At 45.2% G+C, this 72,089-nt stretch overlaps 1 protein-coding gene and 1 long non-coding RNA gene across 2 annotated transcripts; both read left to right on the forward strand.

The window, feature by feature from the left end:
• Positions 1 to 21,992: 21,992 nt before the first annotated feature.
• LOC146178947 (uncharacterized) lies at positions 21,993 to 27,443 on the forward strand. Its single transcript, XR_014700673.1, has 3 exons — positions 21,993 to 22,146; positions 26,369 to 26,469; positions 27,234 to 27,443. It is a non-coding gene; the product is annotated as an uncharacterized LOC146178947 (long non-coding RNA).
• A 525-nt stretch (positions 27,444 to 27,968) lies between these two features.
• Positions 27,969 to 50,775, forward strand: LOC146178948 (uncharacterized). The gene is made up of 10 exons (XM_084580076.1): positions 27,969 to 27,996; positions 30,198 to 30,459; positions 31,652 to 31,787; positions 31,957 to 32,127; positions 35,581 to 35,733; positions 38,049 to 38,325; positions 39,128 to 39,288; positions 43,101 to 43,447; positions 46,944 to 47,289; positions 49,062 to 50,775. The coding sequence occupies exons 1-10, from the start codon at positions 27,969 to 27,971 to the stop codon at positions 49,386 to 49,388; spliced, it is 2,208 nt and encodes a 735-aa protein (XP_084436202.1). The 3' UTR covers positions 49,389 to 50,775.
• The last annotated feature ends 21,314 nt before the right edge of the window (positions 50,776 to 72,089 follow it).

Below are 72,089 nucleotides of genomic sequence, written 5' to 3' on the forward strand. Positions count from 1 at the left end.
CACTGTCACACGCTATGCGCGCAACAGTCGAACGAGATATGCAACGCTGCCGACGGCCAGATGCACAACGGGAAAACATGAAACTTGTTGAAGCATCTGCTCGATGAAACCAAGAATAAGTCACACCAAAGGGAGCGACTGGCGAAACTCATCCATCGAGAAGTCACTAAACACGGCGCCGATAAGGTGACAAAACGCATCAGCGACAGATACCTGTCGACTACGCCCACGGAGTGCCACGGGCCGTACGGAGGGCTGCCTAACGCCCGTATCGACAGAGATATAGACGTAGAAGTTCGCACGGTACTGCAGGACCGCAACAGCAGGTCGGTGGCCGGGCTGGACCGCATCCCTAAAAAGGCGCTTAAGAACCTCGACGACAAATTCATAGAAAGCCTCACGAGCTACTACAACAAATGCTGGAAAACGGGAACGCTGCCGACGCAATGGAAGAAGGCCAAGATCATCCTGATCCCCAAGCCGGGCAAGCCATCCGGCAAGGATAAACTCCGACCCATATCGCTCACATCTTGCGTAGGCAAGATGTTGGAGCACGTCCTGCTCAACAGGTGGCAAGAATACCTCGAGAAAGAAGATATCTACACGGAAACGATCATTGGCTTCAGGCAGCATCTAAGTACCCAAGACGCCATGATACAGCTCAAGCACCAGATCATCGACGGCAACACCGGCGACAACAAAGCAGAACTGGGACTCGACCTGCAGAGCGCCTCCGACAAGTTGAAGCACTCGGCGATCCTATCCCAAGTCTCGAAACTCAACATGGGAGAGAGATCAAACAATTACATCAAAGACTTCTTCACGGACAGAAGAGCGGGGGACCTCCAAGCACAGGAGAAGAATATGGGAAGCACAGGCACACCTCAGGGATCGGTCATCTCGCCGGTGCTTTTCAATCTCTTGATGATAGGAGTGGCCGAAAGGCTCAGGAACATCAAGCAAGTCCTACATACGATATACGTGGACGACATAACGCTGTGGGTGGAAGGGGGAAGCGATGTCCACATCGAATTCACCCTACAGGCGGCCGTTGATGCGATCGAAGACCAACTCGACAGTACGGGGCTCAGATGCTCGCCGAGCAAGTCGGAGCTCCTCGTCTACCCGCCTGGACAGCCTGGGAATTGGATATCAAGGCAGGGAGCAGACGCAGCTCCCCGTCCCCGATGAGGTCAGGCGCAACATCAGAGTGGACTCGGTACCGAAGAACATGCACCCGGACTATAACAAAGGGAGGAGAGCAGAGAGAGTTAAGGCGCCGATAGACCAGCATGCGGCCGACACACACGCACGCTACGTTGACGCGGCTGAGTACGCCAAGATACACGGCTTCACTACGGTCGTCGTCGACGCGACCGGCACCGTTCGCACGACCGCTAGCACGAGATGCACCAAGGCAGAGCAAGCGGAGGAGGTGGCCACCGCCCTGGCCAACGCCGACCGCAACTGCCACACAGTGGTATACGACTCGAAGCAGGCGGTGAGAAATTACGCCAAAGGCAGGATAGCGAAGGAAGCGGTGCGCATACTGCAGGTAACCAAGAACGACGATGGCAGCAGACAAGTGAGAATCAAGTGGCTCCCGCGCACGCGGGCGAGGCGTCAGACCGCAACGCCAACCACAACGAGACGGCACACGCCGAGGCGCGAGCGCTAACGGACCGCGCCTTGGTAGACTGGCCGATGTGGTTCAGCAGCAAGGACCGAATGACCGACTAGAACGAAATAACCAAGGCGTTCCGCCTAGTTTGCAGAACTCTTCCACCTCCTTTCTCGGCGCTCAGTCGACAACAAGCCGTTTTATTCAGATAGCTGCAGACGGGCTCACTCCCCAGCCCGTCGCTGATGCACAGAATGTATCCCGAGACGCACCCGACAGACAAATGCAGAGTCTGCCGAACGGAGACGGCCGGCTTCGCACACATTCTGTGGAATTGCAACAAGTACCAGGAAGAAGCTAAGCCTTGGAGGATATCGCCGCGACTGGAAGCAGCCGCAGGGAGCGACAATCAAGAGGAATATCTCTGGGCCGTCCAGCAGGTCATCACGGTGCTGGCCCGGCAGGGAACCAGCGAGCCGGCCACGGCGAGCGGGCACCCAGTCCGCGCGGCCGGTGCCCAGAGGACGACGTAAACCCCGTCCGGAGCACGCGCGCGCGAGCGGGCGTTCTACTGCAGGCTCTAAATAAACGTTTTACCAATTCAATTTATAACCTAGAAATAAAATTTTATGATTAAGAAATGAATTCGATAGCTCTGCGACGAGCAAAATAACAGATTAAGGAAAGCGTGATTGAAACATTGCTTTATTGAAACCCATGAGTCACTCTGCACTTTTGCTTCTAGCATCCGTGCGGTCATCTGGCCCCACCACAGTCACGGCCGCTGATGCGGGTACTGATTCGCTTGTCTGCGACAGCTGCCTAAAGCTTGGCTATGGGTCCTAAGTCAACAAACTCTCCGAGCTTTGTCCAGAGCATAGCGACGACCGCTTAGTTGAGAGACAGCGGAACTACGCTGTCGATGTGGCTGGCCAGGCGAATGGCAATGGGCATTTCGGCAAGAGCCCTAACTCCAGAATAGTCTTGATAGTCCCATACTATAAGGACAGCGGTCGCTCGACTTCGGCAGTGACGGCACATGTTTCGTCGGGGTCCTTGTGGAATAATTTTTGCCTCATTGACTTGGTTACTGAAGTGTTAGTTGCGAGGCGGCGGACTGATGTCTGCGTGGCCCTCGATGACTCCTCCGGCATAGGGGGAATGGAGACGCGCCCGTTCCTCTGCGCATTCTTCTCTTCCATTGCAGGTGTACTCAAGGGTCTTGCGCCACGTCTTCCTTGTAATTTCATTGAAGGTGGAGGGTTCCAACCGGTATGTTTTATAACCCGCTATGGTGGAAATTGCGTTCGGCGCGGTTGATACTTTTCGTGCTGCTGCTCGCGCCTCACTGTTGGCCACTCTCTTGCTTATATACCTGCGTGTGCAGGCACTCACAAATTCGTTGCACTAATGTTAAGCTTGAGATCGAGGTCGACAAATGTCGCTAATAAATTACTGGCTATTTTAGTGTACGTTGACGGAATCGAAGTCACTTGTCTGCACACTTCATATGCGCGATACGAGTCCGTTTAAAGAGATAGAGTCTGTGCTTGGAGTAATATTTCAGAAAGGTTTGTAGGACCCACTGCGCAGCTTTAAACGGACTGCAAGCTATACTTCTACAGTGTAGACGTCATCACGATGACCAGTGTGGATGTATTCACCACGTGATGGGTGACATCGATCCACGCCACCGTCCAAACATACTTTGGAACACCAGTCTCGCTGTCATTGGCATCAGTGGTTGGAAATATTGTCTCTGCCGTATCAGTATATAGACGTTTTCGCGCCGAGGAGGAAAATAGGCTCGATTCCACCTCTCTGGGTTTGGGGACGCAGCGATAGCAGCGGGATCACCAGGGCATTCAACGGAGAAAGCACACGCGTTGAAGTCTTTTGCACACAAAGTGTCTTGAATAGCCGAAACGTGTCTAAGCTTGTTCGCGTATGTGGGTGATGCGCTATATTTAGAGACTTCTTTATATTTTATACGCTTTTTTCATACCCCATCCTTTTTCTTTCTTTTTTCGCCCCTTTCTTGCCTTCCTTCTCTGGTCGTTTCATTTCCGTCGGCCGCATTTTAGCTGCTAAGAGGTGTCGCAGCGAACAAAATCTTTTTTTTTACCCTGTTGTGCGAATTAGCGAATGAAAGCAATCGAATACAGATAAATAAAAGATGGTGAAAAGATCAACAGCGGTGGTATATGCGTTGTTACAGTTGCAACTCTTGCAATCGGTCGAAGAAGAGCGGCCTATAAATTTCCAGAAGAAAGCAAAAATGTTTCTCTCGTCGGCAGCCTTTCGTGCGAGTTCTGAACGCTATGTTTGTAGAGAAGGAACAGGAAGAACTTAATACCAGTGCAGAAACGGCAGCATTTGGGACAAGCTGATGATATTCCTTGCGGCAAATGTTTACAAGATGCCACCTGGGAAAGAAAATTTGTTTCGATGCAGTCACCAGTGGTTTAAGAAATTATGAATAACCATGTCCCACTTGGAACACAACAATGCTTAAGGATTAACTGATTGTCAACTTATTGAATGAAACAGCGCTACGATATCATTTTTAAACTCGCATCTCGTAATCTTTTACTACCGGTAATAAATGGGAATATGGTTATTGGAAGAGCAGCGATTTCCTGAAGTAAGAAAATCTTGCGGCGACAAATGGGCTATATAATTGTTGATAAAAGCAACTTTCGCTGATATCATTCGAGGACATAATTTAAGGTCACTATCCCATAAGTATCAACTGTCCATTTTTTTTCTTTCATCTGCATGTCTGCATGACGGCAGCGTCATACTAACGTAGCTAGCGGCAAGGCAAAGAAATTGCAGGAGAGCAGCTCCCGCCGTCGCCAATAGTTATCGCCATTCCCCGCACATACCGGCAAACTGGTGGTGTGCCATGTAGGCAATGCTGAAATTTGATTACCTATAGCGGACTCTTGAACACCCCGGCTTTGTCACCCAACAAAAGTAGCCTAAGGCAGAGTAAGTGGATCCGAAATAGTTAATGGATCCTTAAAAATGGACCCCTTCATGGATCCCTGCCTTGTCGTGGCGGAGGGGCTTGCGAAACTCGATGAAGTCGTGAGCTCTGCTGTGTAGGGCCACCCAAGATAGACAAGTCACGGCAGAGAGTTCTGACAAAATGTGTTTCACTGGAGAAGGTAATGGCAACCCACTCCAGTATTTCCTGCCAAGAAAACCCTATGGCCAGTCACAATACCATTAATGATTTTGCGCCGGAAGATGAGCCCCCCAGGTTGGAAGGCGTCCCACATGTTACTGAGGATGAACAAACGGCGATTCCTGGTAGCTCCAGGACGAATCAAGCGGCTGGGCTAAAGCCAAAAGGACGCTCAGTTGTGGATGTGTCGGGAAGCTACCGGAAAATCCGATGTTGCAAGGAGATATATCACATAGCAACATGGAATGTAAGATCTATGACGCAAGGAAAACTAGATGTCGTCAAGCGAGAAATGGACAGATTGAACACTGATATCTTGGGTATCAGCGAGCTCAACTGGACCGGAATGGGAGAATTTAACTCCGTCGACCATTATGTCTTTTATTGTGGGCACGAATCCAAGAGAAGGAATGGGGTTGCTCTCATAGTAAACAGAAGAATGGCCAAAGCAGTGCTAGGGTACAACCCCAGAAACGACCGAATGATTTCATTTCGGATCCGAGGTCACCCTTTCAACATAACAGTTATCCAAGTCTATGCACCGACCACTACTGCTGAAGAAGCTGACGTTGAGAGATTTTATGCGGACCTACAATGCCTTTTAGACCCCACCCCATCATCAGACGTCGTTTTTCTCATATGAGACTGGAATGCTAAGGTCGGGAGTGAAGAAATATCCGGAACTACAGGCAAGTTCGGTCTTGGTGAGCCAAATGAAGCTGGGCAGAGGCTAGTAGAGTTTTGGCAAGACAACAACCTGACCATAGCGAATACTCATTTTCAACAGCCCAAGAGGCACCTGTACACATGGACTTCACCGGACGGTCTGTACAGGAATCAGATCGATTATATTCTTGGTCGGCAGAGATGGAGAAGCGCTATACAAGCAGTAAAAACAAGGCATGGGGCCGATTGTGGCACCGATCATCAGCTTCTTGTTGCCAAAATTAAGCTTCGATTGAGGAAAACGCAGAAAACTAGAAGGCCTTTCAGGTATGATCTGCATCAAACTCCATTAGAATATGCTGTGGAAGTGAGGAATCGATTTCAAGAATTAGTTCTAGAAGACAGAGAACCCGAAGAGATGTGGACTGATGTTCGTGATATAATAGAAGAAGTTGCTACTAAGGTAGTTCCAAAGCAAATAAATGCAACAAAGCAAACTGGTTATCTGAAGAGGCTTCTCAAATAGCTGAGGAAAGGAGGATGGCAAAAGTTATGGGGGAAAAAGAAAGATACAAGGTTCTCAATGCGGATTTTCAGAAAATAGCAAGGAGAGATAAGAATGCCTTCCTGAACATACAGTGCCAAGCAGTGGAGGACAGCAGCCAATTGAGGAACGCCAGAGCTCTGTATAAGACAATCAAAGATATCAAAGGAAGCTTCTGTGCTAAGCTGGGCATGATAAAGGACAAACTAGGCAAGGACCTCAATGAAGCCTCAGAGATAAAGAAGAGGTGACAGGAATACACAGAAGAACTGTACAAGAAGGACCCGAATGTGCAAACCCAACATAATACGGTTGTGATTACTGATTTCGAGCCGGGCATCCTGAAGAGTGAAGTTGAATGGGCCTTAGCCAGCCTTGCTAAGAACAAAGCTAGCGGAATTGATGGCATTCCAACTGAGTTGCTTAAAAACTTCAACCATTACGCTGTTAACATTCTGCATACATTATGTCAGAAGACTTGGACAACTCTGCAGTGGCCACAGGATTGGAGGAGGTCAGTTTACATCCCCATTCCTAAGAAAGGCAGTGCCAAAGATTGTTCCAACCACCGCACGATCGTGCTTATTTCGCATGCTAGCAAGGTGACGTCGAAAATCCTCCAAGGTAGGCTGCAGCAGTATGTGGATCGGGAGCTTCCGGACATGCAAGCTGGGTTTCGCAAGGGCAGATGAACTAGAGGCCAAATTGCCAACCTTCGCTGGATCATGGAAAAAGTAAGAGAGTTCCAGAAACCCATCTACTTCTGCTTTATTGATTATGCGAAAGCGTTTGATTGCGTAGATCACAGGTGATTGTGGCAAGCTCTCCAAGAGATGGGAGTTCCAGTTCACCTCATCTGTCTCCTCAGGAGCCTGTATGAAGGGCAAGAGGCCAGAGTCAGAACTGGGCATGGTCTTACTGATTGGTTTCCGATCGAGAAAGGAGTGAGGCAAGGGTGCATACTGTCGCCCTGCCTATTTAACCTATATGCAGAGTGCATCATGAGGAAGGCCGGTCTGGACGAGTCTTCAGCTGGAGTGAAGATTGCTGGAAAACGTATCAACAACCTTAGATATGCGGATGATACCACGTTAATGGCAGAAAGTGAAGTGGAACTCAAGAGACTTCTGATGCGCGTATAAGAGAGCGAGAAGTTTGGGCTTAAACTGAACATTAAAAAGACAAAGATCATGGCGTCTTGCCCTATCAAGTCCTGGAGCGTCAATGGACAAGAAGTGGAAGCTGTGACAAATTTTCTCTTCTTGGGCTCCAAGATTACCTCGGAAGGAGACTGCAGCCATGAAATTAGGAGACGCCTGCTTCTGGGAAAGAGAGCAATGGTTAGCTTTGACCGCCTAGTAAAGAGCAGATACATTAGTCTGCCAACCAAGATCCGTATAACTCGTGCTATGGTCTTTCCAGTTGTGATGTATGGATGCGAGAGTTGGAGTGTGAAAAAGGCTGACCGCCGAAGAACTGACGCGTTTGAATTGTGGTGCTGGCGAAGACTCTTGAGAGTTCCTTGGACTGCCAGAAGATCACATCAGTTGATATTGTCAACCATAAACATTGACTGCTCACTGGAGGGTCAAATTCTAAAGTTAAAGCTCAGCTACTTTGGTAATCTGATGAGAAGAGAGGAGTCGCTGGAGAAAGATTTGATGCTGGGAAAGGTTGAGGGTCGCCGGAGAAGGGGTAGACAGCGAACGCGATGGTTAGATGGCATCCTCGAGGCACTGCAGATGAAGTTATGTGATGTTAGGAAGATAGTGAGAGACCGGAAAGCGTGGCGTGACATGGTCCATAGGGTCACAAAAAGTCGGACACGACTGAACGACTGAACTGAACTAAAAATAGAACCACAGTGGCGCTGTGAGAACTCCCGCAGTAGCCGCTCGAGCAATAAACAGTATATGAATGATCAGCCGACCCAACAAATGTAGCGCGATTAGCACTGCTCCTAAACGTGACCTGAAAGGGCTACATTCGCTTGCTTTCATTGCTCAAATTGTTACGACAGGCCGTCTCTAGAAGTCATTCAGGAATAAAAAGTAGATCGAATGCTGCTCTTCTCCGCTTGCTTCATTGCCCTCGCGGGCAGTGGTGCGCCACAGCCTCTCTGTGCTACATATGTTACTCATTAATTGTAATCATACTTGCATAGCCTTCAGCCGACAAGATCAAGAGCCCACATTTTGTTTATTTCTAACCGAATGGCTTGGCTGCTGCTGAAAAGCGTTTTTTTTTCAGCCAGGTACTTTCAGAAAGCAAACCTTTACGTGCGAAAGCTGCGAAATGTGGATGTGTGCTACATGTCGCCTGTTCCGCGAATGGGACGGCACATATCCCCACAGCGTTTGTTTTCAACTTGGCTGCTAGATTACGCCGCACACATAAAATGGCAGCGGGCACGATAAAACGGTCTGTATGATTGTGGTAATAACCGTTGGTTTGTTCGCTACGCTGCGACTATGAGTCTTCGCGAAACGCTTGCGTCGCTCCCAGTTGCACAGCGAGGAGCCATATTTCATGGAAATGGTCTGCCATCTGTCAGTGAAACTGGCGGGGGTCAAAGCGGATGTACATAATCATTTGAAGTGCGAACTTCTTTGTTTGGCGCAATATGAAGTTCTAGAATATACCGGCCATCTGGGTTACAGCTTAGCCAATCCGTCTGAGCGAGATTCTCCGGTTCAGCAATCTCTGTAAGCAGGTTCATGCCGCTCTGCGCATACAGCTCATTGAGAGCTGTATGTTTCGGCAGGTCCATGGCAATGCGAATGGTTTCTCGGTTATGCTTTAGGCTGTCAGGCTGTCGCCTTGTGATGATTTGGAAATTGTATCCATACATGATGCGCGAGTTCAGAAGGGCTGTAATTAGCTGGCGGATCTCCTTCTCCTTTGTACCCCACTGAAGATGTCTAAAAGTCGCTTGACTCATTTCAGCTGAAGACTGCCAAATGCCACCTTGTTGGAGTCGCCAAGGTTTGGCTGCGTTCCCGAAGTGCAATGGGTATCGCATGCCAAAACTTAAAATACTTTTTCCGCCGCACGTTACTGCACCCAAACCAGAGCTGCCGAGAGATGAAAAAAGTGCAAGACCGCGTTCCACAGAGAAACGAATGCACCATAGCATACTTCCACTCCAATGTTCGTCTTTCCCGAGAAGCTAACCTGGAGTTTTGCGATACGCGGTAGCAAGTTCTGACCGGTCTTCGCTCGAGGTAGCCATGTATTATGCTGCTCGGATGCACTTACAAATAATAGGACTACCTCTTAGATGACATCATGGAATTCGAGGGGATGATCGAGAGAGAGAGAGCAGTGGTTTAGTGGTGCGAGGGAGGAAAGAGCGGCAAGTGACCTACCGCGTACGACAGACACGGCCAGTCCGCCTGCGTGTAAGGCTAACTGCGAGATCCCCTCCCCTAACCAATGAAAATGGTGAGCGAAGGTCCTAAAACTGCGAATACGTCGGACACATCTCATGGGACTGTCCCGAGGAGACGCGAGAAATGAGATGTCTGCGGTGCGGTAAGATAGGCCATACTCAGCGTCATTGTTTGGAGCCAACGGGCAACAGCGTGACCAACACAGCGAGCGAGGGAGGCAAAGAAAACATTTTCCCGGGAGCGCTGCTCCAGCAAGTCACCTGGAACGGCCTGAAGACCATCATCGACATGACTGACAATGGGAGCTTCGGGTGCCTCCGCCACTCGGCCGCGGCAGCACGTTGTAGCGCAGAGCTGACTGATGACACGCTCTAATGTTTCGGCAGTCAGGGCACACTATCAGCACGTGAAATTGGGAAGTGCTACGCCTACCTAGAGTTCGATGAGGTCAAAGGCAGGAGCATTTCAATTCTTGTTGTCTTGAGCGATACTTTGATGGTCGATCTGCTCGTGGGAAGAAGTTACATAGAGCTTCCATACGTGGCTTACGGAAAGCTTGGAGATTGCCTGCGTTTTTGGTGCAATAAGGAATGTTCTTTCTTTCTTCTGGAGCTATAAAAATGGGTCGAAGTTACGTGTACAGACTACTAGGGAGAGCGTAATGCAACCTAACTCAATCAACTGGATCTCACTGTCGACAATTTCAGATCTTTCAGGACCAATTTTGTTCGGCACCTTTCGGGGCGAACTCCTTGTTGACAGAGAAAATGTTGAAAGTACTGTGCTCGTTTTCACGAGCGGGGATCAGAAAAGGACAGCGGTTTGAGCGAGTAACAGAGGTCGATGTTGAGATGACCGATGAGCCACGTTGCAGTGCACACGAGCCACAAATTTCGGTGTTGGAATAGATCGGCAAATCATCGACGCGCAACAGCTGGAGGTTGGACCTTCAGTAAACAATTACCAAAAGGGGGAGCTTCTTAAGTTCTTGAACGAGTATGGAGAATGTTTCTTCAACAATTTCAGCGAGCTAGATTGTACCCCTGTAGTGAAGATGGACATTCATGAGATGGCGGGAAATTACCCCGTGACGGTTAGGTCATACACGACGAATGTCGCGGAACGAGAGATCGTTCGGAATATTGTCGCAGACTTGAAGCGAAAGGGGATTGTGACCGGGACCACTTTAGCTTACGCCAGTCCAGTAATCCTCGTACTAAAAGAAAACAACGGCGAGAAAAGTGCCCGTGGACGAAACCACAAGACCGGCTGGACAACGACGACATCTCCAGTGAAGGGGAGGAGATCGTAAGCGAAGCAGAAAGCGCCCCGGAGCCGCTTGGACAATCACAACGACAACGCAACCAGAGTAAACGCGTGTGGCGCAAGTTGGACTAAGTTTTATTATTTGTTGTTTTTCTGGCGCTTGCATGCCATATCCCCCAGTGTTATACTCCTTTTTTACTTTATGAGGATGTTAAAATCTGTCAGGATGTACGAGTGTTAGAGGCTGACGTATTGCACCGATACTTACCGCAAAGGCGGTGGCTGTGAACCTTGAACCACCCGTGAGCGTCCCGTGAGTGCGTCTCGGAACATTTAAACCGACAGCGTGCCTCCGATGAGTCGGCGCTGCTGTGGCTGGTGCTGTGCCGTCCGTGTTTACCTTATTTTGGTTGTGGTGTTTTTGTTTTGAATGGACCTAGTGCGCAGTGAATACAGCGTCCATGTTGTGGTGCGAGAGAGTGCGATCACAGGACTCCGAACAGCAGTGACCGGCCTGTCGTCAATGAGAGCGGTCGTTTGAGGAAATGTGCGAAGAGTGCGTAGTGCGGCGTCAACTACAGCGGACTGTTGAAGAGAATGTGCAAAAGTGCGGCACAAATAATGAGATTGTAATCAAGTTATGCTTGTTCTTTTTGAATATACCCTTTATACGTTTTTTTTTATCTTTGTTGCGCGCTGAGTGTTTACTTTCCCATATTTCCTCTTTTTTTTTTCTAAAACATTCGACAACAACTCGCTTGCTGGCGTGTCATTTTCTCGTTGGCCATAACCCTCTATGACATGTGACACGACGAGAACCGGCTTTAATGTTTTATTGAAGATGTCACAGTTGTGTTATAAGGGAAACAATAGGTTGACGGAGGGGGCAGACTAGAAAACATGTGCAAAATTTGATCGCTCAGTCAATCTCTCTATCAATGAGTGAATCAAATATTTCTCAGAATAGATGCTCTGTTCTGCGAGACTCAGATGCTGCCACTTTTACAATTTCACGCTGCAGGCGGGATGAGAGGTCAACTATGCTACGCGTGCAGAAGGGGTCCGAGTTCAATTTCCAGACAATGAACTAACAGAAGAGGCAGCTCTCACCTTGTGAAACAAAAATGCTTCTTCACAAGGTTGAGGCTGTTTCAAAGAGGACTTTATGCGGCATAAAGCAAAATTCAGCAACTTAAAAACATTCCGCGTTTTGTGCGTTCATCATTTTTCTCTCTTATCCGATGGTGGGCGGCTCTTTTTTGGGCAGCAAAATACTGTATTTACTCATTTAATGGCGTGGTGTGGCACACGTTTTTAGTTATTGGATTGAAAAGCGCCTTGGATTTTTACGTTCTTTTGCGTACCTTACTCACATGTGTGGTTTGATATTTCTGAATAGTATTACAAGCACGGAGTTGTAGCAACGTATGCCAAGGTCTCACTGTTTTATAGCGAGGCCGATATACACGTATTTAATAGTGCTGCTGGGGCAGGCCGGACAGAGGTGGAAAACATTAGCGGCGGTTTAGCTCTCGGTAACCCTTTCTGAATTGCGAAGGCAACAGCGGAAGCTTTTTTTGCCTGCTACATTATTACCCTATCATGCCCTATCAGTGTAAGGTGCTACATTATTGGGGACACTTAAGTTCATCCTTTAAGGGTATGACGCGAGAGCGTAAGCTACCAGCCCACATATGAAGTCACGCTTCAACCAAGCCGTATGAATGCGCCTGTGCGCCATAGGGGTATCGAGAATGCAAGCTGTTCTGGCAGAATGATTCTGATATCAACCTCCCATATGAAAGGAGCGAACCAAGTAGCCAGCTCCTGCCCATGACATATGGGTAACGCGAATTGAAATGTGATGGCAGGCTGATCTTTATTGCGAAAGCAATACTATGACAACCAAAGCGAGACTTCGGGTGGCCGCAGCTACCCCGTGAAGAGACGTAGCGACGGTCTCATAAAAAATTCAGCCCGCCATGATATTTGAATGCACGTTACCCCTATGGCGCGGGTTGGAGCTGCCAACTCAGGTCGCTTCTTTCATATGGGAGGTTGATATCAGAATCATTCTGCCAGAACAGTTTGCATTCTCGTTACCCGTACGACACGCAGGCATGTCCGTATGGTTTGGTTGAAGCGTGACTTTATATGCGGGCTGGTAGCTTACGCTCCTGTGTCATACCCTTAAAGAATGAGTTTAGGTGTCCCCAATAATGTAGCACCTTACACTGATAGGGCGTGACAGGAGAATAATGTAGCAGGCAAAAGAAGCTTCCGCCATTGTGTTCGCCATTAAAATAGAGTTAACCGGATAAAAACTAAGGCTAATTTTTTTATGAGGAGACCGTAGCTACGCTTTTTCATGGCGTCTCTTCCCAGTGTAGCTGCGGCCACCCGAGGTCTCGCTTTGGCTGTCGTAGTATTGCTTTCCCAGTAAAAAGGAAGGCGACATGCAACTATTGTTCAGCATAAAAGAAAAGTGCACTTCTTTTTTGTTTGACTGGGAGTTCGCGGTGGCGCCAACACACCGACACCAACGGTGGCTAACCGAAGTGCTCCTGCGATGTGCCTTTCCATTCAACATCGAAACGGACTGTGCTCAGCTCGGATACCCACGGTGGCGCAAATCACCGAACAGCGGGAGCGTGCCACTCTGCTGCTTCCTGTGGGGGCGTGTCCACAGCCTGAGCCCCGAAAGGCCCAAATGCTTGCTTTCCCGCGACGGTTCCCTGGCGGCAGAGCACCGACGCGGAAGGGGGTACTGTTAGAACGCTGCCTGACGATCGCAGCGCCCCCATTTTGGCTTGGGTTCCCCACGGTGGCGCCACTCACCGACATCCACTGTTTACAGCTACGATGTCCTGTGGGGTGGGCCTCTTGGGGCTCAGGTTGGAGACGCGCAGGCGCACTGGCCAACGTTTGCTAGCCAACGAAGCTCTGGCGCCGCTTCGGAGTCCGCGGTGTCGCCACACACCGACACCCAAGGGCCTGCTAAGGTGCTCCTGCGGGGTCCTGTTTCGATCAACAAATGGAGAGCACTCGGCTCGGAAACCCACAGTGTCGCCACTCAACGACACGCCACATAATGGGCGTGCTCCTGTGGGAGGATGCTATTGCATATAGAGAATGGAGAACAGCTTCGGCTAACCTGGGCTGCCACACTCTACCCGTACTCATTCATATGCATCCTTCTATAGTCGCCAGGGTAACTTGCAAGTAGAAGCCATGAGATGGCGACGCTGGAAGTGTTATGTCGTCGCTAATAAACAAACAGCGATATCTGTAGTTATCAAACTGTGGGGGGCGGTGGTGTCAGTAACTGTACCGCGGATGTTGGTGACAGCAACGCCGAAATATTAAATCCCTGGAACAGTATATCAGGCAATCATCGCTAATTGCATCGCAATCCGATACTATTGCAAAAGAAAATGGTTTTGGAATTAACCCTTGGAAGACAGACAGTCACTGGTGCGGCCCATGTTCTGTCGCCAAAAGAGTCATCCGGCGGCTTTAAATACGGAGCCTATCACATCGAAAAGACGTCCAATAAAGACCTAAATAGTGTATTAAGTCGCAGCCGAGACTTAGCCATAGTTTCGTCGTGAGCAATTGGGAAAGCGCTTTCATTTTTGACCACAATCACCAGCAAGCATGTGCTATTTTAACTGTATTAGGTTCAATGTTTTTCTGCTGCTAAAAATTCTGTGAACAAATAGAAATATACTGAAATTAGCTTACGACCGAGAAAGGTGAATAATGTGAAAGACTTTCATTTACGGAAAACGACACGGCGTTTCAAGCATCATGGACATCTAAGACAGTTCCAGCTCTGAAGTTGGCATTCACTTCGAGGGATAAAGGAAATCTTCAGTGCTAAGGATTGTATCCTTTTACAATATATTTTAATTTAACAGTTCTTTCTTTTTTCAGCCAGCATATGTATACGTATACCATCGTCAATAGACAGTTTAGTTCGACGTACGTAGAAGCTTCACTTACGTAAATCTCTTACAGTGACCAATGCGCATGCGCAGAACGTGAAGAGTCTGCGTGAGTTTCAGGGATGTATATGAGATTTGATTTTCCGCGTTGAGGGCTTCGCGTTGCTCACGTAAGTAGCGTGACAACATGGCGGCACCCCTCTGGCCCGCATCGTCTATTTTTTATTGAAGAATAATACTATTCTGGCAACGAACTTATTGACGATAGCACGAATGACAACGGTACGTGCAGCTGCACCCATGGCCACAGGAGCGCCAGAACCGATACCCGTTCGCTGACTCAGTGCGACAGTGTCGCATTTAATGCCATGACTATTTTCCGTCTTCTTACATGCCAAGAATGCAAACATCTGAGAAAACTTGTGTAATTTTGGTGTAAGCTTTCATTAGCACTTCTATAAAATTTAATCCATCACTTGCACTTGCCGACCTGTGTATAGGTGACAGAGCCTTCGTCAGGCAGAGAACATCTACCTTTCGCCTTGTCATCCAAGACCAACTGTGTATGAAAGAATGGTACAAATGAACAAAGAATAAAGTGCGCCTAAATGCTCAACCCAAAGTCTCTGGCCGGCGGTTCTGATTAAGTAATAAAACATGCTGAATCTTAGGGACATAAAGAACTCCTCTGGCATCCCATCTTTTTTTAACGTTCCTTATTCATGAAGGCCCTCGATTACGAAAATAAAAATAAATGGTAATTTCGTCCACTGTTTTAGAGGCACATGGCTTTGATAGTTGTCACTTCAGTAACATGACACAAAACTTGAAAACACATTTGCCACTTCTGCGCATGCGTGCAACCGAGTGACGTCATGCATGGCGCAGGTGGCCGCTGTCGCCTCTATCGCCTGACCGTTCGCCGCCGCCGTGCGCTACTGCACATGTGCGCCGCCGCTTCTCCTCCTCGCCACAGTTTGACCTTCCGCCGCAGCCGTGAGCAGTGGGGGGGTGCATATAAGGCACGCTTGCTCATAGGACAGGCGCCGACACTCGACATGGAAGGAGAAGGAGACACAACAGTCGGACGGCGCAGAAATACCAACCAGAAGTGGAAGCTTAGGAGTTGGCTAAAAAGCAGTGAACATATGAAAAGCTCAAGGCTAGACGAGCGGCTTTTCGCTTCGAGATATGTAAGCCTAACCTTAGCTAAGCCACAGCTAATTTTTGCGCATATGAGCCACCCATCCTAGTGTGTAGAAAGTACCTATAGTTGATGATATTTTTATTTTTATCCAGGGCAAACCTGCAAGGACCAATTGTGCGAAATTTGGAACGAGCCTTGTGCCCAAAAAAAACTAATTCAATCACTTTCAGCACCTTAATTAGGCTTAAGGCTTGTTTACCCACCTTGGAGTAATTTACAATGTCCACAGTATGGCAATTAAGGCCACCTTTATATAAAACTGGAGGACGCTTAAGCTTCGCCTTTAAGAGTTAAACGCGACAGCGTTTAAACCCCTGTGCTTTAAAGATGAATGGATGTATAAGGGTTTGAATCAGACGGCAGCTCGAGGCATATGTTGCCACAGCTGCGTACGATTGAAGGATTTTTCCAATGAGTGCCGCGTCGCACGTAAGCAAAGTGGAAACATTCAGTGCTACTAGCCTAGCTATGACGCCCGCAATTAAGTTCTGATGACGCGTATAAATATTAGCTGACCATAATAAGGCAATGCATACAATAGGTCAATCTTTATTCGCACATAAACAATGTGGTTATGTGGCAGAGTGCTTGTGTGCTCACATCGCACCGTGAAGAAACCGTGTTCGACTCAACGGGTTTCTGCAAAACATTTAAATATATTTACTTCTGATATTTGTGTTACAACTAGAACGCAGACACCGGCTTTTTTGCGGCACAGGGCCATTAACCTTATCGTATTAAAACCGACAAGTCGTCCACATATAGGAATGACTCCTTGGTCATATCTACCAATCTGTTGCTTTATACGCTATCAATATTCAATGAAGAAAATATTAGTCAAAAAGGCGCAATAGCGTATCCAACGTACTCAAGAGATTTTATAGTTAGGCCTCGTCTCCTAACCCATGAAGTGTGAAGTTGAAAGTTATTAGTTAGTCCAAAGATACCAGCATATACAAAGAGAGGTCCCATGGTAAAAGAGAGCGGGTGGTATTTCGCACGAAAATATCTTTTAATAAGCATCTAAAGGAAATAAGCGCATCTCCTATTATAAAGCAACACAGAGGAAAATAGGTAGATACATAGTGCAGTATGAGCTACAGAAAAATTTAAATACAAGCAATATAATACCGGAAAAGTGCAATAAACTCTCACCGATGCCGCGAAGAAGGGATGAATAATTGAAAATTACAAATTAAGAAAAGTTTTAATTTGACCATAATCAAAGAAGGAGTATCGGCAATCTTTTTTTGCTTATGACGAGCTGAGGTCGTCATAACATTTCCGCAATGTTTCAACGGGCTTTTGGCGAGCCCAGTTCTTAAAACGGTACTTTACCACATAAAACATAGATGGCAGCACGAGTCCCATCGTTGGCATTTTTCTTGAATGCGATTTTGAACCAAGATGGCGGAATTCCTGCACCCCATTTCCCGCGTTTTCTAAAACATGGCATATCATGCGTGCGTTGATCTGGTGCGGGAGATTATTCTTCTTCGGATGATAGCACAAGTGATGATGATGCCGTTTATTGTTTTTCAAGTGAAGAGGATAGTGATGACATTTTTACCTGTGTGCTACCTGAAGCGAGACTGCAATGGGAAAAACATCCGCAAGGAAACAAGGGTCTGGTGCAGGTGGTGCGAGAAGGCCCTCTGCGCAGTGCCATGCTTCGAACGCTACCACACGTATAGTGGTCTCATCTAGTTTTAATGCATCTTTTGCACGGTAATTCTAAGCCACTTCGTACTATCTGTACTTTTAAGAATTAATTTTTTTATTTCTCAATGCTCCTCAAAGGTGTAAGGTATGAAGTATTGCACAAGGGGGCAGGTATTGACTAATAAAATATAATTATCCGCCGGAAATTGTTTCTGTTATTTTTTTATTTCAAACACGTTACTGAAGCACTTTACGTAATAAAAAATTCGCAATTTGCGAACATAATGTTTTTATTTATTTGACCCTTAAGGGGTTAATGTTCGCTAACATGCTGCTCTGCATGGGGTAGGGGGATTAGGGAACAGCAATTGAAGAAGAATGGACCCAAACCTTGTATGTGCTTGTATAGCGGGATGATCAAGTTGGTGGTTATTTAGAGTTTGTTTGACATACCAATAGCATTAAACTAGGCAAATAAAAATGTCATTGCACGGCTCTGCGGTCTGTAGCACCATAAAGGACCTAATATCGAGTCCACTGTGAGCGGTACTTGGGTGACAGACTGCATGAGTTGTTCATAGTGCTCAAGTTCGTTGCCGTACGCTGGACATTCGCGGATAATATGGAGTACAGTCTCAATTAAGCCGCAGTTGTCACAAAACGGAGTATCTGGTTGCTTGAATCGGTGGCGCAGATTGCCCTTAAAGGCAGCATTGAGACGAAGACGATGATAAATTGTTTCTAGATGATGCGGAATTGCCGAAAAGGTAGTCTTGATTTGAGATGTCGGGCGATGGAATATAGAAAGTGATAATGATTACTTGGCAGTTCCAGAGGCGGTTCTTTTCACCCTGGGTATATCGCTTGGAGAGTAGAGATGCATCTGATTTTGTGAAGTAGCTACGCTTATAGTTGTGATGTAGACATTTGCAGGCCGTTTTGGTTGCTTTCTTGTTGCCAGGTGTCACGCCATAATTAATTAGAGGATCATTAGAGATGCGCCCTTAATGGTGCGCACACTCCCAGACCCCCTTAGAGTGAGTGGGGGAGCTGTTCCGGTCGCAAAGGAGATGCCCTCGACTTACGTGTCAAGCTCAGCCGGAATTCAACTACCTTGTAGTGACAGAAGGGGTGGCCGCTTGGTGCCCAGCTTTCACCGGTTCAAACCAGAGTAAGGGTCGGAGTCAGAAGTAACAAACAAACCAAAATTTATACACATCAAGAGAAAATACAGAGAAATGCACACGAACACTAAAAATGCACAGGCGAGAGGTCCACAGAAAACAACGCTAAGCATGCAACTAAAAAGGTATTCAATAACAAAGAGGCTTTACAAAACCCCATACATGAGAGAGTCAAATAAACAAACACCAAATTTTTCACCGGGCACTGATGCAGATCGACGCCTCGAGAGTCAAGATGTAGCCGCCATGTAAGACGAGCGCCGCTCCCTCGCAGGTCTGCATGCTTGCCAGCAGCGGGTGATCCCCGGGAGTCCAGCTGTAGCACTTGCGAACACGCCGCACTCACTGACTGACTGAATCAAGCAACGCGACCTCCATAAATAGGGCGCGCCGCGTCTGTCGGTTCCAGCGCTCCAAGGCTAGCGCGCGCACACAATTAGCTTCGCTTGTTGAAGCGTTCTCTATTCCTCCACGCGACCTCCATAAATAAGGTGCACCGCGTCTGTCTGTGCCAGCACGCCAGGGCTAGCGCGCACACACACTTAGCTTCGCTTATTGAAGCGTTCCCTTTTCCTCCGTCGAGCCGCGCGTCGTCATTGGCTAGGCAACATCGAAAAATCTAGATAGGACGAGCACATTCCGGCCGGGTGAGACACCGTCATCGCCGAGTGGTGAGAAAAGGGTGGCGCCGATGCGTACAAGGCTACGCGCTCTCTCGAACGAAGAGCCCAATTTTTCTCGAAAGACGTTGAATTTTCGATGCGGCGCCGCGCGGGCTTCACGCCGCACCGGCTTAATAAGAATTTGCGCCGATTTCGTGACACCAGGATGCCGCAGTGAACCAGAATCCATTGAAAAATTGAATGTGACCTTCAGCAACAGGCAAGTGGGGCAGGTATCTAATGTCATAAGAAATCAGGTGGTGATTTGTCCTCTTCAGTAAGGTTTGACATGGTTTGTAGCGCGCGTTGCAGGTCCGTGAAGTTTACCCGTCCACCTAGGTTATGTCGGAAACTATAGGAGCGAGCTTCCTTTATTCCGTATACCTCAGCTGTGGTGGAGGATGTTCTACGCTGTAAACGCCACGACAGCATTTGACCTAAGTAAGGCACACAAAGTCCACGTGATGAGGAGTAGTGAGAAGTTGAGCCATCAGTGAAGATCTGTGTATCTACCGAATCTGCGCGGCTCAGTATATGAGAGCAGCTTGTAGAACCGAAGCCTGCAGCATGTTATTCTACGCAGTGGCACCTGGTAGGAGTTCCTTGATTTTAAGAGGTGAGAATGTCTAAAGAGGAAATGTTGGAGCCATTAATTTACGTGGCTGACTGTTGGCAGGAAGGTAAATAGCTAAACAGCATAGCTGTGGGTTATATTTACTCGATGTAGAAAGTATTACATTCCTTGAAGTAAATGGCGTAGATGGAGCAAAATAGTTTCCTGTGTGGCGATAATTTCGAGGGGTAGAAACCCTGCTTCCGCAACTGTTCCCAACGCAGAGGAGCTATTCGGGAGGCCAAGACAATATCCGCAGGAAGGTGTTCCGTGCTGTCTTCAGCATCCTCTTATTTGTTGTGGTACGCCCTTCTCTAGTGAGTGAGACAGTGTTGGGCTGTCTGGGGCACTCATAAAAATTTTCGCTCTTTTAAATAATTTTCGATCCACTTGTAGAGCTTGCCTCATACCCAATACTGCCCAAGGCTGAGGGAATGGCATGGTGGAAAACAATCAAAAGTAGTCATGATATAAAGAAAAACAGCTATGTGGATGCGACCAGCATGTAGGTTGTCTTCAAGTGATGTGACGAAGGCGATAACATTGTCAGCTGCAGACCTCTGCTGACAAAACCGGTTAATTTCTTGTAGATATTTTGTTTTGCTGCGAAACAAATCATACGCCGCAACTGTCCAGATAAGGGCAACTTGCTTGGTCATCGTACTTATTTCTTTATATCTTCGCATCGGTGCCAACCCTGACCTTGAACCCAGCAGCTGCTGTTAAATATCACTTCGGTTTTTCGGAAATGGTCCACTCGAGTGATTTGACATAAGCCTGCTTCCGTGTGTATTCTGCGGCAAAACTTTGACACAAATGTGTCGGCGGATGGTCTCTGAATCTTCATTTAGCCGATCACCAGTCGTGACGTGTACAGCAGCTTTAGGATGAATGAAATCCATTATACATATTGGATACGATTGAATTGCCATTTGCCCACGAGGCCTAGCTTTTAAACTCGTCTATCTGTTTGCGTTTGCCGCTCCCGGCCGACCCACATGCTCAGGATGACCGGGAAAGAATCCTGAAATCTCAGCCAGCGTGGTAGGAGACTAGTGGGTAGAAGAATAAGAAACGGAGCTTACACTGCCGCACTCCTGACCTGCAAAATATAGACGTTTCACTGAAAAAGCCACGAGCGAATATCGACACTAACTTGCTTACTGATCCGTCGTCCCTGCGCCCAAAGCTGCGTTTTACTTGGGCTACAAGCAGTGCGGAAATAAACATACTTTCCAGCTTTTCCACCTTTTTTTGGGTACAATAATGAGAGAGGTGGGGGACTTAAGCTTTGCCTTTAAAGGCGTAACGTGACAGTCTAAGCGATGCCCCTTCGCTGACTCTCCTTGCAGATATTTAAAAATGATAAAGTCGGGGCAGGGGGGGGGGGGGGGGGGGGGGGGGGGCATGAGGATAGAATAATTGTTAGATGCAACCGTAATCAAGAAGTACTTTCATACAAATTGTTCAAGGCGTCACGTTTTCCCCGCCATGGTATTGGTCCCAAGAATGTGGGATCGAATGACGGCTGGCACGGCCGCTTTTCGATGGAGGCGAAAAGCAAGATATCTGTGTTCTGAGGAATCTCAGTGCACGTTAAAGACCCTCAAGCAGTTCAAATTTCAGGAGCTCTCCACTACTGTGTCACAAATATCTTGAGTCGCTTGAGACGTTAAGCCCCGCAAGCCAAACCAAGCATCACGTGTTGTCACCTATGTGCCAAGAATTCTGCTGCAAAACTTTTGGAAATTATTCCCCGTCCCCATTGGCATACACACAGGCAGCAACAACGATGTTCCCTATTTTAACGTGTTTCATTCTTTTTAGCTGCCATTTCTTCAAGTTGCACTACTCTTTTCGCAATCTGTTAAGTTTCTTCGAGATTGGCCTATTGATTACTCTACAAGAAAGCGTGATGGCGATTGTTGAGCATGCGTAATTTATCTCTGTTCACAAAACAAGCCCGTTCCTCGAGTAGCTTTTAACATCTGGGCCATCAAAGCGCAAAATGCTGCTTTATCAATGCGCATGTGCAGGCCTACTGAAAGTCAGGTAGCATCTGCTCAGTCGACACAATTCGCCGAGCCGTAGAATCAGCAACAAGGTTTTCTTTGCCGCTTTCAATGCGCTCTTGTTCGTCGGAAAAACGGTTCGGTTATGCTGCAGCTGAGTGCCCCAAAATAACAAAGGTGAGCCTCACCGTGAGCGTTGTTCCTTGTAACATGGACGAACGTCATGTGTAGTAGCAGGATACGTGTTTTGCAAAGCAACGTGAAGCGAATCTTTTTCTGCTGCTTGTGCGGTTCTACGTGCAATTCAAGGTAGCAGAAAGCGGCGAACACGTAAACCTGCTCTCGTTGAATTAGCTTCTGCAGTGCATTTGAATGTTTCAACTGACGCTTATTTCAACGACTGCTATTGCTCGATTTCACCTAAACACGGTTTGACCTATCAAGCAAAGCCAATTGTTTTTTACGTTTGTGTAAGCAATGCGTCTACCTGCCAAGCATAGCGCTTATGCCAGCAGATGCCACAAGTAAAGTGAGGTTCTTTACTTCTGCCTTAAGAGCCGGTGTAGAAATAGGCGCAATTGTGTCAGGAGCCTTGGAATCATTCGTGCCAAGACTGAAGACGTTACCGAAATAGATTGAGGACTGCTTTTGAGTGTTACACAAGCTGCATCTTCAGCGATTTTTCACAGAAATCAATGACTTGATTTAGAAATCAGGTTCGCAGCTGCAGAATGATAAACGAAAGCACCACTGCCTTCGACGCAAATTAGAAGTGCTCCACGATTCGCCTATCTTTCTTCAGACAGCCATGTTTGCTAGAGATATATTAGAGCTTGAGTTCTGAGCTCGAGGACACATATTTGATCCTGGCTGCATCCGCTTTCCCTGAATGTGGCTTAAAAACAAGCTGCAAGCGTACTGTGCTATAGTATAGTGCACATTTAAGAGCCTCAATTCGTGCAAATCAGTCCGATGCCCTCTAATGTGGCGTTCTTCGTATGCTGAATATTGCTGGATGTTATTGGATACCATATATGGGTTTCTGAGGCAATCAGAAACCCATCCAATCGAAAGTTGTTACAGATTTCGATTCAAGACATTCGATAGCTCCCAAGAGGCCTAAGTTTATTTCATTGCAGAATCCAGCTCACCTTACATGCTCCGGTACCAGTAGCGTCACGAGTGAGCTGCAAACGATGAAAAATGATCGTGGTAAAAATGACTACTATGAAAAGGTTGTCTGCAAGGCCACAAAGAAAATAATGCTTGCGCACTGAGCAGCACATAAAATACCAGAATAGGTAGCATGGGCGAAGCAAGCACTCCTTCCTTGCTTCCCTAGGATGTTCGAAGCCTTGGCGCATAATTAACAAAAAGATGACATCAATATCGCGCACCATTTTTACCAAAGTATAGGCGGATTTGGCCAAATAAAGGAATGTTCTTTTATACGCGTATTTTAGCATGGTTTAAAACTTCGTTCTTTATACAAAGCACACTTAATTTCAACCCGGTTAAATTAACTGATGCAAAAAGAGAGCAGAATAACGTGGGTAATATCCGCCCAAGGGCGAAACGTTATTATAGAGCACGTGGAAGCTACAAAGAACGAATATAGCAATACGCAGCTTCATTTGCTAAGAAATGTGACAATACACATGTTTTCTTCGTCTTCAATCATCCTAACTACCCATGCTCTGAATTACGACAGTGGCATACATAATCATATCTGTCAAATTCCAGTAAAAAAAAATGTGCCACCTTTCGCCCGGTGTATTATAGCGATTACAAGTTTTATACGTAACCCAAAACATTTTTTATTTGCTATTTTTCCCGTGACAATTGCCCAGCCTAGTCGTTACACAGCCAAACGATCAACACTAAAGGAAGGAAAAAGACCTAGCCGGACTATGAACAACTGAGGGTATCTTAATCATCGTGCAAGCGAACATGCGGCATAGGCACCAGTGGGCTAAATCATCCGGTTATACAGTTTTTTTTTTTGCAAACATTGCTTTTGTGCTGACACCCCTTCAGTGCGCACGTCCTTAAGTTATTTCCACAGTGCTTTGAACTTATTGCATAACACTTGAAATGATAGCTGAAACTCGATTAGGAATATTACGTTTTTTACGTGCCTTGGAATTTATGAAAATGTTGCGCTGCTCTCTGCCTTGCCTAGTCGTCATTGGGCCTTACTGGTTTCGCGTCAAGTGGCAGCAGACAGCGTTACTAAACAGGTCAGCGATGTAATAATAATTAAACTTTTCTCATCGTTTTATTAGCTATTCGACTTCGTATTAAAATGAAAATTTATTCCATTAGGCAGCGGAACTAGAAGACGCCAGGCGAGACGCACCGGGAGAGATGCACCAGGCAGCAGCAGCAACGTGGCTGCGTAGAAAAGCTGGTTTTTATTGCAGTTATAATAGTGAGAGACGGGTGGCCAGTATTAGAATGCATCATGAAGCCGTGCTTTGGCCCGTCGCTTTCTTCTCTGTCCCCTGTATTTTTTTTTTTTTTGCGCGGTTTCATGTTGGAGTTATATTTTCTAAGTTCTATCATCCCCTCAATATTGACCAGTGATATTCATAATTGATTCGTTATTTAGTCATAACCGAGAACTTCATATATACGAGAAGAAAGAACACTAATGCATTCTTTCGACGCCAGCGGCCCACATAGGCAGTCATGACTGGCAGCACTGACAAGCGGGGCCAGGACAGCAGCATTTTCTCGTCACAAGTAGTGCGCTCTTACGCGTCACTAAAGCGCTAACACTCTTCCTTCTTTCATTGGATGCCGCCGCACGCCATGCTCTGTTAATATCAGCACAGATGAACGCTGGTGTCGTTCTGTGATCGGACGTTGCAATGCGTCACAGGTGGGCGTCGCAGCAAATCACTTTTTTAACATTTGTCCTCGCTTTAGGATTCCCTTTATGCGTCTGCACGTTCAATCAGAAAATGTTTTAACAGCACTGCGCGACTGTCGACTACTTGGCGCTAAGACGAAGCAAAGCGGAAATCCGGAGAGGGAATGAGCTTGGGGCCTAATCATGCTACTCGAGGAAGTGTTTTGTGTTAGCTGTTCTGTTCCGGTGGAAGCAACACCTTGAATCACTTTCTTGTTCAAGTTCCGACCGCGCTTGTTATATCTGCTGTGGGCTTGTGGCTTTGGCTGGTGCAAGCTTGTAACATTACAAGAACCACACAAGCCCCATTACATTTGCGGGCACTGTCTCCAGGAGGTTTCTTTTAGACTTATTGTGCCGATAATTTGATAATATTCTCGACAGCTATTCGTTAGAAAAGAAATGATTGAAAATTGTTATTAGGCATGCTGAGTTTTTACTGCAAGTGTGTTTTATACAGGTATTATCAGCACCATAGACAATGGATAAAACAAGCAGTGGCAACTCGTTGGCACTGCAATGCGTATCAGCTGATTGTGGCGGGGGATACTTATGACTGTCAGAACAGCCTAGCAGACAAAGCGCACAGCAGGAACTGTGGCATGCCGTTGCCCTCACTTTTCTTGTCATCTGCCACGCGTTCCGGCAGCAGCGGCTAGCAGTCGATGGTCGTGCGGTACTGTTAAATTGGTTGGGTTGACCTCGGCATCACAAGCATCTCAAGAGCCAAGTGGAAGGCTGCTTGGGAAATTTCTTTCTTTTTTCAAGATTTACACCGCATTGAGCCAAAGCTAGAGCAGGGGGTGAGTGTGTGTGTGTGTGTGGGGGGGGGGGGGGGGGGCACAATAAGCCAAAAGAAAGTAACTCCTTTTCCAGTGCATACTTGCGATCACGAATGGTGGTTCCACTGTTGCCCAGTTTAAAACAAACTAATTCGGAACAGGTTTTTTCTCTTGGTACTCTCGAAATTTACAATAATGCTCTTGCCATTTAGCAACGAAGGCAGGCTTTCTAAATTAATTTTTACGAAATAAAGTTTCATTGAAATATGAACAAGCTGCGTTCTTAATTATTAAGGCCTTAGGTGGACTGAAATCATGTCGACATCAGCAGTGCTTCGTCAAAGTAGTTTTGTGTCGTCTACGTGTAGAGCACACACATGTTACGTACACTTTTTTTACTAACAAAGAAAGATGACCATGTATGCGAATTCCGTACAAATCAGCTGACGGTAAATCACATTTTATCACATGTACAAAACTCGAAGAGCTGAGGAAAAAGTATGGGGCTTTAATTTACAGCTAGAGCACCTCATTTCATCCAGCTCTCTTTTAACAGCTTTTAACGTTTCTCAAGAAACCTATGATTTTTAGCAGCTATAGTTATTTAGACATCTAAAAGTTTTCTTGGCGCATTATAACCATTGTCGCTTATGTGCCTTAAAATGAAACATAGATAACGAACTAACAATCCACTTTATAATAGCCTGCTCCTCTTGCGCACAAGCGGGAAAGCGGTCTCAAGATATCAAGCCCCTATCGAGCAATCAGCCCTCGGCCAAGTCACCTGGTAGCTGCCATCTGCAGGTACGTCTGTCAGTTCGGCTATTAAATCTCGCAGTTGGGCAGTACTTGATGAAGTGAAAAGGTAACATGAAGAAGTCGAGTTGCTCGGCCACCTCAGTGGTTGGAGAGTAAGTGACGTCACACGTCCTTATGATTCTGCTGTATCAACCACATTTTCGTGAGACCCAGGATGCCACCGATGAAACACAGATGGGCTTTTTATTGCATGCGTGTCGTGTGAGCTATCCCTATGATAGCATTTGAATTTCTCACTTCTCATCAGCTTCACGACGGCACAAGGCCATGCGACTTTTCCAAGGGCAGATTAGGGGGAAGACATGAACCTTTACGTTAGTACATGTCCTGTCTCGACAACCCAGAGATTTTCCTTGTAGTCGTGGTATTGTCTCCAATATGTCTCCATATATTAACCTCAGTGATGTGACGATAATTACCTTACATTTCCTAATTGCCTTTCATATACACCTTTTGAGCTATATTTCCTGCGATAAAGAGACGAAGATGGTGTGCGCGTGGTTATGTACACCCGGGGTGAATCTCTTTTATCCTTAAATAGTCGCACGTGGCTGCAAAACGCCATTTCAGTTGTGAATAAGAGCAGCGAGGAACAGAAACTTTTCACTCTACATCTGCCTACTGGCCAAGCTGCGTGCAAATTTATATCTAAGTTCTGTTTATAGCATAGTGTGCAGTAATTTGCAGCCCTCAAGTACATGTTAAAACTTCTGAATAACACACTTGCCTTTCTTTTATTTGGCTTGCAGAACATGGAAAGTGCGCGAAAGAAGGACCGCCATTCGGGCGTAATCACTACAAAGTACGTGGACACGCTGCAAGATTTGTGTAAGTTCACAAGTTCCGCTCCAAGAGACATTACCGACGTCTTCAACGAGCTGCGCCGCTCTCTCAATAAGGGTAGCTCGAAAGCTTCAACGTCTTCGAACTCTCGTCGCACCGCGGGGCGCCGCGTTCACACAGGTAAGGGCAGTTTTTGCAAACGTAAAATTGGCAACAAGAATGTTCTCATGCGAGAATGACAGGCGCTCAAAAGCTTTATAGTATTTTAAAACTGCGCAACCTTTTGTACAAAACTTAAATGATAGAAATCAGCTTAGAGGACGCAAAGGGGACAATGCTGTCTGGAGAACATCCCTGCTATTGAGGGCCTATCGACAATGAAGATAGCATCGGGTTGATTGACCTTTGTCATGCAGTGCAGTGCAGTGCAGTGTCAGTCCGTTGACTATAGTAAGCGCAGTACTTATTTTTACACATTTTATAGTATAGTTTTGAGTTAACTCTGATCAAATAAGTTCTATGCGCTATTCATCTTACTCGAACGTACTCGACTCCCATGCCCAAAAAAGGCTAATGATGTTATGCAGTAAAGCAACACACAGCGATTGTCTCTATCCGCGAATGGAAACCTTGAGTTTCAAGGGATCAGGGGGAATTAATTACACAAGAAAAAGCGCACATTAACATGTAGAGCTGTATAGATGCAAGAGGTGCTCTTTCATCTGCCAGGCAATGATCGACAAGCTCTATTTATTGCTATGTAACTGTGCAATACTCTTGGGCACGAATTTGAATGTGATAATGTATTAAAGTGATACGTGTAGACCTGATTTCTACGAAATAAATTTCCTTAACAAGTCTGGCCTCCAAAGAGAAAATAGTGAGCCATATAAAGCTCATACTATTCAGTGTTCTTCACCAAGAGCTAAATAATGTTGCAGCATACTCTGGAAAACATAACTGAAGTGACTGAGCTCTTTGCTACTTCCAAGTACGTTCAGCAAGCCGTTTCGGTTTCGAATAACTCTAAGCTTTTACCGTGCCTGGTACCTCGTTAACAGAAACTCATTCTGAATGCAAGGATCGTTTAATAGTGCTTCATATAGGAGCAGTAGAGATAAGAGATGCCATTTCTTTAGCACAATTGCAAGTCTCTTGCATCAAAGGGCAGTTTTCCCATGTTTTGCATACTAGGTTTTACGCGACGCATTCGGAGCTGATTTTTGCATAAGCCTTCACGAACTGTGTGGTGCACCTTCAGACTGATACGATGTGTTTCACTGCAGCGAGCAGACTGCTTCAAGACTTATTCGTGGGAGAGTCTTTGAGATAGAAGGCATATCAGCCATACTAGTGGCACGTAAAAGTTATTAAATTGGTTCACAGGAAGGGAAAGGCGCAGTAACTGTCACACTTGCTCTGTGGACACCCGAAACGCGCCGTAAGGGAAGGGAGGAAGGTGGGAATGAAAGTGGAAAGAGAGAAAGAGGAGCCGTAGTGGAGGGCTACGGAGTAATTTCGACCACCTGGGGATCTTTAACGTGCGCTGACATCGCACAGCACACGACGCCTCTTCGTTTCGCCTCCATCGAAACGAAGAGGCGTCGACGTTCTCTTGACAGGGTCAATTTGCCATTTGCAGGGTTTTCACAAGGCAAAACAGGCTTACACAAAGGATTTATGGAAACAGGCTCACTTAGAGCCTTTGTACCAACAGCACATATCCACAACACTTATCCATGCCCACAGGCGAACAATAGAGCGCGCAAATGCGGATGCACGGTCGTAACACACCCCCTTTTAAACCCGCGATATTTTTTTTTCCTATTTCTTTTTTATTGTTTGCAAGCGCACTCTTTCTCTGACGCGCAATAAGCCTTCTCTCTAGAACTCAGTTTTCTGCTCAGGTAGAGCACCGGGTGCTCATTGCCGTCGTCATCTCTCTGGCAGAGAACAGCACCTAGCCCTCGATCACTGGCATCACACTGGACCGTGAATTCTCGGCCATAGTCTGGAGCTCGCAATACCGGACGGCTAATCAGCACAGCCTTCAGGTTTACGAAGGAGGCTTCCTTTTGTTCGTCCCAGACTACATTTGTCGGTTCTGTCTTGCGGAGAGCGTCGGTCAGAGGGCTAGCCAAAGATGAATAGTGAGGGATGTAGTGGTTGTAGTATCCCGTCAGCCCTAAGAATGCCCGAATTTCCGTCTTCGTGCTCGGCCGCGGGTAGTCTGCTACCGCAGAAATCTTAATCTCGCTGGGTTTCCTGAAACCTTGGCCTACATTGTGACCCAAGTAGTCCACGGTCGCCCTTGCCAGGCAACATTTCTCGGCCTTTACGGTTAGTCCAGCTTGACGCAAAAGGCTCAGTACAGCTCTTAGATGCACCATATGGTCCGCCCATGAGTCGGAAAAAACCGCAATGTCATCTAAATAAGGCACCGCGAATGTTTCACACCCCTTTAAAACCCTATCCATGAGTCGGGAAAAACAAAATGGAGCATTTTTGAGCCCGAAACTCATCATTGTTGGCTGGTAGCTGCCCGTCGGAGTGACGAAAGCCGCGTATCTGCTGGCGCGTTCAGTGAGCGGTACTTGCCAGTATCCTCGAGTAAGGTCCAGCGTAGTCACATATGCCGCTCTACTGACCTGTTCTACTCTCTCCTCAATATTCGGAATAGGATACACTTGATCCCTGGTGAGAGAATTTAGCTTTCGGTAGTCTACCACAGGCCTAGGGTCTTTACCTGGAGCTTCTACTAAGATCATAGGCGAAGCATAATCGCTTTCCGAGGGTTTTATTACTCCTAATTCCAGCATGCGAGTTACTTCCCTATCCAGAATTTCTCTTTGCCTTGGAGAAAATCGGTAGCACCTTGATCGCACTGGCACGTAAAAGTTATTTGATCGCGCTTTTATTTCCAAACTTAGGGGCAGCGTTTCAAGATGGCCGGTGCGACCCCGACGGCTTCGACCGTCTCTGCACTTGCGAGCTGGGCGTGAAACAGTGTTGGCTCGTATCCGAGCTTCAACCATGGAATCGCGTGCTGTCTCGCAGCTGCGTCGAGCTCTTTGAGCACTCGTGGGGCGAATTGACAATCCGGGGATTAAACTCGCCCGACGGCAACACTCCTGGAATTAAGGACATCCTTCAAACTTCCGTGCTCGTACACCTGCTTCTACGTCAGCACAGGTAAATGTCGCACGCGCATGACGTCAGCAAGTTGCACAAGTGCAGCGATGCGATTTCCTTTCTCATAGACTAGGATAGGTCGTCGCCAGTAACGAGCCCGGTGTAACTTTCTGCAGGGTTTCGATTTCATGCTAGCAGCCGCCTGTAATAGAAGTGAGGTTCGATACAGTGCTTAATATGAGCTCGTACTGCTTCCATGCAGCTTCATTAGCGTGCTGCGTTCGCTTGATTTACCAGTGCGTCGGCCTAATAATATTTGTATGTTTATAATGCTCACACGAATGCGTTTCATTTGTGACAATAACGAACGCCATTGTGGGTTACGTCATACAAGCGCTACCTTCGCTTGCAGACTGTGAACGGAGATCTCGGATGAGGCTGATCACAACGAGAAATGCGATAAGCGTGATACAGGCGGTGGGGGTTTGTCTATTGAGACAAGTTTAAGAAAATTTTATTGAAATTATTTTATTTAGATGCCAGAGGGTAAGCTAAATCTTTGCAAAGCAAGTACCCCCCCCCCCCCCCCAACAGCAGGAAGACGACAGTGATGATGCCTGACGTAGAAGCTTCACGCGGAAGATTTTTTGAACCAAGACTGAGATTCATATTCAGTTCCTTCACAGGTGATGCCGGAAATTACGGTTGCAGCACTGGAATGCGGGAAAGGCGAAGGAAGTGTCATCTTTCAGGAAGAGCATCTTCATATGTAGGATACTATAAGCCAGGGGTTATCTTAAATTATCCTGAACTCTAAAGCATGCCGCTCGAGCGATCTATGCATAAGCGCGCTGAAAACTACAAAATGAATATTTTCGACAGGAAATTATTTACCTGATATTTTTATGTCCAAATGTGGTGCCAATGGTCTCTAGCAATACGAGAATGCTTCCCAGCTATATGGAGTGTACGTGGGCTCCGGAGGAAAAGTTACCGGATCTTTTTTTTTTCAAGAAAAAAAAAAGACACCAGTGATTAGTCTGTGGAATTGGTTTATAAAATAAAATGATTCACATGAAAACCAAGCGAAAGCCATCGATTTACGCTGGTAAAAATCGGCCGCGTTAGAAGAAATGCAAACAAGGTTGTGAAAAAGTCCATCGTAGCCTGCTTCTCGTCTTTAGTTTCCTCGAGTCTTTTGTTTACAAGAATTCCGACAAAAAACTGACCAGTATTTTTCCCATTATTCCAGGTGTGTCACCCGTATTTTGATGGACCAAGCAATTGCACATGTCGAAATGCCTATCTTCTGGCATGCCCTGCAAAATGGCGGCGCAGGAGTCCGTTACATCAAGTTCATTGGCCCGCTAAGAGATCAATGCCGCGCGGTAAGCTGTGCTGCTGTTGCAGCCAAACAATTTTACAATATTTTATAAGTTGTTTCTGTCTTTCGGGAACAGTTGAGGCGTTAACGCTATGTTCAAACTCTATACTTTCTTCGGACGGAGGTAAAAATAGTACGTTTCTCTCTCGCTTTCCTTGCGTCTCCGCTACCAGAAGCAGCAGTGGCTCGACATGCTGATGTGGTCTCACTCAGTGATCTGCCTCCCGGTCCTTGACTCCCTGCACGTATCACGCATCGTCTTCGACGAAAACGTGGCGCACACACTTGGCAGCTACCTGTTGCGAACGACTACTCTAAAGTGCATCGACATACAGGATGTGCAGGTGAAGAACCAATTTCCATTCATTTCCGTTGCAACGTGCCACTGTTCCACAGTCAAACTAAGGAAAACAGCCGGCATGTTAGTTTCGTTTGCTTATCCTTTTACAACAGTGTTCATTAAGAGGATTAACGCTCCCATTGTCAATGTTGAACAAAAGCGGAACGCACGCGATCTCTTAAATGCTCCTTGACAATGTCATCATTAACCTGACTCTTCTTCAGGAACATCTTGAGGCAGCACTCACTGTGTAAATGAACCAGCAAGCTATATGAGACTTCACTAGATGGCTGGTGAAGTTTCAATTTATGCATTGCAAAAAACCTTGCGACACGAAAATAATTATGAAACAGTGCCCTAGCTGTTCATACTTTACTATAGTGTTTCTGCGTAGCAGTGTCACCCGTGTCCAACAAATGCTCTTCCCAGCATGGTGGGGACAGCGCTAACATAGGACTTAGCGAGAACACAACACCGGTGCTGATTAGCAACTATCAGTTCCCACCATGATTGGAAACCAACATGCCCAACTCTCCACTCTTCTCTCTAGCTGCATATTCTGTATATATAAATCATATATATGTAAGAAATGAAGCGATGCCTGTTAAGGGTAGAGGGTTAGTATATTAGACGTAAGGGCGTTCACGTGGGCTGTGGGCTGTGATATCAGTGCGCCTCAGCAAACCCCAGATGCACAAAATTTCTGCAGCCCTCCACTACGGCTTTGCACAGCCAAAGTCACTTTGAGAGGAGGTGGTGGCTGTTTACATACCGATGCACTAGACCAAAATCACCTTGCTATAAATTATTCCAGTAAAGATAATTGAGGATCATTCATAAGCTATGCTTGGCGCGAGCTTGGAAAATCTCAAACCTCAGTCCCGATAAATTTTGCTCGAACATGGCTTTTATATGGCATAGCCATAGCAAGACAAAGTATAAGCGACAAATAGCTCTAGTTGTCTATATAAATTCACGATTTTCAAGCTGCTAGGCCTCTCTGTAAGCTGTTTACGTCGTCGTCATAGCAACGACATTCATTCTGAAGCTTCTTGTCGCTTTGGCTTGTGGCTTTCATTTCCTTCAGTTCGTGTATTTTTTGTCCTTGCAATAAAAAAAGTTGACAGTACGACTATTCTTCTCACCAGTAATTACAGTTGAAAATGGTATTTTCTTCTAACCAGAGCGCATATGCTTTGACTTATTGTCACCAGATGGCGCCACCGTACACGGCGCTTGCAGTGCACGCTGGGGCACGGCCAACTAAGAGTAATGTGTTCGGGACGTTTTCAATACGTACGCAGATTTACTACGTACGCCCCACTAAATATATCTAATACTCCACTTCTGTCAGCCCTAAAAGGCAATAACATTGAAACATTTCTGTTTTTGTTATTTACAGGTTAATTTCTGAGCAGCAGAAGTTCTCTTACTACTTACTTGCCAAATAACTCAATTTTCGAGGGTGGAGAAACAAATAGCCTTTTCGAGCAGAACATGCCTTGCTCTCAATTCGAACGGACTGGCGCTTTGTACGACCAAAAAAGAGCAGCGGCAAGTCAACATGAAGCCGATAGCAGTACCTCATGGGTGATGGGAAGCTCAGTTGATGTGGGTACAAGGATGTGCGATTCCACGTCGCACAGTCCCTTAACGGCGACTGCAGAGACGCGCCTGCTCTGACCCGATATCTGCCTTTATTGCATTGCGCTACCGGAAGATGCTCTTGTACACCGCCAGCGAGAAGACTAACTGGTCGTCCAGGCTTCTTATATTTTTAAAATACTGGAGAGGGTAGAAGCAGTTTTCCGAAAATATGCCGTCAACTTAATCCAGCGAATCCCCTAAATTACAATTTAGAGGTTAGGTGTTGACAGTTCAGCAGACAAAGATGACCGAAAGAAGACAAAGTCGCGCCATTTGAGAATGCACGCGTTAGCAACTATACGCTATTGTGGTAGCCGAAAAAAACAAAAAGTCAATGGATTAGCTCAGCTATGCCAGGACATACGTAACGTTTCTCTGGCTCAGCTTGTTGAGGTCATATATGTTTAGCAATTAGAGTCAGATCCTCTTCTGTTAGTTCCCGTTGACCGAACTCTTCGATAGACTCCAACTCGCCGGCTACGCTCCGTCTATTACGCTCGGCAGTCTGCATCACCATTTGGCCAGCCGTTCATCTCTCTGTTCGGGCGTCTCCAATGCCCTTTTCGTCCTCTTACTCCCATTCTCTCTTTGCTGCTGGAATGCGGAGCTTTTTAAGCTCTGGCGGTAAAGCCCTTCAATTGAGGGGCTTTATCTGGCGGCGGGTCAGTGCACGTTAAAGATCCCCAGGGGGCCTAAATTACTCCGCAGCTATCCAGTACGGCTCCTCTTGCTCTATTTCCACTTTCTCTCCCACCTTCCTCTTTCAATACAACGTGGGCAGGTGTCCACAGAGCAAGTAAGTGGGACCGATACTGCGCCTCTCCTTTATATGATTATTATTATCATTATTGTTATTATTATTATTATTGTTATTATTATTATTATTATTATTATTATTATTATTATTATTATTATTATTATTATTATTATTATTATTATTATTATTATTATTATTATTATTATTATTATTATTATTATTATTATTACTATTATTATTATTACTATTGCGCTCTGATCTTAGTTCAAAGCGACGGCGAGGCGCACGCCATCTGCGCGCTGTGAATTCACTTGGCTACAGCGGTTGCTAGGCAACAGCACGAGGTCGCGATGCGGCCATAACTAAACTGGCGCTACGGCGAAACGGCAAGGCTTGCATGTAATCTAGCTCTCGCCACAAAAACCAGCTGTTAAACACAGCTAATTGGCTATCGAACAATCAAATGACGACACATGCACAACGGTTGCTGCGAGGCTTCAAATGTACTGCGGTGCTCGATAACGCAAAGCCAAACAGCTGCAGAGTAACGTTTAGCCGACGGAGTGTGCTAGCCTATATATTATACGGCCCAAGCTGGTCGCAGTCTCTACGTGCGTCTGCCGATCGAGGACGATGTGCGGAGCTGGTGATGGCTAATTGCCTTGAACGATATCAGCTACCTGCTTATATGCCTCTCTCGTTCGTCTTTTCTTGTAATAAAAAATAAGCAAAAGTACGACTACTAAGCTTTGTTTGGTTACACATTTTATATACAAAAAATAAACAATCAATTGTAGCATTCCGGTTTGAAAAGTAGGTATTATAACTGACATGTTTAGTGTGTCATTTGAACAGTGTGGTTTGCTATTCGAATTTTCTCATTGGGTTTATACTAGCCGGATAGAAGCGCGATGAGAAGAAATTTGAATAGCGAAAAACACAAACATTCCCTGCAGGCTAACCCGCGAGAATATTTTTGCATACTTCATACTTCCACTTCCAGCAAATTCAAAATATTTATGCTCTGTTGGCCTGGAAATATTTGTTGCGCAGGTTAAGCATGAGGAGGCTACTGTATTCCTGGGTTATCTGGCTTACAACGAGACAATTACGAGCCTCAAGCTTCACGACCACTTTGTGACTGCCAGGGAGGGCGAAACTCTTGCATTTGTTTTGAAAAACCACGTTTCCCTTGAGCAGCTAGAGGTAAGAAGCAATAAAAAAAGTCTTTCATTGTACTCCGGGATAATTTTGCTTTTGATAGCCACTGTGTATGCATCATGTCCTTTTAGTGTTGCAGTGAAGAAAAGGTGTTATATATTCACTCTTCTAAGCATAAGTACTTGTCACAGGTAACACGGTAACAAGGCTCGACATGTTAAGCAACATGTGCAACTTGTATAAGATGGTTACTAATTATGTCTCATGATTTTCGTACCTTACATTCCATGGTAATCATATTGCGGTACTGGTTCTGCAATGCCAGCGGACATGTCAATTGATTATAATCTTTTCCTTGAGTATGGAGAGCTTGTTTTGAGTCACGTCTAGGACACGCCCGGCTTCAAAGTTGAACAAATGACTATTAGCCTTCCATATGGCGACCGAAACAAATGAGCCGAGCTAGACGGTATTCGTGGTAGTCTTATATACAATGAACTAGCCATTACAACTCTTTACAAGCCATTGAATACCTTAATAGGTTTAGGCTAGAAATGAGTAAAAAGGCCGCCAAAATTCAAACACTAAATGTAGTTTGAGCGTTAGACCAAATAAAGATTTACCAAAATTGAAAGCCTCACTGATCCCGAACACTGCAATCATCAAGCAAACATTCAACTTTGGTGCTGGAGAACCTGACTAGGAACACGACGCGGTGTACGTAAAATAGTAATGAATGAAACTTTGTTTATAAATAATTTTTCAAATAAGGAGAATATAAATCCGCTCAGCGAGCGAATAACGCCCATAATTATTACGTCCCCCATATTAATTCTAGTGTTTTCTGCACAAAGAAAAAAGAAATCGCAGTGCTTGATGGTACTTGAACATCCAGAAGTGTGGAGATTTGTAAACAGGTTTTTCTCTTGGAAAAACAAAAAGATAGCAAGATATATTACACTGACTTCTTCAAATGGATAAAAGCAGAAATGTTCAGACGGTTAATACAGAGCGAAAGCGAGCCACTCGAGCTATTAGCTTACGTGAAGCGTCACATAGCCCCATTTCCGTCTGCCAAGAATTCAAGAGTACTAATCCGAAGGTCACCTCAGGCATTCAAGCTCTCCACTCTGTCAAGAAAGGTGAATTCCAGCCGACACACCCTTAAATAACCAGCAATCATGCAGCAGCCGATCGCGAAGAGCGGTTTAGTGCTTGCAGACGTGTTCACAAAAGGTGGTGACATCCGCTAGCTTCACCAGCATCCAGACATGAGTAAGCAATAAGCGTATGCACCACGGCCGTAACGCCTGCCAAAGATCGAGTGTGAACCGTATCTTCTAGTCAAATTAACAATGTTGAAAGTTAGGCGCGTTGAATCTTATTCATATTAAAGAGTTTTAGCTTACCGTGATCCGCGATCCGCTACATTGATCCGCCACAGCGCGTTCCACTGCGCATGCCCAGATCCCTTGACGCCGATAGATGGTGCCACATACGGGATGTCGGCACATAGACTTACCGCGTCGGGAACAATCAGCCTACGCACGGTAGAGAGTCACGGTGGTGGATCGCGGATCACGGTAAGCTAAATCTCTCTATTGGCGGTAGCGCAAAAGATGAAGACCAAAGAGTAGAAAAAATTACTCGTGTTGCGTCTTTCTACTCGTTGGTCATTGTTTTTTTCGCTATCTTCAAATTCGAGTGAAACTTCGTCACACATCTGTTCCCTTTGCAGGTTTGTTTCATGGCCGGCATCGTAGAATTGTGAATTCTAGTCAAGCACGTTTGACGCGTTTTCCCCTGGTTCTTCGGCACAGACCCAGCATTGTTTCTCATTGTGATCGAAGTTAACGCACGGGAAATTGCAATTTATGATCTGCTGATGTGTCTCGGTGATTACAGCGATGTTTTATTTGTTCCTAGGACACGTTCGTATCCCGGCCACTGCCTTCGTTTCTCGGTACCGAAAAAATGAAAATGTGCACTTTCTTATGTTAGGGCAGGTTGAAGACTTGCAGGATGTTGGATTTATCCGCGATCCTCCAGTAAAGTACTCTTCATAGACTATAGTTACAGTAAGACGATATAGCCCTGTATACAAGAAATAGGTCAGTCATCATAACTGTCTGTTTACGTTTTTTTTTAATTTCTACACAAAACAGAACTGACTTTCTTCTTTCGAAGTTCCTACGTTTTTGAAGGGCATCCGATATTTCTGAAATCAATCTAGACAGTTCGCTTTGAAATGTCAGCAGAATAAAAGTCTCTATTTTCCTACACTCGGGAAGTTTCTCCACCAATAAAAGATCAACTTAGTGCAGTAATTTCTGCATACATTTCTGCATTCATGACTGCAGATCAGTGGTACGCACAACTCATCTTCTGCCATACTAAGGGCAGCGCCGCAGTGCTCCAGCCTGAAGTCCCTCACGCTGCGTTCCTTCACCATCCTTGCCGAGGACATCGAGCGCCTAGAGGCCGCCCTCATGCTGATCCGGCCTTCGTACGCTAGACTGACTGACACGCCAGTGCCACAACCACGGACACGCACCAGCCGGCTAGAAAGTCTTGCCTTTTTCTCTTGTACCGCTTCAGAGCCTCGTCTGCAGAGGGCCTATGCAGCGCTCATCGGAGGCGAGTACTCCACGTTTTCCTCTCCGCACAGTGCGTGAAGAAGCTTCGGTGGGGTAAATGAACAAGGCAGAAAACAACTAGGCAACAGAGGAAACGGAACCCCTGACGAGTGATGCTACCTGCATCTTTGGCAGAAAATGATAAACTATTATTATGACGCAGTACACGTACACGCCTTTTGGTATATTCAATACCACAGCTGGTTCTCTGCATTTTTAGCGAACTAAATAATATTAAAAAAAAAATGCCTAATCCCATTCCATGATATTATACCGAAACGCTGTATATCCCACTCCTGAGATGTCTCTAACAAGATAAACAGCAGTATTTTAAAATGAAATAATGATTGTAGAAACTTTATTACAAGTTTTAGCTGGATTTCAAGCCAACTTTGCCAGTTCAGTTATGCTCTTTTGTCAGCCCATAAGGCCCCTCTTTCTATGCTTCCTTCTCCTCTTCCTTTATAGAGTAGTATATTTTCTAAATGGTTCTCTGGACCTTATATTTCTTTCTATTATCACTCGTTTTCTATTGTGTACGGAGATGTACTACAACCTATCTGTCTTCGTTTTTGTTCAATTCCGCATTCAATTTAGGATATTTTTCTGGGAAGAAATTTTGGAATTTCTCAGCTGGAAATTTCGGAGCCAGCATAGTTACAAACAAGTAAGATTAATAAATATTTTATTGCACCGGACGCTCATTTACTGAATAAATTCCGCCATCTTTCATGATGAAAATGCGCGTCAGATGCTGCCGCTTCAAGAAATTATTTACGGGCTTGGACGCTGTTCCTGCGCAGGTGTCTTGGTCAAGCTACAGTTCAGCATGTGCCCCTTGAAGGAGGTGTTCGCGATCAACGCAGCTTCCCGACTGCGAACTGACACCCGCCTGCGCGTGCTCGACGTTAGGAATAACGGACTCCCCGTCAACTCCATCAACACCCTCGTCCGGGCGCTCAAAGTCAGTTGGCGACATCACTGTTATTTGAGTGTTTATAACTAGTAGACTAATCCTTTACCACTTGGTTGTGGACGTCTGCTACCCGGAGAAGAGTTCGTGCCAAATAACTTAAGGACATTTGGGAAACTCATTGCACATGACCATAGTGTCAGCTTAAATAGGCATAAACACAGTAAGCACCTCAGATATTTAGCGTTTACACTGCCTAATGCCATGGCTGCAGCTGTCGAAATACCTTCAGTGCGTACCAAGAACTGTTCTGCCATTGTGAGTGCCAGCGCAGGCACATTTCATTTAATTTGTAAAAAGCTTCTCCAGCTACGGCCATTCAGAAGTTCACATATCTGTGTGAACCTGTGTAAACCTTACCATAATGTAGCCCCGTGGACAAAAATGGTATACTCCACGCGCTGCGAGAAAACTGCCCGCCAGAGAAGCAGTTATTTCTGAGATATGCATAACATACCCTCCTTGATACACTTGTCATCTTGTCCAAGCCATTTTGTGTGGCACATTTTTTCATACTGAAAAAATACAATCGTTGCGGTTCGCGTGGAATATACCACTTTCGTCCACGACTGTACTCAGATGTAATCTCATTTAGACAGCGGATAACAGGTGCAAAAAGCGCGCTGTACAGCGTTCAGTGTCTGTCACTCCGTGAGCAATACGAATATTAGGATGCGAAGTTCTTAAAATATTTATGGCGCATACAAAGTTCTCAACTAACTATTGCCAAGGGTTAAAAAATGAACATTAATTGCAGGCTAGGTAAACCGCTTGAATGTGGCTGCCAGCCCTCTGGCACACCACAGTCAATTTCATTGCTTTGTAAATAATCAGTAACTATTTAGGGTATTTTGTAATTTACTATTTATTTGTTTTAGGCACTAATTGTGATTCTCAATGTGAGAACCATTTTCTGAAACCCTCATTCTATTTATTTCCGATAAAGAAAAACCTAACGTGTTTCTTTTTTTTTCCGAAATCCAAAGAAAAGCCTCGAAATACAAAAACTACCATGCGAATATCGAATTGTCTCGTTCGATTTTGGTGTTCCCAATCGTGGTTTTAGGGAGCGAAATGAGTTTAGGCAGTGACAATAGCCCAGTTCCAGCGGTGGGCTCATATGTTGGCGATGCTTGCAGCGAACACGGGGAGGTTGTTTTAACTTACACCCTCACCTCGGCGAATAAACCAATGCAGAGGTGTCGGCCGGCCGCTGCAACGTGACCATGGAGCCACAGCCGCAGCCGATTGAGTCCACTCAAACCGCAGTTGAGACCAGCATACTCGTGGTGCGTGAATGCGCCAGTCACGTGATTAGTTTGAAGATCGGAGACCGGATAACGTAATGCTTTATTTATCGCAAATAAATGAAGAGGGTGTTTGTGAATTCTGAAGTGCTGTCTAACTTTGAAAATGACATGATTATTGTCTAAGTCAGCGTAATGCTTTATTTATCGCAAATAAATGAAGAGGGTGTTTGTGAATTCTGAAGTGCTGTCTAACTTTGAAAATGACATGATTATTGTCTAAGTCAGTATTCACTCCACTAAAACTTTAATTACGAAATAATGAATTTCAAAATAAAATATTGCCTTTGGTGCGTAAGACAGCTGGCAGCTGTATACATGCAAGTGGTTTTGTTGGCCAACATGAAATGTCAATTCTTTTAACCCGTTGGTGAAAGTTAGCTTGGACACCCTAGATACAACACAGGCTTCTAAATTTCTACATATTGTTACCTGGTAGTCCCAATCCATAGAGGAGAAACGAAGGGAATAACGTTGCAAATGAAAGAAACTAACTCTTTATTTGGTTGACCCGCGACAGAAAAAGAACTAAGCCAATCTGAGGAGGATGGTGTAAATGTCTGGAATAACATGGCACCTTTTTTACTTTGCCTGTAACTATGCCAGACTAATCTCGGAACATCTTGCGCTACAACCAAATTAAGGTCTATTTCATCACAATGAGCGTAAATATCAAACGCAAAGTCTTTCAGTGCGCTGTATAATCACAGTAAGTCCGCATGCAAGGTTACAAATAAAAACTTTGTAACCATGGTGGCAATATACTGTCCATAGCTAGTTTACCAGCCCTCTTTTATGCCACATGATAAGGATTCGAATAAGGAAATATCAGTGGCAAGAGAACAAGTCCAGTACAGTACACAGGTTAAAGTGTCCTTGTTGTGTGAAGCAGAATGAACTCACAGAAATGTGGCTTCACTGACGTTCTACGTTTTTTGGAATCACAGCACTCAAAGGAATATCGAGCATTTTCATAGTTTCATTTTTTTCTCATTATGTAATTTGCGTTATACCTCTGACATCTAACCACACAGTTAAAGTTATAAAACGCCTTTCAGCGGTTAAGCAATACGCATAGACTATCAATCTAGGTTCTAGGTCGCGCTAAGATTAGTTATTATTTTTATCGTGCTGTTATCAATTTTCCAAAATTGTGGAAACGATGTTGCTATCCCCGCGTCCTATCATTCGGCGTGCAAAATGCGAAACTCTCCCGCGCTGTGCACGTCATCGACTCCATCAATTTCCACTTGCGCGCAAAAGCTTTCTTAAATGTTGCTGTGTTTAACTATGTTAAGGCACTACCATTCCTTTTTGCCTATAATTAACCGAAAGTTTCGAAATTTGAAAAATTTGCCCAGTTAGCAAGAGCTTTCTTAATGGGCGATGTCAGAGGTAGAGCTCCAATTCTCGTCCTTCTCTGAATTGAGATTTAATGCTGCTTGTTAGCTTTTGTCATGAGGAGCAAAAGCTAATTTTTTGGCGCACATGGCATTTTAGTACACTTTCCGACATCGAGTGGCGTCTCTCTAGCGGATAGCCATGTGCGACATTTTCCTACTGATAGAGCATTAACACCATTTCTTAACAATGCGTCCAGGTATATTGGTTTGGCGAAATTTTTGCTGTTGCTTGTTGCTATTGCTACAGCATTAGCCCCACAGCTTAAAATAGATCGGGTCTGCATTTCTGGCGCTGTATGCGCACGCACTTTAGACTATGTAGACTGAGGAGTCGGTTGCTCACGTCAAGATAGTGAGCGCGAGCACTTTGCTGATTGGAAACGTGGTTGGCGGGGTTAGAATACGCTATACAAGAGCACAATCATGTGAATTATTTCTAGAACTTGCGGAGTTTTTTTACCAGATGGAAAAATGCGCAGGAAATGTATATGGCGGCCGAAAAAAAATGAAGACTTTCTTAACACCCTTTTGCATTTTAAGGGGGAAGCCTTAGCCCTAATGCGAATACCTAATGAGAAGTAAAACATTATATAAATACTTTTATTTATGTTTCTAATTAGGTTGACGTAAAGATACTTTGAGGAGTACCTGGCTACACTAAACAAGATCTTTTTGTCCAAATTTCGGTATGCCGCTTTTTTTTGGCGTGATTTTAAGGCGAGAGCCTTTAATGCCTATTGCTCGCGGATCGTCTTCGTCTGTACGTAACGCTTTCGTTAAGTGGAGGCCGGTAGCATGCAGCTTATGGGGCCGAGCACTAACTGTATGCAGGGCTTGTTTTATATACTGGCTGGTAGCCTACGCTACCGCTTCATGGCGAAGGTGGGAGTGAAAACAGAGAAAGTGGTGCCGTATTGGCTGGCTTCGGACTACCCAGTGATAGAGGCTTTTGCCTCATCGCAGGTTAATGATCCAAAGTGCCCTAGAATGTTTTTCACTCTATCTCAATCTTGGACTTGCCGGGGCATTTGACGACTTATAGGCAAAAGTAAAGTGATATATGAAGTAAATAAGGTACCTTTTTCATGAACAGACAAATTCTACGCTGGAGCGGATGAGCTTCGATTTGTCCGGCAGGCTTCCGGAGTTGGAAGTATCCACACTGTTCAACACCATTACAGAGGTGGACGCCTCATCACGCATTCAGGTCGAGTGGTACCTATCACGCCCGATGCAAATCGCTCGGTTCGGAGGCCTGTGCAGGATTTCCAGTTGCTCCGTCGATCTTGACAAGTGCCCTGTCGACGATGCAACCACTGTTCTAGAATCACTGACGTCCACGACCAACGCGACTTCGGTCTGCATTCTCGGCTCCAACGACGTCGAAGACGTTATCGTTCAACAGCTGGTAAATGCACTCGGCAAAACCAAGTCCGTCAGGTGGGCATTCATGAATGCTACTTTCGTTTTTTTCTTTGCTCTTACGCTGTGTTTTTACATTTCTAAAGAGATCGAGGCTCTTAGTGCCTTAGCAAAAGCTGCCTTTGTTTTAGAAATCTCCATCATTTAAGCATGGATTACGGGAGCAGAGTCAAATGTGATGAAGGTCGTTGTACTTTAGCGCTGGCTAACCTGTGTCAGCATCATTCTACATAATGACAGAAATGAAGAAATACACTCTCCAGAATGCCAGTTGCTTCAATCTTATGTCCGTTCTGGGCCACGTGCATCCTGGACAAACATGGTATGCACGCCGATGAAAGAGGTTACTCTCAGTTTGACGCACTATTGGGGACGCCGCTGACCAAGCTAAATTTGAACAGCGTACGTGGCTGAACGAGTTGAGACGGTAGCAAGAGACTAAATTCCACATTAAAATGAACTCAAGCACCAAGAAAAGCCGCATCACATCTTTTTTTTGGTGAAATGGGTGGCTTGGAGCATCGAGCAAAAAACAAACAGACAGATAAAGAGAGACAGACAGAGCAACGTCATATACATGAGAACACATTGTCAAGAGCCGGTAACTGCTACGACGCAGTACGCGGTGTGAATGGCAGCACAGTGTATTCCAGCAGCAAGGCAGCAATGAATTCTTAAGAGGCAGTTTCAATCTGAATTCTTGGAGCCTCTGCTACTTAGCTATACGCTGAAGAGAAAATACTCGTGTATCGAAGAGGTGTGGCTTGAAGAAATGTTCAGTTTCACTTGATACTGATAATAGTTTGGCGTCCCATCACACCTGATGATCACAAAGATACTTCCCCACATGATAGCCCTTTAGACTACAAACGCAGCACCCGTTGAGTTTCATAGTCTCTCTGCAAAGGGATATTTAAAGGGGTGCACTGCCGCTTTGTCGTTGATATACACATTGACAGTCATTTCGAAGTCCACTCACAGGACAGTGAAAAACAATCACCGGAGTACATCTGTGAGAACCAGAGATGATTTCTTTTAATTTGTGCTATATCCTTGGTCAAAAAATGTTATGCCGTTATTTAAGCGGGCAGTAGCTAGATTTACATTACCATAATAAGAGAAAAACATTATTATGTGTTTAAAATGTGGGCACCCAGTCATTTTCCTTAAAATAGCTATATCAGCCTGTAAACAATTCAGTCTTCTCTCTCTGGCTGAAAACCTTTATGGGAAGATAAAGGAGGGGGTGTCGTTAGTGGGGTCCCTAGTCCGGGACTCCAGCCGCTGCCGTTGCCATCCGTGCACTTGTGAGGGCTGTTGGGGCGTCTAGAGCTTGATAGGGCAGCCGACCGTCTCATCAATAACTGGCAGTGTGTTTGGGTTATGAGGCGGATTGTTTGGCTCTGGCCTTCTGGCTTTCTGCGCCCTTGGCGGCGACACTGCCCCTACCAGCATGTATACGCGACGCTCTGTTATGTAGACCTGGCCGTAGTTTGTGACTTTCCAGAATAGTAAAAAGGAGCATAGTATTAGCTCTTTTGGGACTAACGCATGGTTACATTTTAGCCTGTTTCACCAAAGTGATATAAAACGAAGGTCTGAAACATCTGGCACTTGTGCGACTCGTGAAGCATCGCAATAGCGCGAACTGGCTTCAAAAGTTTACCACATGGCCTTCTAGGGCCACCATACTAAAACCTTGTTTTAGTTGGTAGATAGTCTGCATTTTATTGGTTTTGTCATTTACTGACCGGCCGATTGCTGATAGTGTATTATTTGTAATGGTCCATGTCTGTTAACGACGGAGCTGAAATTTGTATTGTATTGACAGATGTGGTCAGGGAAAAGGCGAAGATACGAGTTAATGAAGAAACCTTTGCTATAGTCTCATTTGCTGACGAGACTGTACTGATAAGTAACTAAGGGGCCGAACTTAGAGCATGACCGAATACTAAGAGACAAAAAGCACTACGAGCAGTTGGAAACTGATTGAAAAACTTGAAGTATACATACTAGTGTCATAACGAAACAACCCTACACGGCAGGCAACGAATCATTATAAGAGTTATGGAGGTTAATCTACTAAGAACCAGGAGTCGGCCCACGAGCGTGAATTAACAGATTTAAATGAATGGTTGGAATGTGGCTTGCAAGCACACTGATAGGTAGCTCACCAAAATTGATCGAAAGTAAAGGTTATATCCTCTTTGTCTTTCCTGTAATAACCTTGATGCAGAAAACGTTCTATTAAGAAAAACTGCTAGTGGTAAATTTAGGTTCGATTGGTGCATAGCGCTAAAAAGACAGGGACACAGCGAGACACACAGGACGGGCGCTAACTTACAACTGAATTTTTATTGCAAGACCAGGCAATATAAGCACTTTCTTGACAAAGAAGAGGGGGAGACATAAAAGCGTTAACATATAGGAAGCAATCAAACAGCGTTATCGTCAAACACGTTCACAGATTAGCAGACAGGTATTGCATTTCTGCGAACGTGTTTGACGATAACGCTGTTTGATTGCTTCCTATATGTTAACGCTTTTATGTCTCCCCCTCTTCTTTGTCAAGAAAGTGCTTATATTGCCTGGTCTTGCAATAAAAATTCAGTTGTAAGTTAGCGCCCGTCCTGTGTGTCTCGCTGTGTCCCTGTCTTTTTAGCGCTATGCACCAATCGAACCATCACCAACTCGCCCACGCTTCCACTCTTGTAAATTTAGGACTACGCAAGGAGCTTTCAGAACAGAAACATTGAATACAGTGTTAAGAGGCCGGAAAAGTGAGCAGTTAGTCAGAGAAGAACTGAGTTACTGGCGTTGTACAGAAAATTAAAATTAATAAATGAACATGGGATGGGTGTGTAACGGGAAGGCAAGATAAACGACTGTTTAAGTGAAGAGACTGTATCGCAAATTTAGGCAACAGCAACAAAGGGCGATAAGAAATTTCTTGAGCGGATAAGATAAGGAAGTTCGCAGGCGCAATTTGGCTATAGCTCGCACATGATTTTAATTATTTTCAGGACTACAGGAAAGTCTTATCGAGCCTGCAGTGGCCGGGCTTAGTCAGCATAGTGTGTTTTGGAGTATGGCTTCTAATATTCTGAAGCTGTCTTTAGGCGACGCCCTCAAGATGCCATAATTAGGGCTCCAGATTTGTCTGAACAACCTGCGGTAAACTTGCTGCAGCCACTCATGTTATGCAGCAGACAGTCGTTATTACATTTGGCCCAATCAAAATAATTTTCAGTGCCACAGAAGCTTGATCTTGCGGTTTCAGGTCAGCAGCCAGGCATGAAAACACCCCTACGGGCACGATGACGCCATCAGATAAGAAATAGGCGAGACCCATTGAGGCCTCTCAGCTTTGTGAACCATAACCAAACTGTTATGCTGAATGCACTATTGATGTGGTATGCTATAAAATCACAATAAAATGTTTGTAGTCATAATGCTCTTTGCTGCTAGTTCATCGCTGTTTTCATATTGAAGCGACCGGGATATTTTTTTCTAGGACATTGAACCTGCTACTCGACTGGCCTGAAGACAGGTTCGTCCAAGTTTTGCGGTCACTGGAACAGAACCGGAGTGTCTCAGTTCTCACAATAAGCGGGCCGATATTCAGGAAAATGTCAGCGACAGCCCTGGCCCGACTGATGGAACGTAACCGCATGCTGAACAAGATTTCTGTGCACCTAGACGAGGAGGACGCCAGCGCACTCCCGCAAGTTCGGATCATCTGCAAAGAGTTTAAGCAGGCCGTGCCGCGAAATCGCTTCCTGACTAGCGTGGCCTTATATACGGAAGCCGGCAACCATGCATCTGATTTCGCTATCAAGGACGCCCTCAGGCGAAATAAGGTGAGCAACTGTGTTTGTCTTTTCATGCGCTGTATCAATATTTCCGTTTTCACAAATATATCATTGAAGGGGTTTGTATGTTTAGAACAGAGTATAATAATTCGAAAATTTTAGAGGCCGGCTATTCAGGTCTAGGGGAAGCTATGCATACCGAATAGAGAAGGTGATGTAAATTTTGGTCCCGTACCACATGTGAGATCCTGCTTATAACGAAGTAAAGGACCATCCTTGTCGCGTTTTATTACATGCACGCACCACAAACCTTTGCTGCCTTAATCATAGTTAACTGAGTGACGCTGCTATGTATGGGCTTGTGTACTATTAGGTTATATTTGCGTTTTCTATGCCCAGCTGAATAGCACGGAAAATCTTTATTCGCATAGATGGTGTTAAAATCCTATTAGGAGCATTCATTACCTTTTCTATAAACGAGCTTATCTAAGCACAGCATGCAATGAAACAACTGTTACGTCCGATGTTAGGCCCAGGAAAATCACAGCGGACGCTGAGAACAGTGAAGGGTTAAATTCTCTGTACACTGCCGTGGAGGATCGGTGGACGGAATGATCGACTGCTGATCCTGTGGCCAAGCGTTTCAATCCGGCTGCGGCAGCCGCGTTTCGATAAAATGAAAAATAATTTGTCTGTCCTGGGCTTTATATTGGTGGACAGCAGACAACCCTAGGAGGTGGAATTCATCGGGAGATCTGGGATTCAGTTTAGAAGGTTAGAGCTCAAATTAGACATTGAATTTATCTTTTAGTAACTGTTGGATTTCAAAATCTGTTACCCAAGGGCCAATATGACTTCTTGCAGTTGGGATCCCAGACGTCTCATGTGGGAAGAGAAGTAGTCGCTGTGTAGTACGTTTACTTTGTTCATGCTATCTTTGAGATCATGCTTTACAAGAGTGGGTTATCTGTGAAAGACACTCAACTAAAGCTGTTACTTAGATCCCCGCAGACGTACCTGTAAAGCCGCAAGCTTTAAGATGGCAATTTTCAGGGAATTTATGTTGCCGCTGGTGTTCGAATCTCTCTTTAACACCTTACGTATAAATGCAGTGCTCCATTAATGGGTGGCACGCTCATTACCCATAATGACTTGGGAACCGACACAAAAAATTAATCGCTCAACTTGGTTAAATCTATGGTCTAGGGATAGCCCTTCATGGTTATGCTATAGATTATCGATTCATTAGCGGCATCAGAGGCTCGGGTGCAATTGCCACCCAATGGAGATAGAAAACCACGCTTTAACCAAATGTCATGAATGCGCCTTTATGATCGAGGAGTTGAGTGCCTTACTTGGCACCGAAGACGTTTGGAAGGTTGATTGCTATCACATCCTCTCGCCTGAAATGAGGAAACGTAGTTGACATTTCCTTGCAATATTATGAAAGCATGTGATATCGTTGTAACGCAACCCATCAAGAATGAGCGATCGGCTATGCCACCTGGCAAGTATCACTTTCGCGATCCTTCACTATCCGACGTGCTCGGCTCCTGGTCCATGCCTGTAAAGCAGAGGCGATGTGGCCTTTTTATGCAGGTTATCGCACGATCTCATGATGTCATGAATCATGCTATGTCTAGATGATATCTCTAGACAGACAGAGCTTCAAACATTAGCCAACATTATCGCAGCGTCTTGGTTGCATTATGTCATCCTGACTGGGAGGAGCTCTCCGTGTCAAAGCTTTTGTGCAGAGATGTCCTTAGATCCTCTCATCCCTAAGCTGTCTCGATCACTACGCCTTTCTTTTAATGCAGGAACTCGTGAATCAAGCCGCCCACTTCGTTGTGGGCTCTAATGATAAAAAGGAAGCCCTGGCCTTCGAGACGCTGCAGTATTCCCACGCTGTTTTGAGGAAGCTGTGCAATGGGGACGAGGAAAGTGACAAGACTCGTGCCAAAGAGCAGATTGATGAGGCTCGAAAGAGGCTGGCTCTGAATTATTTCATCTTCACGCGCGTTGTCAAGGCCAAGCTTGTGTGCCGGCCGCATCCAAAACGAAAGCCTACGTTCGCTAAGCTCGGTAAGGATGTGCACGCGCACATCTGCTCTTATATTAGCCTGACAGACGTCATCGGCATCTAAAGCGCCATCACGTTTCTAGAGCATGCCGAACTCGACGGCAAATAAATTCCAAATTCTAGATTTTTGTTCAACGAACTTAGTGAAGACCTCATCATAAACGACGGCTTCGCCATAAATCACTTCATCATCATGAACGCCGCCTTTTATTGAACAACCGCGGCGCTAAATTCATTTCAAAAACACTTTTCATATACAAAAACTATCCCCTTGGCTGTGTGGGGGTCAGTGACTTTTTCGAAAGCCCTGCCGTGGTGGATCAGTTTCAGGCACTGGGTTGCTGGATCCAACAGTGCGGCATCGCATGGCGACCACGGTGGTATAGGCAAAACGCAAGGCGCCTGTGTCCTGTCTGATGTTAGTGTATGCTTAAGAATACCAGGTGGACTAAATTGCCAGGGTCCTCCGCTACGGGTCTCTGATACCTTGGTTTCTTTGGGACTTTTCACCTCATCATACAACCAACAAATTTTATTAAATCACTGTAATTTTATTACTGACTGATACAGCTTGCGGCTCACAAATGTATATCTCCAAATGTAATTTCCTCAAACTTTCCTCTTCTACCAGATCGTTTAAATTAGTCCCCCAAGAAAGCTGGGAAAGCATAGTTCGTCATCACTTGTCCTTCGTCTAGAGAGGCTTGGCTGGTTCTAATTGCGTTTGCACTACTTTCATGATCGAAAACGGCATTGACATCTGAAATGATGACGTTGTAATGCTGCGCGTGTATCGCTCTGAGTGGGATATTTAATAGTACTGCGCGTGTCCACCTGAACACTTGTGAAGACATCACTTAATTTCAGACAAAAGAATGCTATGAAAGACCGCCATAAACTCTGAAGGCCTGGCTGCCCAGTAGAGGCTATGTGTTGAGAAGGTAATTGGGGACGCTGACCTTCTGAACGGTGCAAGAAAAGAGCAACGAGGAACGGACGCTGGACATGGGCTCAGGTCAGTTTTTGTCATTATAGCTCGTGCAATCAGCCAGCTGACACGGCGGATGGGCCCGATTTAGGGTGAAGCTTCCGAGAATTAGCTCCCGTTCAGATCTGCACCTCGTCAGCTCGAACTTTGACGCCTGCTATGGAGGAAGGTGGAAGGCGGGCGAACTGCGCTAACGAAGGCTCGGAGGAACAAGAATCAAGAGTGTGGGCTAACACATGAGCGAGGTCATGCAGGGCGAAGACAAGAGGGACCATTGTGGGACAGACCGCACCGACGTTCGAGTCCCCTGAAATGTTTCCAAACGCAGAGTAACCATTCAGACAACAAAGCGAGCGTGAGCTGTGCGACGGTCAGAACGCATCTAAACTGCATGTGATGTTAGGACCCCAACGTCTGTATGCTCAAAAGGTGTAAAGTTGTGAATAAATATGTGATTTTGCGGATGCCTAGTTGTTGGATTGTTGCATTACTCTCCGTTTTGCCTAGACTCACGCACATGCTGGTTTCGTCACAATATCACTGTGTATACCAGCGACATGCATATTCATTACATTCATTTTGCATGTTAAGTAATGCCTACTCGCTTTGAAATATACTGGTGGATCTTGCAGCAAAGTATTCTAAATTGGAGTATTAATTCAAATCGTTACAAAACCCTCGAGGGTTTCATTACATTTTATTTAACTGATCATATGTCATATCGCTTCCTACAGAAGTAAACCAGCACATATTAAAAATATTAGCTAGCAGAAATTATTTCTTAAGACCCAAATTACTACTCACTTCTCGTACAGACGTCCTCAGGGGCCAAAATATATACTTCGGATTGGTTAAAGGGCAGCTGAAACACTTTGTCGAGAATTGCACGCGATGCACGCTTTAGTATATAGGAACTTGTATACCAAGTTCACGAAGTTTCTTTTCAGTCATTCAAATATATCATGTAATAAAATGATAGTCAATACGATATTTAGAATTCTCATATCAACGGCACAATGCGGAGAAACTTGACGGGGACGTGATCATCGGCGACGTTATAAATTTCATTTGACTTTGCACTATTCCTTTTGGAGTTTACCCGATGCCGCCAATCAGCGCCTTGAAGACAGGATGGCGCCGCGGAAAATGTTTGTAGAACTGAAATGACCAATAACTGAAGTTAAAATGAAGGGCGTTTGCATAGTGTTAAATAGAACTTTGGTGGGGGGATTTAATAAATTTCCTACAACTGACTACTTCGTTTAAGTGACGTTCGTTCAAGTGGTATTCTACTGTATTTCTGTGACTTAATGAGAATATTCACTTTGCTCAAAGCAACATATTGCCACAAATATTTACTTTCTTCCTAGCCACGAAGATTTGCAATTAACTTTCCAACTCATTTTATTCACAACCTAAATAAATGCATCGTTAACCCTACAGCCAGACAGTTACTATCAGTAACATCATGAAGTAATATTTTGATATTTATCTTCTTGTTTATTTATTAGCTGTTGTACGATGAGCGAGCTAGTGAGAATTATGCAACTTCGTACGTTACGTCGCTGAGGCGGCGGACAACAAGTTAAAGGCCGAAGTAGCAACGCAGTAATTTTTCGGACAGCCCGCGGCGACGAACGGGCGTCCAGAACCACACAGTCTCCTGGGTTTTAGGTAACATAGCGGCATGCAAGGTTGTAGCGGAAAGAACTGATCTGCTGCTGACGGTGAACCGATTGCCTGGCCAGTTGCCGCACTTTTTCCGCGCGCTGAACATAAGTGGCGACGTCGACGTCAAGTTCAATCTCACTGTCAGGGAGGTCCACGGGTATCATAGCGTCCAACGGGGTGGTAACCTGACGATAGAAGGCTGATTCAAATGGAGTGAACAGAGTGGTTTCTTGCTTCGCGGTATTGTACACGAATGTGGCGTACGCAAGAATTTGGTCCCATGTTTTATGCTCGACATCAACATACATTAAAAAACATGTCAGTATAGTTCTAGTTGAGGCGTTCCAGAGAGCCATTTGTCCGCTGGTGTTAGGCTGTTGTACGTCTATGGCTGGTGCGCGTGATCTTCAGCACAGCCGGAATAAAGCAGCCTGTAAATGCAGCTCCACGGTCGGTAATGATAGCTGCAGGAGCACCATGACGCAGGACGATGTTGTGAAACAAGAATTTGGGAATTTCAGGAGCAGTATCTGTTGCAGGTGACGTGCTCTCAACGTATCCTGTCAAGTAACCCGTCGCAACCACACTCCTCCGTTTTCCAGTGGACGACGTCGGAAAATGGTCGAGGAGATCTATGCCAATTTCATTGGCATAGATCTTGGTCATTGGGGGAGTTATAGGCCGCAGAAAGCGGCTGATTTCAAAGGTGATTTGCGCCGTTGGTAATCGCGGCATTTTATTACTCCCTTATGCACTGATGGCAGTAAATTGGGCCAATAATACTTCAGTCAAATCTTTGCCAGCATGTGACTGACCCTCAAGTGGCCATGGCGAATATTTCAGCATATTAAGCTCTCAATACTTAGGATCGTAACTAGGCCGGCACAACCAACAGAAACGTCTCTTTGTTGCTGTCAAACTCGCGCTTGTAGATGACTTCACGTCGCAGAATAAAGGACTGCAGCTCACGGCGAAACACAGGCGGTACATTAGAATTAAAACTCTCCAAGTACTCAATGAGTGGCGCCAACTCGGTGTCATTCCGTTGGAGCTTCAACATACGTGATACGCTATGGCACGAAGGAAAGGGCAATCCTCAGTGCTGAATCGCGTAGCCGGTTCCACGGCTCGTTATAAATAGTCCGAGTCTTGATCATGCCGGCCCGACTTATAGACTACCGCCACGTCGTACTCCTGCAACCGGAGGCTCCGTAAGGTCAACCGGCCAAAGGGTTCTTTTATTGCTGGCTAGCCAGCATAGTGAGTGGTGATCGCTGATAACGAGAAGCGGTGCTCCTTAGATGTATGATCTGAACTTACTCAGAGCCCAGATGACGTCAACACACTTTTTTGTCGTTGTGAAGTAACACTGTTGTATTGCGATAGCTTCGAAATATTTTTTTGGCAATGTATTTGTTTTTCCCTCTAATCCTATCCCAGATCGGCATTCGATACATTTATACATACCTGATCATACTGAAGTGTTTTTAAATAATGGCAACTATGCCAGCCTTTCGTTTAGAACTGAGTACGTGTGTGTTACATTTACAATATGCAAAACGTGGCGGTGATAATATTCCAAGCAGCTCTAGAGTAATGCACCAATATTCAAGAAAAGCGCACACCAAAAAAAAAAACTAAAATTCTTCATTAAATTTGCATAAACCGCACACAAATAACTTATACAAGATAAAGACGCGAAAAGTTTAGTATTACAGACTGTCACGGCATGAAATCGGAAACGGAAAATTGAAAGCGAAGTTTTTGACCAATTTATTTGTTAAAACCACGGCATGTTGCTTGGAACAACAACTTGAAAATGAATGTCTTAGTAATGCTTGCGGGCAGGCAGTTCCCTTTGTTTGTTCTAGTGGGAAACAAAAGTGCTTGAATGTGTCACTCTGACCTGAATATACTTATCGTATACGCTTGCTGGTTCCATAACAATCGCTTATGGTATAAAGAAGTATACTTTTATAACTCGATGTACAAAGTGTTAAGTAATTTATAGATGAATTTTAATCACTTTAGATACCTGAGACATAAAATGTGGTAGATGCTTTGCAGGGTTCATCATAGCATGCGTTTCCACAATGATAGCTGCGATACATTTGTCTCACATGCATGATGATAACAAGAAAACAGCGGCTGTAGACTTCGCATTTAATAAAGAACGACAAATTAAGGTAAAGTATGTATCGTTATTCATCCCTATACGCAGTCTGTTATGGCTAGTGGTGAACTGTCAATACCGGGCTACAAAGTTTTTGCGCTCTTCAGGCACCGAAAGTAGTGGGCGCCGTTGAGCACTATATTTATTTTCACACCCTGCCCCACTGTCGACGTCTTTGGGGTTCCCAGCAGCCTGGATTAAAAGGAGAAATATTTGGTTATAGGCAGTACCTACAAATTACAGACTATTACCAGTACTGTCCAAAAGAAAGCGTTGCGCGTGATAATGCACTGCTGTGTCCACCACACAGGAAGATTGACTTTCAAGGTAGCGATAAAATTTGGCGTATACACGTGACCACATCCCGCCGCGCGGGCTCAGTGGCTTTGATATGCGACTACTCATTCCAAGGCCACTGGTTTAGGCGGCCGTGTTTCTATAGATGCAGAAAAAGAAGATGCTCGTGTGCTGATAAATATCGCCAAACGTTAAAAAATGCTGCGTATTACCAAAGTAACCGAGAGCCTTCCTCTTAGACACCCCTCATAGCCTGAGCCGCTTCAGGATGTCAAAACTCCATAATCCGCAATGCAAAAGTTCCAACAAGAGATTGTGAGGCATCATTTAGTGTCACGTGAGTAGCTACTCACACGCGTTTTATGAGACATCTGGAGACGTCTGGGAAGTAGGTTGACTTTTGTGGTTAAAACGTTAGGGCGCTATAAGTTCACAACTGGTCTACTGGAGTAGCGGCACACCGGTATACGTAGGATAGGGGTTGAAGATCGCAATCTCGTTTTCTGAACGAATTCGGGGAATTGAATGCTTTCTGAACGGCTAAGCAGCCTGAACAGTGAGATCATATTCAGTTAGCTAGAAAGTTTTCATCTTTCAGAATCAGTGGTGGTTTCTTTTGTATAGGGTTCTTTTCTAGATGCGACGAAAGTTCAGGAGCTGACTGTCGAGCTAGTTCGTCTTCAGACATGTAAAGAAATTTTAAGCAACACCATACAGCACAAAAGGAAAAAATAAATGCACGAGAAAGAGGAAAAGGAAACAAGAAAATGCCTCTATATCACCTCTTCTATAGTCCCTATTCTTTTCGATCGCTCTTGACACGATCGCTTTATTTCTATTAATAATGAGAAAATCATTAAAATAATTGGCTACATGGGCGGAATTTTAGTTGTTTTTTGAACAATATAATAGCGCCCTTAACTATGAGGCTTCGCTAAGCAGTGGTGTAGATGACTGGAATGCCTGCGAAAAGGCCGATTTCGCAGGTCGAGTTCAGGCATTGAGTTGAAAAGACTCGATCCTACCGGGTTAGCGAAATTCTACCCGACGAGCAGCGATTAAGGTGGCGCCTAGGGTTGAAACGAAGGACTACCAGATGTAACCCGATTCCGTCTTTTTGCTCGTGCATCCTTCGCGTTTTACATACTGTTCTCCTCTCCCACTATTTCCTGAGTTAACTCGCGTTTAAATGCTTCCTGAAGCGGCGTCGAGTGACTTAACCTATCTGTTGCAGCGGAGTTAACTCTACTCGATACCCTTAGCTCGTCTGCCTGTCCCGACGGGGCTTACATTAACTCAGTAACAGGTTTTCGACCCGGTAACAAAACTCAATCCGCACCTCTCTGGCCCATGTAAGCGCCACTTGTATAAATGAGAGATATTCAGTTAGGAGTACTATCGAATAGTGTTTAAAGCATTTTAACGGGAATCTCCATGCTCAGCGCTCAATTATTTCATAACGTTCGTCTAGCAAAAGATACGACACGCCGTAGTCATAGACGTTGGCATGTGTGACCAAAAATGTAAATACTGCGGTGAGAAGGCAGGCCTGCAACACATGGTGTGGATCTGCCTACGCAGTCCACCTGATGATCCAAATGCAGTGCCAACTATTGAGGGTTGAGAGGCTGCCCTGTCCAGCTCGGGACTACAGACCCAACGGGCCCTCGTGACACACGTGCGGATACCAACGGTATCCGCTGGAGTCCCGGAATAGGGACCCCACCTACACACACCCCTCCGTTATCGGTGGTCAATAAAGGTTTTCAGTCAAGACACCATGTGGCCAAACTTATTGCGTAGTAGTCACGCCCGTATTCACAAACGCGCCTCGACTCGACGCTCCACCTGCACTCGTTGGAGCGGAGAATACAGCCGCTACTCCACTCCAGGGCCGATTCGGATTCATGAACGCTCCTCGGCGTTTCCTCCGACAAGTTCTCCTCGAGAAAACCTCCTCCACTCGGAGCAGCGCAAGTGGTATATATAGTGGTTTCCAAACAAGTAGGGAGCCCTAATTGAAAACGTGCTTGAAAAGCCATGCTCTTCGTCGGCCGCAAATATCCCTCCGTAAAAGGAGCACACCAACGCGCTCCCTCGACAGCGCCGCGCCGGCCGCGCGTCCGCAGACGTACTACGTACCCTCAGGCGACGGGCAAGCCATTTATGTCCGCACAGTCCCACCGCGCCTCCGGTGCTCGCCAGCTTACTGGATACAACACGCTGTTCCCCCACAAGTTCGGCGCCGTCTGTGGAAGCGCGCGGGGCGAGCCACGGACAGTGCGCTGCCGCAGCTCGACTCCGTCCGCGGGCGAGCTCACCATTTGGCCAAATCGCGCCTCAATTCTGCACTCGGTGGGCTCCGAAAAGGTTATCCATTTATCCAGTGACGACTTATTGAAATGTGCCCGCGCCACACACGCGCAATGCGACGGTGCGACATCAAACATAGTCGTCGGTGGCTGATCACGGTTATCCATGTTCGGCGTGAGCGGCAGGGACGGCCGGAGGCTAGCCATGACCACATTCGTAAAACAATAGCATGCCAGAAGTCCCGGGTCACTGTCACTCTCAGCTGATGCTTTAGCGAAAGGTTCGGTGCATCCTTGTCGCATCTTCTTTCGTGAAAAGTTTGGTATATCGGCAGAACGAATTCCACACAGCGAGCGAGCGATACGATGTCGGCCATGTTTACAAGCGGAGTGGCGGTCGAGGAGCGGCCAAGGTAGCGTCGTCGCAGACTCGAGATTCTCGAGAAAACTGAAGTTTTCTCCGCCGCTGGAGGAGCGATTCGAGTGGAGATTGCTTTGTGAAACGAAAAACAGGCCTCGAGGGCCGCTTGGAGTAGAAGTTCGAGTGAAGGCGTGTTTGTGAATACGGCGGTCAGTTACGGCACCTACTTTTCTCCAACCTGCCTTCTTGTTATAGCTAATAATAATTGGCTGACAGAAAAAGCGCAGTATCTGTCGCACTGATCGGCGGACACTTAAACCGCGCTGTAAGGGAACGAAGGCGGGATGGAAAGCGGAACCAGGGGTTGTTGCGGAGGGCAGACACAGGCGAGCCGACTGTGGCGAGCTACGAAGATCACAGACACTGCATCACGGCAGGAATACTACCTGTTGTCATAACCCATCCATATAAGCAAATCGAAAAAAAAAACTATGGACAGTGGGAATCCTCCTTCCTTCTCTGCTGTCGAACCTGGAGGCTCCGTTTAAATATGGAAAGCCAAGGTACTGAATGTTTGAGTGGGATGGAGCTCATTATAAAAACCATGGGTAGAGAAAGATGCAGATAGAAAATATTCTAGTGGCTTGTACTCAAGTAAAAAAAGGTGCTACAGCGTCACATTGACATGAAATCAGGTACCATTGATTTGCTGACCAAGGCAGCTGAACCCCTACGATCGCATGCTAGGGTGTGCGACATTTAATATTACACTTTGCGGCGTGTTTTCGTCAAATTTTATTAAAGCTAACATTTCAACCGTTATCCTCCCTCGGTGAGAAGCAGTGAACGAAATTTCACACTGTAGCGCATGTTGCTCATGTGCTTTAACTTCTCAGTGACGTTTCAAGGTGTTCCCTTTGGTAAAGAAAATTGGAGTTTTCGGCCATGCATTTTACGCTAACACCGGAGGTTGTGCAGCTCGCACTTGAGAAAGTCTTTCATCCTACAATCGCAACAGAAATTGAACGAAATTAAGCGTGCATTTAACAATGAGGTCATTTTGCAATGGAGTTAGTGTTTGCGCTGACTGCAGGCTGATGAAGTGTATTCGTGATAACTGGCATCTGAGTATTTTTACCAGATGCACCTGCTGCCGAAGTATTAGGCTCCTATAATCGAGTACAACTCGAGAACGAAGCAACAACTGACATAAAAAGGTGGTCCTCCAGTCAGTAACTTCGACCGATCCTCATGACCTAGTGGATAATAGCTTTAGACCTGCTATTATGACATCTCACAGTGTCGCACCTAAACATTTAAAGCCGATCTGCATAGTCTAATGCATAATAGTAGGGGGGGGGGTGCTAGCTCTTCATTATCTTGCTTAAATTTTCTCGACATCAGTGCACCAGAAGCGCAGAAATGAGGTCTCCAGGAAGAAGAAAGGTAGTCGAAGAGCAAGGATGTGCGTTTGAATCTGAGCTTCAGCTGAGACGCGGAAACGAGTGCAAGCTGCATTACGATACGGAGAGCGACGAGGATCCGAATTCTTAAGAAGTACCGCGCGTACACATCCGCGAAGGCTGGTGGGTGAGTGACGCGAGGTGAGAGAGGTCGAAGTTGAGGAAGCGCGAATGACAGGTGACAGCTCAGTGCTGATTAATATGCGCTTGTGAACTGTTGGAAGACTGCCCTAACGGCCGTACCTTCTCTCATTGGTTGCAACTTTGTAGCGGCAACGCCTTTTATATGGAGAAGCCGCGTTTCACACCCGTCACCATGTTCTGTACCGTGGTTTAAGTGTACGTAAACAGGAGAGAGGACATGAAAGGCTAAAGGAGAGAAGCAGATATGCGTGAAGGCATTGGTTGAACGGCTGGTTTTGAATCACATCATTTGCTTTGGTCTCGAATTGTATCTGAGATTAGTTAGGTACACATGGAACATATGAGTCACACATTCCTGTGGCCCAGTGCTCTCTACATTGTTCGGTCGATATATCCCGTGGTGCATTTATGCTCGAAAGAGGATGCTTAAGTAGTATTGTAGCGTTGATACCTATTGACAACAGCAATTATCGTCACTTGCCCTACCTGTTTTATTTTACCTTACTATTATTACCTCATTAACGACGGCGTCTCCAAGTGGGGTCCTGGTGGGGAACAAGGAGACTTCGCATGCTGGGTGATATAGGCTGCGGTAGCAACACATGAAGACAACGCCTGCAGGAAGCAAAACAAATGTCACTTATCATACAGAGTAGGCAATATATGAGAGACACGTTAGAGGTCCTCTAGGAAAACATCTACACCTAAAAAAAAAAAGGAACGCCAAGCTGAAGTTGCAGAAATCAGTCTCATTATTGCGATGAATCCAGCAGCTAATCTGCACCTCTCCGTGAAACTTCAGCATGACCATGTCAAAACGGAGTTTATAGGCGAACGAAGGAAACACAATACAAGTAACCCTCTTGTGTTTACAACGAAACACTCTTTGCTTCCACAGGTATGAAGAGTGGTAATATAATTGTGTATTGAAATAATAAGAAATCCGCATGTGCAAACAGGGAAAGAATGAAGGGAGCCGTATTTATATCACTCCGCTCTACTATAAGATGTTCTAAAATTATATTGTGAACAGCCCAGTCGAAAGAAACTACAGAATTGTGTCAAAAATACGACAAAATAACGTGTAGTTCTGTCGTAACTATCAGATTTTCTGTAGTTCTGTAGGTTTTCTGTAGTATATTTCTGTTGTCAGTAGTTCTCTAGCACTTTTCTGTTGTAACTACAGAAATTTTTGATGTTATTATTCAGTGTTCTGTTGTCACAACAGATTCCCCGTCAAAAACTGTAACATAAGAAAATTTTCTGTAGTTTATTCCGACTGGGAGTGCACTTTGGAAAGGCCCTTCCGGTATTTCACTGGTCAGGTAAACAATATGCGGATTAATAACCCAGTGTATGTTTTAAGGTTTCAGGCGGCTAGGCTGTTGTTAATGCCACAAGATAAAAACTGGTATTGCGTGGTCAACATAGGATTAAAACATGAACTGAAGAGCGGAAGGGGTGAAAAAGAAATCTCGACCGGTGCGTAGGTGTAGCTATGGATTAGCAGGTATTCATCATGGGCGCAAGTGCCACATCAGGCTTACAAGTGCTATATTCTTATGACCGCTTTATCAGCGGTGTGGCTAAAGCCTCCAATTAGTTCACGTACCCGTCCTGAGTTTTGCTTCTCGGGCATCCTTATGTGGCGGACGATAACACATAACGATCGTAAGTTGCGTGCAATGGTTACAGAAGAGAAGCTACGTATTTTAAATTTAGGCAGAAATTTATGAAAAATAAACGACAATACAGATCACTAGTCGGCCCAGCCAATTCAAACTAGAAGGGTTAGTTATCTTCTAAATTGTGGATTTGGCACAGTGTATTCCTGTTGATTGGAATAAACACTTTTTATAAAAAAAAAATCAACATAAGGGTTTAAACGGAATACTCCGTAAATTCAGACAGAAAAATACAAAAAGAAAACGACAGCAGGCTGCTAGTTTGTCATCATAAAAAACCTGGTTAATTCTTTCTGTGCTGGCAATGAACTCTCTCTCGGAGGCGCGAGGTCAAATTACGCTTCGTGCTTTTTCCATCGTTCTCTACTATCGCTATTCTTTTCCAACTAATTGAAATTATCCGTTGATTTTGAATAATGAAAATTGCAAGATCATCTGAAACAGCTTGTCATTAGGGCTGTTAAAATGACCTCATTCGTTGTTGCACTGGCCACGAAAAATACTTCAGAATTGCAGGGACTCTTGGCGATGAAGTTGGCTTCAAGCGTTTGCCAAAGCATTAATTTTTCTTGCTCGTGAACAATGAATAAATCGTTGTTTACAAAGGAATAATTACGATAACGCTTCATGGGCACGAACCCAAAGACTGCTGCAGACTAACTTCGACGGGTGATTGTTGTGAATGCAGGGTTCTGTGATCAATTTCTATGTACAGTTTGTGTAGTGTTTTGGTGGCCGCAGTACGGGTTCATGCCAGATTTCATGTTGTAATGAGCTAATAGTGTGAATATTTTAAGTAAAATAACTGTTTGGCATTAGCTGCTTACATTACTTAGCCATTAACGAATTAGCTACGTGGAAGCGTATTGGTGCGTAAAAGTTTTGGATTCGTTGCCTTTAGCAGAATTAACAATGGAATCTATATTACGGAAAGAACTGCCTTTTTTATCTTTACATAGATAACCTACATACGAAATGAGGACCGGGTGTTTTATAAGCCTGAGTCTATGGTGTTATAGTAGGAAAATACAGAGTAAATATATTTCTTTGACAAAAAGCTACCGCCCGTTGCACTAAGCCCATGAGATAAAACACTGTGCTACTGTCTATAAGAGACAACGGCATGAGTGCGCCAATAAAATCCTACTAACGAGATCATAGACCGTAGAAATTAATTTCTAATCGCTGCTGCACTGCTCTGTCTTACCGCATCGATGCTCCTCCTGCATCATGATTTTTCCTGGTACCTTGTAGAATAAATTTCCGCCATTCGCCAAGCATTCGAACTCACGCATACCCTCCTTAGCAATCTACTTCAGTCCGTGGCAAGGCTTAGCGAGCCTCGGGCATCACCAGAACCTACAAATGATCGGTTCGTAGCTAAAAAGCGTTCAAATTTCGGATAAATCTCTCACTACCACGCAAATACGCATTCTTAAACGCATAGAACTAAATACAGTGCTTACTCCTGCCAGATCGCTTTTATACCGAATCAGACATTCCCCCGCTTACCCAAATTGTTCCGAACACTATGCAAACTTAGAACATTGCATGTTTTATGCCCTGTCACATTCAATCACCCCACTTCCCACACCCTCCTCCCCCAACGTGGCGGGCTTCGTTAGCATCTGACTAGCTGAAAGATCAGTTGGCCTTGGTGACCCTCGCCCATAACATTCTTGACGCGTAGTAATGCGTTAAAGTTTCCTCCTCCCTTACCAGCTTCGAACAGTTCCAAGTGAGAACACACTTGCCAGTAGGTGAATGCGTTATCTCAGGGAAGCACGCGACCGAAGCAAGATGCGTGCCCACATTTAGGCAGGTGACAGGTTCTTTTAGCTATTGCTTAAACTGCCTGCTGGCGAGTATAATCGACGCATGGCGCAGCCTTCAGAAGCATAGTGTACTAGAATATTCTAGTTCATTATAGTCAGGCGTCCGGTTCCTGCTCTCGCGAGAAGACTAACGCAATGGGTCGCAAGGGCACGAACAGCCCTCGAAGAGATAAAGCACGCGCAGCATACGTGTCATGGTCAGTCAAGCAACCGACGTAGCGCCAGAATTCAACATTATTGATTTCGGCCCCTAAAAGAAAAGCACAGCAAACAGCCTGTGCTATTTTGATTGCCCCACCATCATTCACACTAGCTGCCCAAGTGCATGATATCGTCTCGACTTTCAATCCTGCAAACAGTTGAAACAAAACTGTTCTCAATATTGATTCCTTAACACTTCACCACACATTCTAGAGGCTGATAGATTATAAATATTGAACAGAACGAAAGCAATCGTTGCGAGCTCTGTCCATGTTCACCTCACCATTTCTTCCGCAGGCAATATTGGCTGTTGAGAGAAAATATCTGAGGTGACATCACAGATGTTTCTTCGGGCTCGTAGAATGGTCTTAACTCACCAATGATGAAGCTTGACTACTACAGAAGTCATGGCTATCCTTCCGTAGAGGTGACGCTCGCCATTTTCCCACTCCTAGTAGTAGGCGACAATCGACTGCAGGTTTTCTTCGCCCGCGTTCGCATACATGAGTATAAGGGCAGCCAACGCGATGTCATTACTGAATGAATCAGCAATTTTGATGAAGCAGAATGTGAAACCGGCGCCGATGGCAATGCAATGAGCCATTTTCTTCCAGAAGGATGTATCTTCCGCCGCTTTCTTCTTCACCATAAGATGTGTGACCACCATCGCGAAAGTAGTTGTCGCCAAAGGTGAACACCTGTTCAGAATAAAAGAAAAATAAATGATGAAGTTCAGTTGAGCTTAGTTTAGTTGCTGTAGGCTACAGGTGACATATTCCTTCTTTATTCTGCAGGCAATTGCTCTACTGTAGCGTCACTTATGTGTTAAAAATCCTAATATATGTGAAATCTGTCCTACTATGCGAATAGTCGCTTATGACAGTACATATTCTGCTCCAGCAGTCGCCATCTATGCACACATTCACTCACAGTATAACACAGTCCACTCCAGAAGTCATCATATATGCACAAATTCACTCACAGTAAACCCGAGTCCATTCCAGCTGCCTCTCCGGGGTGGCGCAATGGTTACGGCGCTCGACTACTGTTCCCAAGGATGCGGGATCTAATCCCAGCCTCGGCGGCCGCTTTCCGATAGAGGCGAAAAGCAAGGCGCCCGTGTGCTCTACGATGTCAGTGCACGTTAAAGAACCCCAGGAGGTCGAAATTTCCGGAGTTCTCCACTACGGCGTCTCTCATAGCGTGTCTCTTTGAGACGCTAAACCCCACAAACCAACCAGTCCATTCCAGCTGCTCAATCTATACACACTTCACTTACAGTATAACGTAGTCCAGTCCAGAAGTCACCATCTATGCACACGTTCACTCACAGTAAAACACAGTCCATTCCAGCTGCAACCATTCATACACACGTCACTCATAGTAAGACATAGTCCAATCTAGAAGTCGCCATTTACGCACACATTCGCTCACAGTAAAACACCGTTCATTCCAGCTGGCACCATTTATACACACGTCACTCATAGTATAACATAGCCCACTACAGAAGTCACCATATACGCACACATTTGCAAACAGTATAACACAGTCCATTCCAGCTGCTACTATTTATACAGACAACTCGTAGTATAACACAGTCCACTCCAGAAGTCACCATCTACGCACACATTCGCTCACAGTAAAACATAGTTCATTCCAGCTGTCACCATCTAGAGTTAAGATCAGTGTCCTGCAGAAATTGTAGCAGAGGGCGTGAAGCCTCCCTTCTGCATGTCTGGTTTCCACTCGGGTAGGCAATGTCCTGATGTGCATCATGAAGGATTGCTGTCCTCTTAAACGAAGCAAGCATCACACACCTTTCCGCATTGTACTCTGGACAGCACATGTTATATTGTCCTATATCCCCGCAAACATTGCGGCAATATAGAGCATAGTGGTGCAGATGTCATGACCGTCTTATGCACCCAGGCAGGAGGACGAGAAAAGCCCGTGCGAAATAAATGTAGTAGAGTGGCCTGATGACTTCTCAGTCCCTTGGTCGCACGTGGCTTGTGGGGTACATTCTACTGGGTACTAAAAGGGTTGAGTACCGTTTCTATGAAGTCTTTTTTTTTTTATCTTGAGGGACTTTTTTGAGGAAGTCCCTGACACTGCTTTATGGGCGAGATGCCACCTCGTTGCCTCTGACACTTATGTGTCAGGGCACCCATTGAAAATTAAAGCCTCTGCTGTGCGAATTCTGCACCCAGCATACAGAGCTTATAGACAAGGCATAAGTAGAAAAACCGTGCTGTAACCTTTGAAGGACAGATTTTGAGTCCGTTAGGATGGCAACAGATTGTGCTGAACAAGACCCTAGCTTCTGTAAACCACATCAAAGCAACACTTTCAGCCATTGTGGAGGATACAACTTCAGTAAAGCGTGTACACTACGTATGATCCATAGAAGGAATGTAAAAGGCCGCTGAAGTAGATTTGCTGACCTTCTCTACAGAACCATCAGTGAAAATGTGAAGATGGCGGGCGTACTCTCTTTCCAGATGTTCATATACGAGCAAACGTGTTGCCGCGAAAGGAGAATTGCGCTTTGCTCTCACATGAGGAATCGTGACGTTACCGTCAACAGTCGGAAATGACCAGGTGGTTTCAACCGGTTTCTTTGCCTTCGAACACTAATGACAAGAGAAGTAAGTTTATTAAGTGCCAAGTCATCTCTCAACTAAGAGCTCTTGCGGATCCGCTGATCGAGGCGGCTAAGTTGAATTAGTAGTCTGTGAAGCGACAATGCTAAGAGGTTTCGATAGTGACTCATGACGCCCTGCATTGTTCGCTGCCGCCTGAACAACTGCAATGGCTCCTTTTAGGCCCTTTCTATGGATAACGTCGAGACGTTCAAGCTGTGATGCCTAGGAACAAATTAAAGGTAAACGCTACATTATGCGACTGATCATTAGCGCTTAATTAAGTTTGACCATTGAAGAAAGATGGTTTCGCCATTGTTCACTTGTAATTCTACGAATCCCATTGAGACGCGAAGATAAAGATAAGATTTATTGCGTCGACAGCTTTTCAGGGTGTCAATAATGACACCCTGAAAAGCTAATGTTCTTTTTTTAATGTCCTTTCTCTTTTTCAATATGGATTTCGCCCAGGCTACTCTACTGACCTAGCAATTTTATATTTAACAGATAAACTTAAAAAAGGAAATAGACGCAGGAAACTGCACTGGTGCACTATTTATAGACCTCACTAAAGCATTCGATTCTATTAACCACTCAATTCTTTTCATGAAACTACAAGCGGTAGGAACAACAGGCCCCACCATTGCAACTGATTATAAACTTCTTAAAAGACCGCAGCCAGCTAGTAAGTATTTCAGGAACTTATTCCAATGAAAAAACTACGAATATAGGCGTACCACAAGGCTCAATACTAGGCCCACTTCTTTTTCTTGTCTAAATTATTAACCTGCCTAACCGCCTCACTTCTTAAAAATGCGTCTTATATGCAGATGATCCTATCTTCACTTCAGACAAATTCGTATCGACTGTAGTTAGTAACCTTCACAAGAACCTTGCACATATTTCAAACTGGTGTGAACTTAATATGCTTCAGATTAATCTTTCAAAGACTTCTTTCCTTTTATTCACCTCAAACCAGATAACTATTGAATCCCCACCGTGTATTCGAACTGGCCAGCGTATAATTACACCAAGCGATTGCTACATCTACTTGGGCGTGAAGTTAGATTCACATTTAAAATTTCATCTGCATATTGCCCGCGTCAAAATTAAATTAGCATATGGCAAAATCATACTAATCAGAGCACGAGCCTTCTTTTCACATTCTACACTGATGTCTTTGTATTATGCATTCATTCATTGCCACATCACCTACGCCATTGTAGCCTGGTGAAACACTTATAACACGCATTTAATTTCTCTATAAACGATTCAAAATCGTGCACTTAGAATAATTACTTACACCTACAATGACTCTAGAGCTAAGCATTTAGTTCGTAATCATGGAACCCTGGCAGTCGCTGAACTCGTTAAATACAACCTATGCTCATTCTTCTACAAGTTACTAAACGACGAACTTCCCGTATCACTTATCCCACAAATTTCACTAATAAATGATAAAAAAAAAAACGCGATTCGCAAGAAAAAAAAAATTGTGGCTTCCTAGAGTACGAACAAATTAAGGGAAACAAATTTTTCATTTTTCGCCTATCATGGTCTGGAACGCGTTACCATCCATCGTCAAATCACTTAACAAAAGCAGATTTGCTTTCGAAGTTGAACGTTTCTTTTTAACAACAGAAAACTGATACTAAATAATGACTATGTTATCAGCTTTGCGTGGTATGTATTTTTATGTGGTTTAACATGTTCAAAGTCTGTTCTGTCACGCCTTTTTATGCGTATCTTTTATTACTGTTTGATTTGGTGTTTAACTTGCTTGCTCAGTTCGTTTTTTGTTGCAAAATAATGTTATTTTATTATCAACTTATCTATTGTCTCCGTTCAATTTATCTTACTGTGAATTATTGCTGTCTTGTATATTAATCTTTATCTGTCATTCATTGGAAGTCCCGGTACAGTCGCTGACTCTGGGACCTCCTTCTATATGTATACACTGGAATGGACTGAACGGATATAATAAAATTGCATTAAATTAACGACAACAACCTTCTATTTTGACCTAGAACCGGACATATTACACAGCGCCATTTTAATTTGTGCCTTTACGACTGTGAACATTGGTTCCGTAATACAGTTCTTGCTATTGCTTTCGTCTCAAGTACTGTCTTAACCAAAAGCACTGATTAGCCACGTGAGACTGCGTTCTCACTTTCTATACTTCGATGATACGAAATTATACGGGTAGAACGAGCAACTTCGCGTCTTCGACTTATGCCAGCTTATTTCCACTAGAAGCCGGTAATCAGGGGTGAGGGTTGGAAATCGACTTGGACTGGCTAGGCTCGACTTCGAGCCGGGTAGCACAGCCGGCATCCCTCTTTCGTTAATTTTGGCAAAAGCAGAGCACCTTTGTCATACGATCTACTTACTTCGAGTCATACGATTGCAGCAAAATTGAAAATTTTTGGAAAACATATAACCTTTCTAAAGCTAAGACGCATTAGTGGCGTGTGCTTCTGTCACTGATGCCCACTAATCCATTAGCAGAGAGCTGTAAGGCGCCTCTTTGGTTCCAAACTACGGGCCATACACGTGAGACGCCGCTTTTTGCCAGCCTGCACAAGCATGCATCGGGTAGCTTAGTCTGGCCTTTTTTGCCTGCAACGAGGAGTCATGGATTCTCTGAAACCGCACCTAAGATTCCTAAACTTTTGTTTAGGTGCAAAGAAATACTTTATCAGTTAACCCTCATCAAGTGGCGGTCTTTCATTATTATTACATGTAAGGCTGAAATACCTCTCAGTCCGTGTATACGACTTTACTTTGTGGAGTGGTTCTACAGTCCCGAGCGTGGCCACGTGACTGTGAGGTCATCACGATGACGAATATTAAGGGTATTTTACCGATATAAAACGATGACAAAACTCGGTGTTATTGCGACGGGAGCCCTTATGCTTTGGACAAACTATGTCCTTCGAAAAGGTATGGACTGGAGGTGAGGGCGCAAGTTTAATGGCGTTGGCAGTACACCCAAAGGAAAAAAAATGCATTCTGGAACAGGTTAGTGACTTTTCGTGGTCCTTTAGACAAACTCGACGTGCTGAGTGAGCTTAGAAGAGATGCCATATTAAGACATCTTACATCGTGGCCACAGTCCGACCATGGTGCCAAGTAAACGCAGGCAAGGCTTTTAAGCGCTTCTGAGCACGTAGCACTTACCGAAAATACAAAAAGCCCATGCGTCAACTACTATTCCGCTAAGTACCATGGCAAACAATTCGAGACGCCACGGTTCCAAGTCTCCACAGAAACTGCAGGAATGTGCCACACCAAGTAAGCTCCGGTACCTCGGGATGGCACAGTCTCTCGGCTCTGTCGTAAGCCGCCATGCACACAGCCAGCTGCACCAGGGCTCGTACGCAAAACGGTCCTGCGCATTAAAGGTTATACTACCTTGAGAGAAGAAGGTATGTTACCTTCTTCTCTCGAATCGCGAAGTACACGCAAGACTTCGCAACCAAGAACATCTACATTAATACGCGCATCCTATCATCCATACAAAAGGCATATTTATCCAGGTAAGGTGTGACGAAAGAATTCCCTACATTAAAAATTTAAAAAGCGAGGAAAGGCACAGCAGCTGTTTCACTTACGTAAACACCTCAAGCGTACAATATGGAGTGCAGTGTGGTCATTATATGTACATCGGTCCCTGCTTGAAGGCAAAAGCCGTGATAGGCTCAAAAGTATCCGTCAGTTCATGCGTGCGTGTATCCGCGAGAAGTGTCACACATATTCCGCGGGATACGTGAGATTCCGCTGGGTTCTGTGTACATTAAAGCTGGTAGTGAAGCAGTTCATTTTGAGATAGATAGTGACTGATAAATATAGTGCTTGTTAGTAAGTGATAGTGACAGTTAGCGAAGGCGATAATGAGAGTGACAGTACTTATGACCGACTGCGACGTCATCATCTGATGGCATCACATCTGGTGATGACCGATGACTTCAGCAGGCGATTCACTCAAGTACGAAGATGACCCCGCCTAGCGCCCGATCCAGGTGCCTGTGATACGCCTTTCATTTTGCAATGCAGAGTCTTCCGTCTGCTATGCGACATCAATACACGTAAACGATCTCCAGGTGGTCGAAGTTAATAAGTAGCTCTCCGCTCTATATCTCTTTACACCTCCAATTCCACGTTCACCCTTTTCGTACAGCGCGGTTTAGATGTACTCAGAACAAGTGTGACAGATATTGTGCCTTTGCTTACTGTGAAGCAATGAATAATATTCTACCTTTCTCGAATGCCGTACCACTCAGCATATATAAACGGACGCCGTAAAGCAAGTATCAGGGCCGTTTAAAATTGGTTTACAGGTAGGAAAGATGCAGTATCTGTCACACTTCGCAGACACCTGAAGCGCGTCTTAAGGGAAGGCAGGAAGTTGGGAGTGAAAGAAGAGAAGTGCCGTAGTGAAGGGGGTGGACTACCACGCTATAAAAGCTTTCGCCTCATCGCCCTTTATTAGGAGCTTAACACTTTAATGGTCCAATGAGCCCCTCATAATTTTTTTATCGAAAGATTCACTTGCCACGAACATGCAATTTTGCTGTGGCTGCACTCCAAGGAGGGACAGAGCCGCTGCCTAGCAATTGCTGTAGCTCGCGGACGCCGCGCGCTCGGAGCGTTTCTGGCATGACATAACGGCGCTGGCCCGATAACCTCATGAAAAAAAGAAAAAAAAAGACGGCTTCACTAGGAATCGAATCTCTATGCCTTGGATTCAAAGCCGAGCGCTTTACCAACTGCGCCACGTCCGGCCTTTATATAGCGAAAGATAGGACAACATACAACAGCCAAAGCGAGACCTCGGGTGGCCGCAGCTACGCAGAGAAGAAGGGTATCTACGGTGTCCTCGTAAGACAAAACACAGCCTGCCATGACATTTGAATTCATGTTACCCCTATGCCACAAGCAGGAGCTGCTAACTGTGGTAGCTCCTTTCAAAGGGGAGGGGGATATCAGAATCAGTTCGCCAGAACCGTTTGCATTGTCGTTACCCCTACGACATGCAGGCACGTCTATACGACTTGGTTGAAGCGTGGCTTTATAGCTGGGCTGGTAGCTTACGCTCTCGCGTCATACCTTTAAAGGATGAGCTTAAGTGCCCCAATAATGTAGCACCTTACACTGATAGCGCGTGATAGGAGAATGTTGCAGGCGAAAAGCTTCCGCGGTTGCTTTTGCAATTCAACTAGGGTTAGCCAGAGCCAAACTGCAACTAATTGTTTCCAGATATGGTATTTATTACATGTGGGTATGTACAGAAAGGGCTATATAGAAAGCCCTCAGCCGTTGCTGATTTGCAATACAGAAGACACAACTATAAAAAATGTTATATTTAGCATGGAACAATATGGAATCGTTTTTGGCGCTCAGATGAATCGCTCCAAGTGTTCTGGACTTTGTTTTAGTTCATGGGGCTCAACACTGCACCTATATGCTGGAGCGAAATGGTCATGTGTGCCCCCTAAATATCTGGGCGCTCTACTACATGCAATTAGGTGAAGTGTAAATTGCTGGAAAGAGCGAGTTCCAGTCGGCCTGCGTTATGCTAATACGTTTGTCCCCCATCGGCTTTCAATCTTCGGTCGGGCCTGAAACACGTTTCTGGCAACAAAACTTTATTACGTGCTTCAGGTCCTCCACTGGACTGAGCATTAGATCCAGCGTTTTCACTGAATATTTGCGATGTTTATTTGGTCATAGAACATTGAACCTATTCGACGTGATAACCTATTCAGACCTGTTTGAGCGGGGGGCTTGGCTTAGTGCACCTGTATATGAGGCAGGTGGTTGCCCGTTTCTTCTTCTTTCGTGATTGTTCAGATCCGATTATTAGAGCATTCCTGCGAGCTAATTTCATGAATTTGTTTCTCAGCTTAGTGGTTTCTTCAAATATTACTCATCGCCCACATTTACTAGGATTTACGCAGGAAGTTTATGCTTCGGTGCGGTTTTTTACAATACGGTTCTCGAATGACTACTTATATTCTGTTTCGAGCAAGACTATACAAGGAATTGATAAGAATGCTTTTTCCGCCAGCATTGTATCGTTCTTTATAATTTGGTATTAAGGGTCATGATGTGCTAAAGAGGGTGCGCAAAATACCGATTTCTCCTTGTTCGAAAGCATTTTTTTTAGACTATCCACCGAAGTTCTACCTGTTAACATAATGGCTCCATCGCAAAATATTTTGCATCTTCTATAAACTGCCATCAGTGTGATGTGCCTGAAACAGTTGAGTATTGTTTCATTAATTGCAAAAGACGCAATTCTATTTAGGGACGTGCTGCTGTGAACTCTAATGAAAGGCTTTGTTCTAATTTCGTACAGTGGGTGGCAGCTTGCTGTGGCACAATATGATCACGAACCATATGACATGTTTTTCCTTATTGGACTTCATAGCTTGTGGAAGACACGCATGTTCGATCGCAACACTAAACCTATTGTTCCATCTAGAAACCATTTTAGCAAAACGATGCTCCAAATGAAGAACATTTATTAAAAAAATGACTTTCAACCTGACTGGATTCAGTTGGTGACATGGTGTTTATCTTTGCCTACATTTTAGTTGCGCCACGCCCTAGGCGATGAGTAGCGCATCTTAATTCTCTTTCTACAGCCTGACGATGATAGTACTATTGATGAAAGGCTAGTCAGGGGTGCATTTCAGGCGAGCGTATCTGAGCATTGGGCAGGATTGTACTGTACTACATTATATTCGACTGGATTAGACTGTGCTCGATTGGATTGCTTTGGATTGAATTGGACAGGATTGCATTGAATTGTTTTTTACTGGAATGAAGTGTCAAGAAATGCAAATTACAGTGCGAAAGGACGGGAAACTGCATTTTCAGCTGTACATGTGACGTCCTCGAGAAGCCTCTACGTCGAAGGACGAAGGTTATAACCTTGGCCTCTGCGACCAGCTCCAGTGCAACAACGAGCTAGATCGCGGTGGC

Source organism: Amblyomma maculatum, chromosome 9, assembly GCF_055883805.1.
Source record: "Amblyomma maculatum isolate TAMU_Amacu chromosome 9, ASM5588380v1, whole genome shotgun sequence".
NCBI classification, from domain to species: Eukaryota; Metazoa; Arthropoda; class Arachnida; order Ixodida; family Ixodidae; genus Amblyomma; species Amblyomma maculatum.

What these genes read in the sequence shown, in the direction of transcription:
- LOC146178948 (XM_084580076.1), top strand. Translation starts at nt 27,969, where the DNA reads ATGCAAGAGGTGCTCTTTCATCTGCCAG. An exon ending in CTGCTTCTACGTCAGCACAG is followed by an intron (nt 30,460 to 31,651) that starts GTAAATGTCGCA and finishes CCATTATTCCAG; the next exon opens with GTGTGTCACCCGTATTTTGA. An exon ending in TAAGAGATCAATGCCGCGCG is followed by an intron (nt 31,788 to 31,956) that starts GTAAGCTGTGCT and finishes CTCCGCTACCAG; the next exon opens with AAGCAGCAGTGGCTCGACAT.